This window comes from Cebus imitator, unplaced genomic scaffold (genome assembly GCF_001604975.1).
Source record: "Cebus imitator isolate Cc_AM_T3 unplaced genomic scaffold, Cebus_imitator-1.0 Scaffold132, whole genome shotgun sequence".
Classification (NCBI taxonomy): domain Eukaryota; kingdom Metazoa; phylum Chordata; class Mammalia; order Primates; family Cebidae; genus Cebus; species Cebus imitator.
The window spans coordinates 1,745,830-1,798,257 of record NW_016107447.1 but is presented as its reverse complement, the minus strand read 5'-3'; the positions used below and the strand labels follow the sequence as shown (position 1 = coordinate 1,798,257).

At 52.1% G+C, this 52,428-nt stretch overlaps 2 protein-coding genes across 10 annotated transcripts; one reads left to right on the top strand and one right to left on the bottom strand.

The window, feature by feature from the left end:
- Positions 1–5,846: 5,846 nt before the first annotated feature.
- On the top strand, positions 5,847–31,992 carry ZNF335 (zinc finger protein 335). Of its 4 annotated transcripts, none has more exons than XM_017541266.2 (28): positions 5,847–5,946; positions 6,603–6,853; positions 8,403–8,643; positions 10,104–10,181; positions 10,437–10,742; positions 10,842–10,982; positions 12,643–12,783; positions 14,645–14,897; positions 14,983–15,160; positions 16,465–16,577; positions 17,762–17,780; positions 17,914–18,030; positions 18,116–18,192; positions 18,273–18,433; positions 19,472–19,701; positions 21,859–21,952; positions 22,090–22,184; positions 27,033–27,292; positions 28,276–28,387; positions 28,470–28,844; positions 30,066–30,208; positions 30,285–30,439; positions 30,587–30,690; positions 30,779–30,856; positions 31,078–31,161; positions 31,221–31,313; positions 31,396–31,477; positions 31,567–31,989. In XM_017541266.2, the coding sequence occupies exons 2-28, from the start codon at positions 6,653–6,655 to the stop codon at positions 31,692–31,694; spliced, it is 4,059 nt and encodes a 1,352-aa protein (XP_017396755.1). In that variant the 5' UTR covers positions 5,847–5,946; positions 6,603–6,652; the 3' UTR covers positions 31,695–31,989. The 4 variants fall into 4 exon arrangements, with proteins under 4 accessions (XP_017396755.1, XP_017396758.1, XP_037598933.1 ...); XM_017541269.2 differs by having other exon boundaries at positions 5,897–5,946; positions 31,248–31,313; positions 31,567–31,992; XM_037743005.1 differs by having other exon boundaries at positions 5,897–5,946; positions 31,570–31,992.
- Positions 31,993–32,618: 626 nt separating this feature from the next.
- PCIF1 (phosphorylated CTD interacting factor 1) lies at positions 32,619–45,221 on the bottom strand. 6 transcript variants are annotated; one of them, XM_017541271.2, is made up of 17 exons: positions 44,762–45,221; positions 42,305–42,472; positions 40,827–40,972; positions 40,611–40,735; positions 39,357–39,494; positions 39,035–39,165; positions 38,765–38,919; positions 37,410–37,557; positions 37,231–37,314; positions 36,892–36,991; positions 35,628–35,790; positions 34,779–34,951; positions 34,548–34,634; positions 34,279–34,463; positions 33,494–33,587; positions 33,223–33,398; positions 32,619–33,120 (listed from the first exon to the last, which is right to left on the bottom strand). In XM_017541271.2, exons 3-17 carry the CDS (start codon positions 40,948–40,950, stop codon positions 32,889–32,891), a joined length of 2,115 nt encoding a protein of 704 aa, XP_017396760.1. In that variant the 5' UTR covers positions 40,951–40,972; positions 42,305–42,472; positions 44,762–45,221; the 3' UTR covers positions 32,619–32,888. The 6 variants fall into 6 exon arrangements, with proteins under 6 accessions (XP_017396760.1, XP_017396759.1, XP_037598936.1 ...); XM_017541270.2 differs by having other exon boundaries at positions 32,622–33,120; positions 40,827–40,969; positions 44,762–45,220; XM_037743008.1 differs by lacking the exon at positions 44,762–45,221 and adding an exon at positions 44,142–44,246 and having other exon boundaries at positions 32,889–33,120.
- Positions 45,222–52,428: the final 7,207 nt, after the last annotated feature.

The following is a 52,428-nucleotide window of genomic DNA, read 5'->3' as shown; positions in this document are numbered from 1 at the left end:
GCTTGGGAGGCTGAAGTAGGCGAGTCATTTGAGCTTGGGAGGACAGGCTGCAGTGAGCCAAGATCTGCCACTGCACCCCGCCTGGGCAACAGAGCCAGATCCTGTTTCAAAATAAAAGTAAAAATGCATACAAAACACCAAATGCAGCCCCTGATACTTGATAAGTGCTTAGTAAACATTCATCCAGCCTGGGTAATATGGGGAAAACTCATCTCTACAAAATATGCAAAACAATTTAGCTGAGTGTAATGGTGCCTCCCTGTAGTCCCAGCTGCCTAGGTGGCTGAGGTGGAAGGATTGTCTGAGCTGGGTAGGTGGTGGTTGCAGCGAGCCATGTTTGCGCCACTGCATTCCAGCCTGGGTGACAAAGCCAGACCCTGTCTCAAAAGAAAAACAAAAAAGCCAAAAAAACCAAAAAACATCTGCTACTATGATTATTATCTGCTGCAGAAGATCTGGCCAGGACTCACTTTCCATTACACCAGAAAATTTGTTGTGTGATCTGGAGCAAGTCACTTCCTCTCTCTGGGCTTCAGTGTCCTCATCTGTAAAACGGGAAAACAGTAACCACCCGGCCTGACTCAGGAGAAGATAAAGTATCACCTAAGAGTCAGGTATCATGATGAGAAATGGTACAGCAATCTGAAAGTATGGAATCTAGAGCCAGATGGCTTAGTTTTCAATCGTAGCTTCATCCTTTACTTAGGTAGATTCTTTTACTGTTCCGTGCCTCAGTTTACTTAAATGGAGATAATAGTGACAATCAGTTCACAGGTTCATAGGGTGGTTCTGAGGATAAATAAATGAATGTATACAACCACTTAGGATGGTGACTGGCACAGAGTAATTTGAAGTATTTTGTTTGTTTGTTTGTTTGTTTTTGAGATGGAGTCTCACTCTGTCGCCCAGATGGGAGTGCAGTGGCACAATTTCAACTCAATGCAACCTCCACCTCCCAGGTTAAAGCAATTCTCCTGCCTCAGCCTCCCAAGTATCTGGGATTACAGGCATGCACCACCATGCCTGGCTAATCTTTGTATATTTTGGTAGACATGGGATTTCACCATGTTTGTCAGTTTGGTCTTGAACCCCTGACCTCAAGTGATCCTCCCTGCCTCGGCCTCCCAAATTGTTGGGATTACAGGCGTGAGCTACTGCCCTCGGCCTGAGTGTATGATTACTATGGAATGAGGCAGCTCTGCTTCCATATACCAGCTACATCCTCCTGGCTGCGAGACCTTGGAGAAGTCATTTCCCTTCTCTGAGTCTCAGCTGTCTCCTCTCTACAGTGGAAGACGATTTAACGACTCCTGCTATATTAAGATACCATGGCTCCACAGCAGAGTTGGGCTTGGCCAATCTCACAGATCTGTCTCTTGATTCAACAGTGTTAGGACGGAAGAGATCCCAGGACTTCCTCTCTTCCAGCCTCTCACCATCCTCCAATCTCCTCTCCACTGGCAACTTCAGGGACCATCTTCTCGGCCACCTCCTGCTTCTGGGTCCAGCCAACACCATTGCTTGTGGTTAGCTCCTTCTTACCAACCCGTGAGCTCGCAGATTCGTCAGAATTATTCTACCAAGGTGGAGGCAGCTGTGAACCACCTGGTCAGTTTGCAGCTGCAGGCCTCCTCGCCTGCCTTTCTCTGGGCTTTTTTTTTTGTTTGTTTTCCTAGATGGATTCTCTCTGTCGCCTAGGCTGGAGTGCAGTGGCACAATCTTGGCTCACTGCAACCTCCACCTCCCAGGTTCAAGCCATTCTCCTGCCTCAGCGTCCTGAGTAGCTGGGATTACAGGCACGCCGCATCACGCCCGGCTAATATTTGTAATTTTAGTAGAGATGGGGGTTTCACCATGTTGGTCAAGCTGATCTCGAACTCCTGACCTTGTGATCCACCTGCCTTGGCCTCCCAAAGTGCTGGGATTACAGGCATGAGCCACCATGCCCTGCCTCTCTGGGCTTCTATTTATACTGCGATGATGTGGCTCTGGAAGGTATGGGCCATTTCTTCCACGAATTGGCCGAGGAGAAGCGCAAGGGTGCCTTGAAGATGCAAAATCAGCACAGCGTCCGCATTCTCTTCCAGGACGTCCAGAAGCTGGCTTACACTGAGGTAAGACCCTGGATGTGGCTGGACATGGTGGCTCTTTGGGAGGCCACCATGTAATCCCAGCACTTTGGGAGGCCAAGGCAGGCATATCAGTTGAGGTGACGAGTTCAAGACCAGTCTGGCCAACATGGTGAAACCCTATCTCTACTAAAAATACAAAAAAATTAGCCGGTGTGGTGGCTCACACCTGTAGCCCCAGCTGCTTGGGAGGCTGAGGTGGATCGCTTGAACCCGGGAGGCAGAGGTTGCAGTGAGCTGAGATTGTGCCACTGCCCTCTAGCCTGGGTGTCAAAAATAAATAAATAAAAATAAAAACCTGGATGCCACAAAAGCCACCCTGACCCTGGAGAAAAATTGAACCAAGCCCTTTTAGATCTTCAAGCCCTGAGTTCTGCCCACACAGACCTCCATCCCTGTGACTTCCTGGAGAGTCTCTTCTTAGATGAGGAAGTGAAACTCATCAAGATGGGCAACCACTTGGCCAAACTTCCCAGGTGGCTGGCCCCAGACTGGTCTGGGTGAGGTTCTATTGGAAAGGCTCACCAGCCCTCAAGCACAACTGGGAGCCTAAAGGGCTCCTCTCAAAGTATCAGGACTTCTGCCTAACCCTCTCCCTCCAGCTACTAGGCAGATTTTTAACTACCCTGGAGCCTTCTTCCAAGCCTTGGACCAAATAGAAATAAAGCTTTGTGGAAGCAAAAAAACAAAACAAAAACAAAAACCAAGACTCAAGAAAGCACACACACTGCCTGACATATTCCCTCCTCTTTCCCTCTTGGCCCTTCTGCATTTTTCTCAATCGTCCGCTGTAATGTCCTTCTGACCGAGAGCCCCTTCACTGCTTCCATAAGTCTCTCTGACTAAGCTGGGGCCATGGAGTTCGAAACCAGCCTGGGCAAAATAGCTAGTCCCCATCTCTAGAAACAATTTTTTTTTTTTGAGGTGGAGTCTCCCTCTGTTGCCCAGGCTGGAGTGCAATGACATGATCTTGGCTCACTGCAACCTCTGCCTCCCAGATTCAAGCGATTCTCCTGCTTCAGCCTCCCTAGTAGCTGGGATTACAGGCACCCGCCACCACGCTCACCTAATTTTTGTATTTTTAGCAGAGACGCAGTTTCATCATGATGGTTAGACTGGTCTTGAACTCCTGATCTCAAGTGATCTACCCGCCTCAGCCTCCCAAAGTGCTAGGATTACAGGCATGAGCCACAGCGCCTGGACTATAAACAATCTTTTAAAAGAGAAAACAAATTTTAAAGAGAAAGCAAAAAAATAAAGCCGAGGCAGAACTAAACTGCACACTGTGGAGGGACAAACCCCGGATTCACAGGCAGAAAACAAGGATTTGCTTGCTTGTCTTTGTGATGGTGGGCTCTGATATGTTGTTTCCAAGGAGCCAGGAGACCTTGGGCTGTTTGCAAGCTTTCCCCTTCTGGGCCTTGGGCTCCTCTTTGGTTTCATGATGAGGCTGTTCCATCTGTCCCATGACATTCTGCAATCTTGTGATGCTGTGGCCAAGGCCAAGAATAGGGTTGAGTCTTTCTTTTTAATAGACGGGGTGTCACTCTCCCAAAGTTGGAGTACTCAGAAGTACCCCCACGGCACCCTCATTCCCATCCCCACTGAGACTCAGGCTGTGGGGGTACTTCTAAGTACTCCAACCTTGGGAGAGTGACTTGGTCAGATGTAGGATGCAGCCTACTGCCATGGGGGGCATGGGGGGCAGATGCCTCTGTAGGGCTGAGGAATGGGGTCCATATGGGAAAACTGCCTGGAGATAGTAAAACCAACCTGTCAGCATGCCAGTGCTGACCTAGCTCTTCAGAGCTGCCCCGGGGCCTGGTCCTGCTGGTTGCAAGGGATAGGGGATGAGGGTTCTAACCTATCCAGAGGTCTCCTGTTCTATTCCCTCAACCCAAGAGGGAAACCTAGGAAAGAAAACTTTACCTAAGAACCAGATAAATCCCCTCATACACAGGTGCACAAAAATAACAGCTCAAAGCACCCTTGGTCCTTTTTATTAATTTTATTTCTTTTTTTGTTTGTTTGAGATGGAGTTTCACTCTTGTGGTCCAGGCTGGAATGCAATGGCATAATCTCAGCTCACTCCAACCTCTGCCTCCAGGGTTCAAGCAATTATCCTGCCTCAGCCTCTCGAGTAGCTGGGACTACAGGCGTGTGCCACCACGACCAGCAAATTTTTGTATTTTTAAGAGAGACAGAGTTTCACCATGTTGGCCAGGCTGCTCTTGAACTCCTGACCTCAGGTGATCCACTAGCCTTGGCCTCCCAAAGTGCTGGGATTACAGGCGTGAGCCACTGCGCCCGGCCTCCTTAGGAGTTGAGATTTTTTTCTCCCCAAAATTTTTATCTTTCATTTAAGGAAAATAGCTTAAACTACAGAGACTTAGGGACAAAACCCAGAGTGCCTTACTCCCTCTCTTGTGCTCTTCCACTGCAAACTGCTAAAAAAAGGCTTAAACAGAAGGTGAATTTCGGGCATTCCGGAGGAAAGACATACCTTAAAGGCAGCTGACTTCATTTATTTATTATTTTATTTTTATTTTTTTAAAGATGGGGTTTCACCATGATGGCCAGGCTGGTCTTGAACTCCTTGCCTCAGGTGATTCACCCACCTCGGCCTCCCAAAGTGCTAGGATTACAAGTGTGAACCACTGCGCCCAGCACAGCTGACTTTTAATTAGATTTTTTTTTTCTTTCCACTTTTAAAGGATAGGTAGTTGACTTGTATTTATTCATTTATTTTTTGAAAAAGGGTCTCACTCTGTCGCCCAGGCTGAAGTGCAGTGGTGTGACCATGGCTCACTGCAACCTCCACCTCCCAGACTCAAACGATCCTCCCACCTCAGCCAGTGGGATAATCCCGAACAATTGGGATTACAGGCATGCGCCACCATGCCGGGCTTTTTAACTTTTTGTAGAGACGGGGTCTCTCTTGCTCAGGTTGGTTTGGAACTTCTGGGATCAAGCCATTCTCCCGCCTTGGCTTCCCAAAGTGTTGGAGGAATTACAGGCGTGAGCCACAGCGCTCAGCCTCAACTCTATTAATGTTAACAAATATGTATACAAACCTAAGGGACAAACATTAGCTTTTCTCCACTTCCCCGACTCCCGATCCGTACTTGGCTCCCGAGTCCCTTTACTGGATGTGATTTTGGACCAGCCCTTCCCATACCCAGATCTCAGTTTCCCTGTCTGTACAACAATAATTATACATCCCCTGCCCATCAAAACACATCAAACCTAACGGGCAGAGCTCGATTGGGCTGCAGAAGTGCGCTGAGTAATAGGTAAAGAGTCCGATAAAATAACTAAAAACATGAATTCCTCTTTAGCCAAGCCAAAGCCGCCGGCAGCCGCACGCTCTTCCGGGCTGTCGTAGGAGGGCCGTAGCCAAATCACCGGGAGCCCCGCCCCATCGGGAGCCCCGCCCCCACCCGGAGCCCACGCCCCAAGAGCGCTAGGCCGGCATTCGCCGCGCCCAACCCTGCGGCCCAGGGAAGGGACCCAGAGTGACGTCACAGTCACTTCTTATGTAACACTCCGCCAAGAGAGAAAATAGTCCCCAACCCATATTGGGCCCGCTCCCAAATACTAGGCGACGTATAAAATCCCAGAGTCTCTTCGGACCCGATTATGGCTTTGAGGCCTCGGAGCGAACTTCCGGAACACTGAAACTGTATCTTTCCCGAGACCAGCACGGGAAGTAGTTCCGGGATACAGTAGGCCGATGGGTCCCTCCGCAGTGGGGGAAAGAGAATGGCGACCTCGTCGATGCCGGAGTCAAAGAGGAACGTGACTACGAAAGCCTCGGGTGAGCTTCGGATAGAGTCAGGCAGCCCCACCGTACCCAGCCGTAGAGTGAGGTCACACCGCGGTGATACCCAGAGGCGAGGTCCCGGGCCGGCGGGGCTGTCCGAACCAGGGCCCCGGGGTCCCAGGCCCTTTAGTCGCTCTCGCACTTGCCTGAGCGGAAACCCGGTGCCGCCACAAGATGGCGTCGGGCCTGGAGCACAGGCAGCGCCGGGGACAGCCCCGAGTCGCCAAGCCCCGAGACCGTCGCTGTCAGCCCCCTCCGCAGGGGAACCGTGGGGGAGCGAACCACTGACCCAGGGGGCCACCCGGCTGTACCACCGACCCTGCACCCGGAGGGACGCGGGGACCAAAGGGCTGAACCACTGAGCGGGCTCACACAGAGAAACGCTCCACGAGAGTCGCGGGGGCGAGGAAAAGGGTCAAGATTACCAGCCATTGACCACCCTCACGGGGAAGGGCCTTAGCCTGGGAAGCACACCTTTTCCGTCCAGTTTTTTCCAAGCTCCCCTCGCAATACACCAGGAAGCCCCGCCCCGTCGGAGACTCAGTCTTTGCGTCTGCAAAATGGGCGCAGGGGTGCCGCTGGGTGGCCCGTGGTTGCCGGGGCTGCGGACGTGGCCCACTTGTTCCAGCCCCAGTCACCTCTCTTCACAGAGTGAAGCCCCTAGACCCTGCTCTCCCCTGTCAGGCAGCCCGCCGATCCGATGGAGGAGAACGAGGTGGAGAGCAGCAGCGACGCGGCCCCTGGGCCTGGCCGGCCCGAGGAGCCCTCTGAGAGCGGCCTGGGTGTGGGCACCTCGGAAGCCGTGTCCGCCGACAGCAGCGACGCAGCGGCTGCCCCGGGCCAGGCAGAGGCCGACGACTCTCGAGTGGGGCAAAGCTCGGACAGTGGCAGCCGCTCTCAGGTATGGACCGGGCTGGAAGGCGTGGGTGGAGGCAGGGACCGCGAGCAGCAGTGCCTGGTAGCAAGAGGAAACAGTCAGCAAGGCCTGTTTATAGCTAATACTTGTTGTTTCTGGTTTACTGTGAGCCAGGCACCATGCCAAGCCCTTAAAATGGATATTCTCATTTCAGCTTCATACTTTCTAAGACATACCATTTCCCCCCACATCTTGCAAAAAAGAAAGCCGAGGCTCAGAGTTCAGACAGAGCCAGGATTCAAATCTAGGCTGTGGTCTTAGCTACTGTACTACCCACAGTCCTGCCTCACACTTTGAGAGGCAGATGTCTAGGCGTGGTAGCTCATTGCCTGTAATCTCAGCACTTTGGAAGGCTGAGGTGGGAGGATCACTTGAGCCCAGGAGTTGGAGACCAGCTTGGGCAACATAGCGACCTCATCTCTACCAAAAAAAAAAAAAAAAAAAAGGCAGTAAGGCAGGTGTCCTGGGTTAAGTCTGGGTCCTGCCTCCGGTTTACTGGGAAACCTCTTTGAGCCTCAGTCGCGCGGCTAAAGTAGAGTAGAAATACTTGCTTTCAAGGGTGCTTGATTGTGAGCTCCCACTAGACATTCTCTTGCAAACGTTTTGTATACCATCTCCTCCTGGCTCTGCCACTTCCTAGCCTTGCGATCTTGAGCAAGCTACCCAACTTCTAGCTCTGCTTCCTCATCTGTAAAGTGGGAATGATAAATTAATATACCTGCCTCATAGAGTTTTTGTAAGGATGAAATGATGAAATGAATTAACATATGCAAAGCTAATAATTAAAGCAGTGCTCAGTGCACTGTAAGCACTCAATAAGTATTAGCCATTTTTATCTGCAAGATAATGACTCTATTCAGTATGTCGTGTGATAGAAGTACACAGCAGTCAGTGGTCCTCGCTTTGGGGTCCTGGGGTTTCATTAGTTCCGCAGAGATGGGGCCTGCCATGTGCTCAGCATGTGCTGGGCCCTGGAGACACAGCAGGGGAAAAGACAAGTTTGGTCTAGGCCCTTGTGGAGGGCACAGTCTGGCATGGAGGCCGTTACAAGGCACAGTGAACCACACAGTGGTGTGGTGCTAGGGACATAGGCAGCTGCAGCACTGAGGGTGAAGAAGTCCTGACTTGGCCTTGGAGTGAGCGTTGACTTCCTAGAAGAGGTACCAGCTAAATGGTGGTGAGAAGGCTGAGTAAGAGCCATAGTGATGGCTGGGAAGAGTTTTAGGCAGAGGGAACAAGTTATGCAAAAGCCCAATGAAAATAACTCCCCCTGGCTTAGGGGTAGACTGCAAAGGAGTCCCTTCCCTTATTTTGAGGTAGCCCCTGATGAGATCCAGGGACATGGTGACTTTTTCTTGGGAGGCTCTGACTGGAGGGCCTCTTCTAGTGGTCCTCAGTGGGGCTGAGGGCATGAGTGGCTCCACTGACCATGTTCTTAGGCCAGAGAGCTGTGTCTAGCAAGTGGGAGCTGGCAGGCTGCCCTGCCGCATACCCAGCTGCTAAACTCCTTCCTTCCCTGTTTCATGCCCCTCAGGAGGAGGTGTCCGAGAGCAGCTCAAGCGCAGACCCCCTGCCTAATGGTTACCTCCCTGATTCATCGTCTGTGTCCCGTGGGCCAGTGGCAGGGGTGACAGGCGGTCCCCCAGCACTTGTGCACTCCAGTGTACTCCCAGACCCCAACATGCTGGTGTCTGACTGCACAGCTTCCTCCTCGGACCTGGGCTCAGCCATCGACAAGATCATCGAGTCCACCATTGGGCCCGACCTCATGCAGAGTAAGTGAGGCAGAGGAGCCCCACAGGGGTTTCCCTGCAGTGTCCGGCAGCCAGCTGTGCCCGCCCCAGCTGTGTGAACTCAGGCAGATTACTTTCCCATGCACAGTATGCAGAGTGGGAACAGTCACCCCCGTCTCATGATGGTAAATAAGGATTTAATAAGACAACATGGTAAAGTTCTCAGCATGGCACCTGCCATATGACAGGCTCTTTTTTGTGTGTGTGACGGAGTCTTGCTCTGTCACCCAGGGTGGAGTGCAGTGGCGCGATCTCGGCTCACTGCAACCTCTGCTTCCTAGGTTCTAGCAATTCTCCTGCCTCAGCCTCCCGAGTAGCTGGGCTGCAGGCACATGCCACCACACCCAGCTAATTTTTGTAGTTAGTAGAGACAGGGTTTCACCATGATGGCCAGGATGGTCTCAATCTCTTGACCTCGTGATCCACCTGCCTTGGCCTCCCAAAGTACTGGGATTACACGCGTGAGCCACCGCACCCGGCCAGAGCTCTCAATAAATAATAGAAACTGTTACTGCTTACCTTGTGCCGGGACTGTTCTCAACTTTACATATAGCAGCTCATTTAATCTTCCCAGTAACCCCAAAAGGTACAGGGTGTTGTTATGCTCACAGTCCAGATGAGAAATCTGAGGCACCGAGGACATTCATAACTTACCCACTGTCACCAGCAAGCAGTGTGGCGTGTCAGGCCGTGAGCCCAGACAGTCTGACTCCAGAGCTGTGTCACCCAGGCTGGAGTGCAGTGGTGCAATGATAGTGCACTGCAACCTCAGACTCCTAGGCTCAAGGGATTCTCTGCCTCTGCCTCCCCAGTAGCTGGGATTGTAAGTGCATACCACCATACCTGGCTTATTTAAAAATTTTTTTTTCTCTCTTTATTTTTTTATTTTTTATTTTTTTTTCAGAGATGGGGTTTTGCTGGGTTGGCCAGGCTACTCTTGAACTCCTGGGTTCGAGCAGTTCTCCTGCCTCAGCCTCCCAAAGTATTGGGATTACAGGCATGAGCCGTGGTGCGTGGTGCATGGTGCTGTACCCACTTTTTATTAATGACATTTATACAGGCTATAGCACCTCAAAAAGCCCTAGGATAGTCTGGGAAGCCAACCCTAAGAAAGTGGTGCAGGAGCTGGTCCTTTATCTTGAGAAGTTTGGAGAGGAAGGACTTTCCAGGTTTGGTGGTCGAAGCCCAGATGGCTGGAGTAGCTGTGGCACCCTGTTTAAGTGTAGGCCAGCTGCTGAGGCAGCATGTACCCAGACCTCTAGACAGCCTGCCAAGGGAGTCAGCTGAGGCTCCGGGGCGACACAGCTGATTTGCAGTCACACATGGGAGCCAGAATGAGTGTGGACCAGCCCTGCTCACAGGCCAGAGTAGAGCCCCTGGGGGTGGGCCTGTTACTGAGGACCCCTCCCTAGGAGGTGTGACCCTTCCCCATGTCTGTCCAGGCTGCATTACTGTGACCAGTGCCGAGGATGGCGGGGCTGAGACCACGCGATACCTGATCCTGCAGGGCCCAGATGATGGTAAGACCCAGGCGCCAGACTCAGGGAGGCCTGCAGTGGGCAGGGGGATAGATGAGGACAGGCTCTGCCACAGATTCCCTGTGTGGCCCTGGCAGGGTCTCCACTGCTCTGGGCCTTAGTTTTCCTACTAACAGGGTGGCCTCTGGTGGGCAATTTGGTTCTGTGCTCCCTGGGCCTGCCTGGCAAGGGTAGCTACAGCTCAGGGCCAGTGCTGCCCTCCATTTAACCCCCTCCAATTGCCTCTCCCACCCCCAGGAGCCCCCATGACGTCACCAATGTCCAGTTCCACCTTGGCCCATAGTCTGGCAGCCATTGAGGCCCTGGCCGATGGCCCCACATCCACATCCACATGCATGGAGCCCCCTGAGGAGGCACAGGGTGGGCCCAGCTCCCTGGTGCAGCTGCTCCCAGCCTCTGGTGCTGAAGAACCGGACCTGCAGAGCCTGGAGGCCATGATGGAGGTGGTGGTGGTGCAGCAGTTCAAGTGCAAGATGTGCCAGTACCGGAGCAGCACCAAGGCCACGCTGCTGCGCCACATGCGGGAGCGCCACTTCCGTCCAGGTGCATCAGCTGCAGCCTACCTGCTTGGACTGCATGGGTGGGGGTAGGTTGCTGGGAGCCAGGCAAGGCAAGCTTGTCTTACCCTCCCCTCACCCCCAGCAGCAGCAGCTGCAGCAGGAGTTGGTAAAAAAGGACGTCTACGGAAGTGGAGCACCTCCACCAAGACCCAAGAGGAAGAGGGACCAGAGGAGGAGGACGATGACGACATTGTAGATGCTGGAGCCATTGATGACCTGGAGGGTAGGCCACCATGGTTCCTAGGCCCACCATCCCTATGTCTTTCTGCACATACTCACTGAGCTCCTACTGGCCACTTGGAGGGCCAGGAAAGAGGCACTGGCACAGACACATCACAGGTCCCTCCAGTATAAGACAGAGAAGTTTGTGCTCCAGGACGAGGACCTTTGTGTGCAGTTGTGCAGGCTGCACACTGCAAAAGAGCACAGGGGGCCCTGTTCACATTTGTTCCACCGAAATAGAATACAAGTAAAGATGCGAGAGACGGTCCTCGCCCTGCTGCTCAGGCTGGAGTGTAGTGTCATGATTGTTGCTGTTACCTTGAATTCAAGCCATCTTCCCATCTCAGCTTCCTGAGTAACTAGGGCTACAAGTACCTGCCAGCAAGCCTGGCTAATTTTTTAATTTTTGTGGAAACAGGGTCTCCCAGCCTGGGCAATGTGGCAAAACCCCGTCTCCACGAAAAATACAAAAATTAGCCCTTTGTGATATATGCCTGTAGTCTCAGCCACTTGAGAGGATCACTTGAGCCCAGGAGGTCAATGCTGCAGTGAGCTGTAATTACAGTGCAGTGAGCCACTGCACTCCAGCCTGGGTGACAGAGTGAGACCCTGCCTAAAAAAAAAAAAAAAAAAAAATGCCGGACGCGGTGGCTCATGCCTATAATCCCAGCATTTGGGAGGCTAAGACGGGTGAATCACTTGAGGTCAGGAGTTTGAGACCGGCCTGGCCAACATGGTGAAACCCTGGCTCTACTAAAAATACAAAAAAAATTAGCTGGGTGTGGTGGTGGGCACCTGTAATGCCAGCTACTTGGGAAGCTGAGGGAGGAGAATCACATGAATCCAGGAAGCAGACGTTGTAGAGTCAACTTCGCTCCACTGCACTCCAGACTGGGCGACAGAGCAAGACTCTGCCTTGAAAAAAAAAAAAGAAAGAAGGAGGGAGAAAAAGAAAAGAAAAGAAAGGAGAAGGGGAAAGGGAAGGAGAAAGAGAAAAGGGAAGGGGGAGGGGAGGGAAAGGGAAAGGAAAAAGGAAAGGAGAAAAGAAAAGAGGAAACGGTCTCGCTGTGTTGCCAGGCTGGTCTCAAACTCCTGTCCTCAAACAGTCCTCCCACCTCAGCCTTCCAAAGTGCTGGGATTACAGATGTGAACTGCCGTGCCTGACCCTAAAATATCATTTCGGTATGCAGTCATTATAACAATTATTAGTGAGTTTTTTTAATACCAATTTTTTGAAACATTATTTTATACAAAGTCATATCTCAGTTTGGACTAGGCATATTTCAGGTGCTCAGTAGCCACCTATGGCTGGTGGCTGCTGTTTTGGTTAGGGCAGTCATAGAGTTTGTAGATTCAATGTTTATTTAAACTTCTTTCTAATAATGGATGTACAGTGTCTGGAGGAAGGGGTGCCTTTTCCCTGTTCACATCAAGGTGCTTTATGAGCTAGTGGTAGGTGCCAGGAAGGGTGCAGAGAAAGAACTTCAGGATCCCAGGGCAGGAACACTCAGAGTCAGCCAGAGAGACCAGGAAGACTCTGGTGGAAGCATCGCTGTGGGCTTGGAGGAAGTAGGCAGGGATGGGGAAGTGAGCTGGGCAAGGGGTCAGAGCTGAAAGGGTGAGTCCCGCTGCCGTTCACTGTCTTTACTGCCCCCCCACAGAGGATAGTGACTATAATCCAGCTGAGGATGAACCCCGAGGCCGGCAGCTTCGGCTCCAGCGCCCAACCCCCAGTACCCCAAGGCCCCGAAGGAGACCTGGCCGGCCCCGGAAGCTGCCCCGCCTGGAGATCTCAGACCATGGTAAGCTTGGTCTTGGGAGGGGCTCGTGTGGGTGAGTCAGGAGTGGCCTCACTCCCTGCTTACTGCTCTAGAGTTCTGGGGACTTGAGTGTGCCTTGCAGGGCAGCCATCCCATACTGGGTCACCTGTAGGCTTCCTGGGAAAGGGGAAAGCCCTCTAAAGACCCAAGCTCGGGAAACCCTGACTCGGGAAACTCAGCTTTATGGAAATGCCTTTTACCACAATTTGTCATAGCAAAAGAGAAATTTGGGTCTTTACCGCTGAACGAATAAGTTTTAAATACTACTGAAATGAGAACGGAGGAATAAATCTGAGGCCTGGGACTGTCAGAGGAGCCCTGGTTGAGAGTGTTACTGGCTGGGTACAGGAAGGACTGAGCTGTGGTGTGAGCGCCAGCTCTGCCGCCTGCAGTCTGTGTGACTTGGAGCTTAAATCTGCTTAAGGGCCAAATGTACTAAAAGAGTACAGTGACAGCTGTTTGTGGTTGAAGAACCGTTGTATTCTTTTTTTTTTTTTTTTGAGACGGAGTTTTGCTCTTGCTCAGGCTGGAGTACAGCGTCATGATCTCAGCTCATTGCAACCTCTGCCTCCCAGGCCTCAGCCTCCCGAGTAGCACTCACCACCACACCTGGCTAATTTTTGTATTTTTAGTAGAGACGGGGTTTCACCCATGTTGGCCAGGCTGGTCTCGAACTCCTTCCTGACCTTAGGTGATCTGCCCACCTCAGCCTCCCAAAGTGCTGGGCATGTGCCACCGCACCTGGCCTATTGTATTCTTTAATCTCTATTTCAAAAAGGCCATTTTGGTGAGGCATGTGTATGGAAAGTTACACATACTCTGTGCAGGTCAGTGAGTTTTCACAAGGTGCAACCACCTGTGTAACCAAGCACCTGTGTGTGACCCAGTCAAGAAACAGCGTTACCAGCATTATCTGTGGTGTTGTTAATTTTTCTAGTATATATTTAATATTTAAATATGTGGGGTTTTTTTGTTGTTTTTTTTTGTTTTTGTTTTTGTTTTTGAGACGAAGTCTCACTCTGTAGCCCAGGCTGGAGTGCAGTGACACAATCTCGGCTCACTGCAACCTCTGCCTCCCAGGCTCAGGCAATTCTCCTGCCTCAGCCTCCTGAGTAGCTGGGATTATAGGCATGTGCAACCCCGCCCAGCTAATTTTTGTATTTTTAGTAGAGACAGGGTTTCACCATGTTGGTCAGGCTGGTCTCGAACTCCTGACCTCGTGATCTACCCGCCTTGGCCTCCCAAAGTGCTGGGATTACAGGCGTGAGCCACCGCGCCTGGCCTGTTGATGTTTTTGAAGAGGTAACAGATTTAGATCGTTCAGACTTCAAAGGGTTTGCAAGCATGAGTCAAGTCTTCTCCTTCCTTCCCTCTCATCAGCCCTCCAGCCGCCTGACCTCCCTAGGGCATGGCAGTGTTACAGCACTGCTATTGCTTTCCAAGCCTTAGAATGTTCTGTGAGGTCACCAAAGCCACCATTCTGGCCTCCCTTGGACAAATGGGGCAAATGAGACTCCAGAAGAGGAATGGCATTGCCTGTGGGTACACAGCATGTCGATGACAGAGCCAAGCCTGGAACCCGGGTCTCCTGACCGGGAGGTCCCAGTTCTCACTGTTGCTCTAATCCAGGCTAGGTTCTACTGTGCTGACCGAATGTCGGCTGTATCGGGGGGTGGTATCCACACTGCCCTCTGCCACAGACTGTCTGTGTCATGCGACTCCATGTACCCATCAGTGGTCTGTGATGAGAGGATGTGAGGATATTTTGGCTGGCCTCTGGCCCACCTGTCCACATCTGTCCTGGTTGTCAGTGGCTGGCTTTGACCTGGCACGTCCATGGCAGGTGTGGAAGGAGAGCCTCTAGTGAGTTCCCAGAGTGGCCAGAGCCCTCCAGAACCACAGGATCCCGAGGCTCCCAGCTCCTCAGGCCCGGGACACCCCGTGGCCATGGGCAAGGCAAGCAGGACCCCTGTGGAACCGGGTGTGAGCCAGTCAGACGCAGAGAATGCAGCCCCCTCCTGCCCAGATGAGCATGACACTCCGCCCCGGCGCCGAGGTCGACCTTCCAGGCGCTTCCTAGGCAAGAAATACCGCAAGTATGTGGAGCAGAGGTCAGGGTCGGGGAGGAGTATGGTTAAGCCCCAGCCCCGCCAGACGTTCCCCCACACCCTCCTTCTGCAGGTACTATTACAAGTCACCCAAACCACTTTTGAGGCCCTTCCTGTGCCGCATCTGTGGCTCTCGATTTCTGTCCCATGAGGACCTGCGCTTCCATGTCAACTCCCACGAGGCCGGCGATCCCCAGCTCTTCAAGTGTCTGCAGTGCAGCTATCGCTCCCGTCGCTGGTCCTCACTCAAGGTGCGTCAGCCAAAGAGGCTTGGGGCTCATGGGAGGGTGAAGAAGGCAAGCAGAGGCCAGCTGGGGCCACCGAGGGAGAACAGTCACACAGCATTCTGGGTCACCCTCTCCTGCTGCTCTTCAGGATGCGTGTCCTGGCTCACTGGCGCACTGAAGAACACCCAGCTCCTTTGACCCTGTGGGAATGCGGGGAGGGGCTGGGGGGCCACCGCGGTATTTCTGCAGGCTGCACAGGGCACAGCGGCAGCATGTCTTCAAGAGTGCTATTGTGGATGTCACAGATTAGCTTGTTCACCACCACAGATGCCATAAATCTGTTTTCATCTGATTCCATGTGTTAGAAAGACTTCCAGCAGATGGCAGTCATGTGTCTTAAGAAAAGTGTTCCTTTTAGGCCAGGCATGGTGGCTCATGCCTGTAATCCCAGCACTTCAGGAGGCTGAGACAGGCGGATCACCTGAGGTCGGGAGTTTGAGACCAGCCTGACCCACATGGAGAAAACCTGTTTCTACTAAATTACAAAATTATCTGGGTGTGGTGGCGCATGTCTGTAATCCCAGCTACTCGGGAGACTGAGGCAGGAGAATCGCTTGACCTCAGGAGGTGGAGGTTGTGGTTAGCTGAGAACACGCCATTGCACTCTAGCCTGGGTGACAAGAGTGAAACTCTGTCCCCTCCCCCCGCAAAAAAAGAAAAGTGTTCTTTTTTCTCCTTAACCCAAAGCTAACGTGGCCTGCAGCAGCCCTGAGCCTTTTATGCAGTACCTGGATAATTAAATCCTTTTGTGGCCCAGTGAGGTTATAGGTGTCCATAGTCCCATTTTACTGACCCGGGAAACTGTGACTCGGCCTGGCCAGTGTGCAAGTTGGCAGCTGTGGGAGAGGGTACTTTCAGGCATGGTGGTCAGAGTGAACCCCTGCGCTCTATGCATGCTGTGCTTTGGGCTGTTCTCTGGGTTCTGCAGAGAGTATGTCCCATGGCACAGTGGGAGAGGTGCAGGCTGTGGCACCATGCTGCCTAGCTTTAGCTCCAAGCTGTGCCTTCATAAGGTCCCTCCACCCTGAGACTCAAGTTCCCCCTTTGTCAAGTTGTGAGCCAGCACAGAGCCTGGCACAGAGTGGGTGCTCTCGCTGGGGATAGTCCCTGGGCCTTCCCAGGCTTTGACCTGTCCATCAGGGTGTGTCGTCCACACACCTGTGTTCTGTGAGCAGCTCCCACAGCAACGCTAAGGCTGTGACCACAGGCATGGTGGAGTCGAGATGGGAGAGGAGGCCCAGCCCACCATCCTTTTGTCTGTCTCTCAGGAGCACATGTTCAACCATGTGGGCAGCAAGCCCTACAAGTGTGATGAGTGCAGCTACACCAGTGTCTACCGGAAGGACGTCATCAGGCACGCAGCTGTGCACAGCCGGGACCGGTCAGTGGTGGGTAGGGCCCGGGCAAGAGAGGCCAGGTTGGGCGGGGAAGTGGAGGCCCAGGATAGCCACGGTTCTCACTTATCCAGCGCCTGCTCTGAGCCAGCCCCATTTGTTGCACATTGCAGACATGAGCAGAAAGGCGGTTCACTGCAGATCATCTGGCTTAGAACAGGGCAGTACCAGGGCCTTGAGGTCCCTAGTTCAGCCTCTTACCTCTTGTAAGCTTTAGTTTTTCATCAGATGGGGACAGTTGTTGAGGGCACTGAAGGAAATTGTGTACCTGAAGTTCAGTGAATAATCCAAGATCTTCCAGACTGCAAGTCCTACTCATCTCTCACAGGCTGAGAGTGCACCTGAGACACAGAAACAAAAGTCCTTAGGCGCCTAATGATTGCTCACAGGATTAGAATTAGATCTGGAGCTTCAGGAAGGAGTTACCTTCATGAGGGGTGGTGTGTGTGCAGAGGTTGGAGACAGAGGCCCACTGGGACAGCAGCTTCAGCTGTGTGTGTGGAAAAGCCAGCTCAAGATGCTTGCAGGCTTCTTTTTTTTAAATGAAAAAAAAAAAAGTGGGGGTTCTGTGGCCAATTAAGATAGGCATAGGATCACCAGCTTACAGAGGTGTTCAACATCTCTTTCCTGCAGGATTTCTTAGCGCCTTTCTTGACTGATTGATTGACAGAGTGTCACTCTGTCACCCAGGCTGGAGTGGAGTACCACAATGACAGTTCACTGCAGCCTTGACCTCCCAGGCTTCAGCAATCTTCCTGCCTCAGCCCTCCGAGTAGCTGAGACTACAGGCGCTTACTACCACACCCGGCTAATTTTTTTTTATTTATTAATTTTTTTTTTTATAGAGACTCTGTCTTGCTGTTGCCCAGGCTGGTTTCAAACTCTTGGCCTCAGTTGATCCTTAGAACCTTTAATATGCAAATAACATTCTGTGATTGAGAGAGAGAAAGAATGTACCATTTCACAAATATATTTGAGTGCAGAATGTGTTATTTACAGCCTGCCTCTTAGCCTTTTCCCCAGTGCACTCCAGCCGGGGAAGCACTGTTATAAGAGAAAGGGGCCTCAGCAGGGAGTAGGCTCAGAGCGGGTACTGGGTCTGCTCAGTGTGAGAGGGTCTGGGGTGGGCTTGGGGAAGCTCTGGTCTAACTCCTCGGCCTTTTCCCCCCAGGAAGAAGAGGCCAGATCCGGTGAGTCTGGGGTGCTGGCCTGGGAAGAGAGCATGCCCCAGGGGGTTGTTTATAGGGGTGGGGGCTAGACAGGAGGTTTTATCCTCCCTCCTCCCCTTCTCTCTCCATCTGGCCCCTTCTTATGCCTTCCCAGACTCCAAAGCTGAGCTCTTTTCCCTGCCCTGTGTGTGGCCGTGTGTACCCCATGCAGAAAAGACTCACACAGCACATGAAGACACACAGCACTGAGAAGCCCCACATGTGTGACAAGGTGGGTGGGGGCTGGGGTGGGGCTGGGAGGAGGGCCTTCCCTGGGTGATGGAGGGTGATTGCCATCTCACTGCTCCCCGTCACAGTGTGGAAAGTCCTTTAAGAAGCGCTACACCTTCAAAATGCACCTGCTTACGCACATCCAGGCTGTTGCCAACCGCAGGTACGTCCCTTCGGAGGCCCCTTGGGACAGCAGCAGTCCCCAGCTCATCACTGAGCTTCTCTCCCCCTAACCGCCTCCAGGTTCAAGTGTGAGTTCTGTGAGTTCGTTTGTGAAGATAAGAAGGCACTGCTGAACCACCAGCTGTCCCACGTCAGTGACAAGCCCTTCAAATGCAGCTTTTGTCCCTACCGCACCTTCCGAGAGGACTTCCTGCTGTCCCATGTGGCTGTCAAGCACACAGGTCAGGCTGGGCACACCTCAGCCCCACTCACCAGCCCTCAGCTCCCTGTACCCCTGTCCAGAAGCTTAGCTTTCATCCTCTTCCCCCTCAATAGCCCCAGCCACAGAATAGCCCAAGTCCTTCTGGTGTAAAGAGAATTTCCCATGGGCATATTCATCTTAATCTGAGCCTGTGTTGCCGCTCGGCCTGTTGTTCTCTGGATGGCTCTGGGCTAGTTGGTGCCCTTTCTGAGCCTTCTATATTTATGAAATGGGGGAATCATGGCTCACATCTGTAATCCCAGCACTTTGGGAGACCGAAGTGAGCAGATCACGAGATCAAGAGATCGAGACCATCCTGGCCAATATGGTGAAACCCTATCTCTACTAAAAATACAAAAATTAGCTGGGCATGGTGGCACATAGGACGATCGCTTGAACATGGGAGGTGGAGGTTGCGGTGAGCTGAGATCACACCAGTGCACTCCAGCCAGGTGACAGAGCAAGACTCCATCTCAAAAAAAAAAAAAAATAGAAATGGGGGAATCGGAAGTGCCTTCCATATGGTTGTAATGGAAGTAAGTTCCATTCGTTCCTCGAGCCCTGTGTGTGCTGGCACTGGGGCTGGAGAGGAGGCTCCCCTAGGCCCTGCCTTGGCAGGTGAAGCTGCAGAAACAGCGGCATTTGCTTGGCCCGAAGATGCTGCACTGCAAACGTTGGTTCTTTGGTGCCTAGCTCTCTGGTCAGCACACTAGGGGCGATTAGAGAAAAGAAGCTAGGGGTTCCCTTAGCCAGAGTCCTGTGATGACCCATAGGAGGAGGGTGTAGTCACATTACCTTGCAAATAGGCACGCACGGGAAGGCTGTTGAGTGCAGAGGGCGGCCCTATCTCATTTTTGTCCTGGGCTACCAGAATGAACAGCAGCATGTGTTTGCCTACATATGGGAATGAATTGCTGGAAGTGAGTCAGCTGGAGAGATCCTTAGCGTCGAGAAAGGACTCCTAGAGGGGTCGGCTAGGGGTGGGCAGACTTAAACATGCCCCAACGTGTGCCTCCAGGGGCCAAGCCCTTCGCCTGTGAGTACTGCCACTTCAGCACACGGCACAAGAAGAATCTCCGCCTGCACGTACGGTGTCGACACGCAAGCAGCTTCGAGGAATGGGGGCGGCGCCACCCTGAGGAGCCCCCCTCCCGCCGTCGCCCCTTCTTCTCCCTGCAGCAGATTGAGGAGCTGAAGCAGCAGCACAGTGCGGCCCCCGAACCACCTCCCAGCTCCCCAGGACCTGAGGTAAGCTCGGCTGAGCAGGCAGCAGACAGAGGAGCTTGCGGGCATGAGTCAGGATGACAGGGAGGCCGCTTCTCCCAGCCCCAGCATCATTTGCACTTTGAGGTGCAATAAAATGATCCCTGCGCCCTGCCTCTCAAGACTGTAGTAAAGACTTGCTGAGTCACACATACGCCAGCCCTAAGCTTAGAGTAAGGGTGGCTTTCTAGTGCTGGTAATAGAGAATGGAAATACCAGTAACTTCACTGTAATCACGGTTTTTTATTCTCTCTTATACAAGAACTTCACAGGTCAGCAGTCTAGGGCTGATGTGACGATTGTACAGTCATAAGGGAATAAGCTGTCAGTATCCTTGCCCAGTCATCTTAGGCATATGACTTTCATCTTTAAAATGTTGAAAAGTTGCCTCATGGTCCAGTATAGCCGCAGGAGCACCAGGCTTCCCAGCCACATCCCGGGCAGGAAGCAGGAGGAAGGGATGGGGGAGAGGCAAAAAGGATACCTGCCATCTATCGATCTTCCTCATGAATTTCACCTGAAGATCATTGCTTAGTCGGGGCCACACTTTACCTAGCTGCAAGGGAGGCTGAGAAATGTAGTCTTGGAGCTGGGTACATTGCCACCTGATGAAAAGCAAGTTCTGTTAGCAAGAAGGAAGAGGAGGATAGAAGAGGAGGATGGACGCAGGATAGGTAGCTAGCAGTCTCTGCCGTGTGAGCTGACACAGCATCCCCGGAAAGATGGACCACATGATATGCTGATAGATCACAGGCCCTGGAATCACACAGTCATGGGTTTAAGTCCTCACCCTGCTATGTATTAGGAGTGGGATTCTTGGCCAGCCACTTCACCTCTCTGAGCCTTAGTTGCTTCATCTGTAGTAATGAGCTGGTATATTTTGGAAAAGTGGTTATGGGCTGGGCTCAGTGGCTCACGCCTGTAACCCCAGCACTTTGGGAGGCCGAGGCGGATGGATCGTTTGAAGTCAGGAGTTTGAAACCAGCCTGGCCAACATGGTGAAACCCCGTCTCTACTAAAAATATAAAAATTAGCTGGGCGTCATGGCGGGCACCCATAATCCCAGCTATTCAGGAGGCTTAGATACAAGAGTCACTTGAACCCAGGGGGCAGGGGTTGTAGTGAGCTAAGATTGCGCCACTGTGGGTAACCCCCTACATCAGCACCGAGGAAGGAGAGCTGTGCAAGCCCCAGGCACAATTAGTACCTGAAGAATACCTTAGTTTATAGTGTTATTACTCTGTTATTTCCTTTCTATGAACCTTTATGTATAATCATGTATTAGTTTATAGAATTAGTGCCTAAAGTATAACTTACTGCTTACATATACCTAGCTTATATAATCATACTTAGTACTTACATGTACCGTACTTAGTTCCATATAATCTTTCTATATAATCATATAAGTATTGTAGTCGGAGCTGTATCAACACATTTAGTGCTGATTTATATAATCCTTCCATGTAACCATATAGTAGTTTGTAGTAGGAGGAATGCCTAGAGCAGTCACAAAGTGGAAGCAGTATGTGGGAAAACAGCCAGACCAGGACGAGAACCAAAGACCCAGGTGGTGGCATCCCTGCCTGAAAGGGCATACGCTGTATGGCAGGCTTGGAGCAAGAGCTTCTCCTCCTGATAAGGGAGTTGTAGTACCTTGCATCCAGTTCCTGTGGAAAGTAGGCCTCAGGCCTGAGATCCTGCGAATAACTGAGGGAGAAGAACCCCTCTGGTGTGACTGGGTCATGGTGGCTGTACACTCTGTCAGTGTTTTCACGCTTCGCTAACTAGCTCAAATCATCCTCCCATAAAATAGAGCACAAGTCTGTCGGCTCCCACTGTACTGGTTTACAGTATCTTTCTGTAAGAATCCTTTGAAGTCTCCAGCCCCCAGATAAGAAGTGTTACACACGACACCTGTTGCACACAGCCCACCTCCTTGCCTCGGTGCCCACGTTGGGGGGTTACCCACACACCACTGCACACCAGCCTGCATGACAGACTCTGTCTCAAAAAAAATGAAAATCTTACGAAGATGAAATGGGCCAACAGATGTAAAATGCCTGGCAGATTGGAGGCGCTTGGTAAATGGCACTTGAATCTGGGTCAGCCCCTCTCAGGTGTGGCCATATCTCCACGCCATAGATACCCCCAGAGGCAACACCTTTCCAGTCATCTGAGGCTCCTTCACTGCTCTGTCCTGACACCCTGGGTGGCGCCACCATCATCTACCAGCAAGGTGAGCTCTGTGGGAGGGTAGGAGCTCTAGGTGGGGCAGAGGCGGGTTGTGCTGGTGGGGGCTGGAAGATGGGGAGGCGGTGGTATTGGGTGGCAGTTTTCTAGCACTTGGTCAGGCTTAGGTCCCACCCCACTCAGGAGCCGAGGAGTCGACCGCGCTGGCCACGCAGACGGCCTTGGATCTTCTGCTGAACATGAGCGCTCGGCGGGAACTGGGGGGCACAGCCCTGCAGGTGAGCTGCCTTGGAACCTGCTCCCCTTCCCAGCTCCCGCGGGTGCCCAGCCCTGCACTGGACACAGGGACTAGAGGACACAATGAATCAGAGCTGCCCCACCCTTGGGAGCTACTCAGTAGTAGAGGAGACAGATCGCTGAAGTCCCATGGGCAAACACAGGAAGAGGCTGTGCCAGGGAGGCCGCAGGGTCTCCTATCCATTCTCCAGAGTCACTGAGACCTCTGCCAGGTGGAGCGAGTATGCACGGCCCCCATGGCATCTAGTAGGGCTCTGTTTTTTGTTTTTTTTTAAAGATGGAGTCTCACTCTGTCATCCAGGCTGTAGTGCAGTGGTATGATCTTGCCTTATTGCAACTTCTGCCTCCCAGGTTCAAGTGATTCTTGTGCCTCAGCCTCCTGAGTAGCTGGGACAACAAACACCCAGCTAATGTTTTGTATTTTTAGTAGAGACAGGGTTTTGCCATGTTGCCCAGGCTGGTCTGGAAATCCCAAGCTCAGGCAATCCACCCATCTCGGCCTCCCAAAGTGCTGGGATTACCAGTGTGAGCCACCAGGCCCGGCCAGGGCTCTGTTCTTGTTTGGTCTTCCTCCTACCTCTGGAGCCACCATGTGCCTGTGGGTACCCCTACATGGGTCTGAACAAGCTTTCCATCTACAAGAGTGCCCTCATTCCAGGACACCACCTACAGCCTGCAGACGCCCAGGGCTTCCTCTAGATCAGACCACTCTCTCGAGTTCCTGGGGTCTTGATTCATGCCCCTGCCCACGCCCCTCTTCACATCTGGCCTGGTCTCCAAGGCAGGGGGAAGTTTATTAGCCCCTCCTGTTTCGCAGCCTCATGAGAAGATGGAGAGTGTGTTTTTAAGATCACAAATTCCAGAAATCTTTATAGAGTTTAGTTCATGGCAATTAGGGGGTGTATAGAAGTTTTACATTTTTAGATAGGAAAATGTATCAATCTTTTATAGTTTTGCCTTTGGTATCATCCCTACAAAGACTCCCCCAACTTGTACCCCAAAGTGACATAAACATTCATTTATATTTTTTTCTTAGGATTTTATTTTTTAAACTTAAACCTTATTCCACCTGGAATTTATTTCTGGTGTATGCAGAAATGTAGGGATTTATTTTTTTTTCTAGAGTCATCCAATGCGGTATGTTCAATGGTATCTCTTCCCCTGTGGTTTGAAGTGTCCTACTTATTATATACTAGATTCTCAAATATGTAGGAGTCTGTTTCTAGACTTCAGTTCTGTTCTATTGATATATCTCCTGTTCCCATGCCAATCTCATGTGGTAGCGTTTTTCTGCTTAAAAAAGCACATGCTTATAAAAGAAACAGAATGAACATTAGGAAATGTTTTAGTACTATAGGGTGCAGCCCTGTAGGGTTCTGTGAGCCCCTTCCTACTGGTGTGGAGACAAGAAACTGTAGAAATAAAAGACATAGACACAGAGGTAGAGAAAAGAGAGTTTGGGCTCGGGGGTCCACTGCCAACCAACGCATGGAGACCTGCAGTGGCCCCCGAGTGCCTGGACACTCTGACTTTTACTGAGTACAAAGCAGTGGGCAGGGAAGGTAGGGTGACAAATGGTGGTCAGTGACAGGGTCAGGTAAATCACGTGTCTTGAAGATAGGGGGCCCAAGACATTCAAGTAGCCGAGGCGAGGAGAAAACGTAATGCATCAGCGCTCTTCGCATGTCTGTTAGAAATGTCAAGGACACTAAGATTATATTACTGTTATTAATTCTTATCTTTTAAGAAAAAGAGAAACCAGGTGCAGAAGCAGGGCGTGAGAGTAGACAAGGAACGTGACCACTGAAGCACAGCATCACATAGAGACAACTAACCCCCAGATGTCTGTGGGCCTCCCTGACAGCCATCAGGCCTTGCCACAAGAGCTTGGAGAAGCGGAGTTTTCTCCTAACCTCCCCAGGAAGGAAATGTCTCGGCCATGTTGGGTATCTCCTTCCCTAGCTGGCTAAACAGCGGCACTTGCACAGCAGTGGCGCTGCCTCACAGCCGAGGCGCCCTCCAGCAGCCCTTATGCGGGCATGACAGAGGGCTTAGAGCATCTTGCCTTAGGATCGCTTTGTTTACAATGTCACCTCAGTTCCATGCTTCATACCCCGATAGTCATTAGTAAAATTAAAGGTTATATTGAGTATGTATCTTTATAAGTAACTATAAGATTATATATGATTATATAAAGGAATAACTATGTGCCTACATTTCTAATTGTTTCCTAAATCAGTATTTACATGGGAACAGGCTGAGGTTTCAGACACTTGCCATGGCACTTGGGGGCTCCCCACCTACATAGTACAAGGTACAATTTTTGGCATTTCTCCTCTCCCCTCAGATACCCAGTTAATGGGTCCAGAAGAGTTTCTTCAGGGCTTTGTCGATGCGCATACTAACACCTAGACATTTGACCCTTAAAAAATAGGCCGGGCGTGGTGGGTCACAGCTGTAATCTGGAAGGCCGAGGTGGGTGGATCACAAGGTCAGGAGATCGAGACCATCCTGGTCAGCATGGTGAAATCCCATCTCTTCTAAAAATACAAAAATTACCCGGGTCTGGTGGCATGTGCCTGTAGTCCCAGCTACTCAGGAGGCTGAGGCAGGAGAATCACTTGAACACAGGAGGCGGAGGTTGCAATGAGCCGAGATCACGCCAGTACACTCCAGCCTGTGTGACAGAGGGAGACTGTCTCCAAAAAAAAAGAGGGGGATCTCACTATTGTTGCTCCTCAGCGTCATCTCTTTTTTCACTTAACAGTGTGTGAGGCCGGGCGTGGTGGCTTACACCTGTAATCCCAGCACTTTGGGAGGCCGAGGCTGAGGGATCACAAGGTCAGGAGATTGAGACCATCATGGCCAACATGGTGAAACCCTGTTTCTACTAAAAATACAAAAACTTAGCCGGGCATGGTGGTGCACGCCTGTAGTCCCAGCTACTCAGGAGGCTGAGGCAGGGGAATCGCTTGAACCGGGGAGGTGGAGATTGCAGTGAGCCAGATCATGCTTTTGCACTCCTGGCTGGTGAGACTGAGACTCCCATCTCAGAAAAAAAAAGAAAAAAAGGTAACAGCGTGTGATGCACAGCCTGGCCAGCACCTGCAGTTACCTTCATTCTCCTAAGATCTCCATCTTGCATCTCTGTATCATTCCATCACATGGATGTTCTTAGCTGTAGTTAGGCAGTCCTTTATTGGTTATTTTGTTTTTTTATTAATTCAAGCAGTGCTTCAGTGTACATATATTTTCAGTGCTCATAAACAGTTTTTTTTTTTTTTTTTGAGTCAGATTCTCACTTTGTCGCCCTGGCTGGAGTGCAGTGGTCTGATTTCAGCTCACTGCAACCTCTGCCTTCTGGGTTCAAGTGATTCTTCTGCCTCACCCTTCTGATTTGCTGGGATTACAGGTGCACACCAGCACACTCAGCTAATTTTTTGTATAGTAGAGACAGGATTTCACCATGTTGGCCGGTTCAGGCTGGTTTTGAACTCCTGACCTCAAGTGATGGGCCTACCTCAGCCTCCCAAAGTGCTAGGATTACAGGTGTAAGCTACCATGCACAGCCAACATTTTTGCAGGGTTTTTTGTTTCTGTTTTTTGAGACGGAGTCTCGCTGTGTTGCCAGGCTTGAGTGCAGTGGTGCGATCTCAGCTCTCTGCAACCTCCACCTCCTGGGTTCAAGCAATTCTCCTGCCTCAGCCTGTTGAGTAGCTGGGATTACAGGCACGTGCCACCATGCCTAATTTTTGTATTTTTAGTAGGGACAAGGTTTCACCACTTTGGGAGGCCAAGGCAGGAGAATTGCCTGAGCCCAAGAGTTCGAGACCAGCCTGGGCAACATGGTGAAACCCTGTCTCTTAAAAAAAAAATTAGCCAGGTGTGGCAGTACATGCCGGTAGCCTAGCTACTTGAGAGGCTGAGGTGAGAGGATTGCTTGAGCCCAGGAGGTTGAGGCTGCAATGAGCTGTGATCACACCATTGTACTGCAGCCTGAGCAATACCATCTCAGAAACAAACGTAATTGTGTGACTGCGAAAGAGGCTGAACTTCTCTCTGTATGTTCAGAGGCCATTTTATCCCTTTTCTAAAGTATCTGTTTGTATCCTGTATCTGTTTTTTTAATTGTTAATTTTTAGTTATTTCTTTGCAGGAACTCCGTATGAGGGAAGTCCACTTTTTATCTCTGAGTTGTTAAATATCTCCCCACCCCAATTTTTCGTTTTCTGACTTCATTTTATGGTTAGTTTTGCTCTAGGTTTTATCTTTCCCTGTCATGAATAGAAAAATCTCCCCATTCCAATTCTGAAATACTTACCTAATTTTCTTTTATTTAGTTTTATGAAGCCAACTGTGGAATACAATGTACGCTGGAGCTCTTTTTTCTAAGTGATTTGTCACTTGTCCCCAGTATTTCTTGACTGCAGTGATACTGATATGTTGGGGCAGATACTGTTGTGTGGTGGGGCGGTCCTGTGCATCATGGGATGTTCAGCAGCACACCTGGCCTCCCCTGCTACGTGCCAGTACCCTCCCCCTCCTGTTGTGACAAGAAGGGTCTCCAGACATTGCCAAGTGTTTGTGGGGGGCAAAATTGCTCTGCCCTGTTCCTGTTAGTCTGTTGCCAGTTGCTGAGTGAGATTTGGGAAGCCAGAGTGTATTTTAGAAAGAGCTTGAGTTATACAAATGAGTGGTGGCAGCACTGGTCTGATAATTGTGTGTGGGTGCATCTGGGAGCACTGAGATGGGAGGGGGGTCTTGCGTCCCCACTCCTCTGCCACAGACACTGACCATCTTGTCCCCCCCCACCCCCGGTGCCGTTGCAGGTGGCCGTGGTGAAGTCGGAGAACATGGAAGTGGGGTTACCATCCCCTGGTGGGCAGCCCTCCCCTGAAGGTACCACTCCACAGGTGGTCACCCTCCATGTGGCAGAGCCAGGGGGTGGTACAGTAGCCGAGAGCCAGCAAGGCCCTCCTGACCTACCACAGATCACCTTGGCATCTGGTGCATTTGGTGGGACTGGCTACAGCGTTATCACAGCACCCCCTATGGAGGAGGGGACGTCAGCTCCTGGCACACCTTACAGGTGAGACCTGCTGCCTGCAAGGCTGCTTTCAGCTCTTGGTAGGTGTGGTGTGTCAGTCCAATTTTGGGCCCCACCCAAGCCTAGTTGGCTGGAGGTAAAAATCCCAATACACATAAAGTGATTGGTGGTGTTTATTTTTCTCAGAAGGTCAAGAGCTACCATTTTTTGGCCAGTTAGATATTCCAAGCACTTGGCACTTGTGATGGTACCTAAACCATTCCCATGAGGTCCAGGTTTCCCTTGTTTTACAAATAAGGGAATGGACTAGGGAGGTTAAGTAACTGGCCTGAAATCAGACACGTGGTAGGTGAGATTTGGGCCCTGATCCTTTGGTTCCCATGCCCAAGGGCTCTGTGGCTTGGATGATCCCAGTGTTCTCCTGTTCTGACATTCTGAGCAAGCTCGGGCTTTTTTGCCAGCATTTGAGGCCTGGCACTTGCACTTGGCTTCTCTACAATGAATTAGCTTGGGCAGGCATGTTTGTGTTCACCAAACTCTTAGGCCATCTGAGGAAGTCCTGAATCCAAGTGTCAAATTGTTCGGCTGGGTTGGGAGTCAGGGTCCCTGGGCCTATGCCCTTGGCCAGCACCTGGGCGGCAGGTCCTTATTAGCCCTGCCTCCTCCACTAGCTCCTGGTGGCGGATTCACTGTTTGCTGCTGGTTGGCCTGGTCGCCCTGTCCTGCTTGACTTGGCCAGACTTGGGCTGGACCCCTCTGCCTCACTATGTGCCCCTCACCTCGCCACATTTACCAAGGACAAGGATTACCAGTTTTCGAGAAGGACTTATGCCTGACTTGTAATCATTTACAGAAGAGACAGTAGAGGGCCATTTGGTAACAGGGCACAGCCACATTTGAACTCTGGGCCCTTCTGATTTGAGTCCATCAGTGGTGACAGTCACTCCTCAGTTGATGCCTGTTGCTTGGGGAAGGGGGCTCCTGTGGCCTTCCATCTTCTCCTAGAACCTTCTCCGTGTCCACAGCGAGGAGCCCCCAGGGGAGGCAGCCCAGGCTGTGGTTGTGACTGACCCCCTAAAAGAAGCTGGCACCCACTACATCATGGCTGCTGATGGTACCCAGTTGCACCACATCGAGGTGAGGCTTGGGGAGGCCAGCCTCCCCCCCACTCCCCCACTCCCCTCGCCTTCTCAGCACCTCATGCTCCGTCTCTCCACAGCTCTCCGCAGATGGCTCCATCTCCTTCCCAAGTCCAGATTCCTTGGCCTCTGGTCCCAAATGGCCCCTACTGCAGTGTGGGGGGCTGCCCAGAGACGGCCCTGAGCCCCCATCTCCAGCCAAGACCCACCGGATAGGGGACCCCCAGAGGTCTGCCTCCCCACCTCCTGCAGCCAGCAAAGCCCTGGGCCCAGCAGTGCCCCCCTCACCACCATCCGCAGGCACTGCAGCATCAAAGAAGTTTTCCTGCAAGATCTGTGCTGAGGCCTTCCCTGGCAGAGCTGAGATGGAGAGTCACAAGCGGGCCCACGCTGGGCCTGGTGCCTTCAAGTGCCCCGACTGTCCCTTCATTGCCCGCCAGTGGCCTGAGGTTCGGGTAGGTGCTGGCTGCCCCTGTGTTTCTGCTGTCATTCATTGGGCCATTTGTTTGTATAACAAACCTTTAATAAGTGCCCTTTCAAGCCAGATCCCCTGGTCCCCTCTGAGGGGATGAGATGGGTCAGAGATGACTCAGCAGGGTCCCAGCTCTCAGCAAGCTTGGTCTGGTGGGGAGGCAAACCAGACACAATGTGACTAATGCCAGACAGTGTCCTGAGTGAACCAAGGGTGCATGGCAGAGAGCAAGTCATTTGAACTTGGGGGTGCTGGGGAAAATGCCACAGGAGGGATGGCCGAGCTGGGCCTCTAGGAGCAAAGGCACAGAGGTGTGTGACAGAGGCATAGCTAGGGAGACTCAAACGTCTAGAACAGGGGTCCCCAACCCCTGGGCCACATCCATGGCCTGTTAAGAACCAGGCCACACAGCAGGTGAGCACACATTACTGCCTGAGCTCCACTTCCTGTCATAGCAGCTGCATTAGAGGCTCACAGGAGCACAGCCCCACTGAACTGTGCATACAAGGGATATAGGTCGCATACTCCGTAGAAGAATCTAACTAATGCCTGATGATCTGAGCTGCAAGTTTCATTCCAAAACCATCACCCTGCACATGCCGTGAAAAAATTATCTCCCATAAAACCAGTCCCTGGTGCCAAAAAGGTTGGGGACCACTGGTCTAGAATACTGAGGGCACAGAGGTTCAAGGTGGTTAGGGAGCCAGTATGAAGAAAGTTAAGTAGGCAGGTTCTGGGGCAAGTTCACATCCCCACTTGGGGCCTCCCTGTTTGCCTGAGGATTTCAACTTTTCATATCCTATCATGCACTGCATCCTCCCCAGAGGTAAGAGGGAAGCAGGGCCTAGGGCCCCTCTCTCTTGATACAGAGACGGAGGCCCCGTGAAGCAGGCCTCAGCCCTAGAATATCAGGGGTTGATGGGATCTGCACAGGTCCCTTCATCCACACCTGTAAGTTACATATGGGTAAACAGATTTTCCAACTGACCTAATAAGGTTGGAACCTATAGCCTTTCACTCTTAGGACACAGCAGCACCAGATGTTGATCTGGCTTGGCCTTTCTACCCAGCTTCTTGTTAGCACCCAGGATTTTGGTTTTCCCAGGTCCACTTTGCCTAGTTCTCTGACCAGCTGCAGGGACCTGGCAGTTTATTGTCCTCTTTCCTGACCCAGCTGATGCCCCCAACTCGGTCCTCTCTGCAGGCACACATGGCACAGCATTCAAGCCTGCGGCCCCACCAGTGTAGCCAATGCAGCTTTGCCTCCAAGAACAAGAAGGACCTGCGGCGGCACATGCTGACTCACACCAAGGAGAAGCCTTTTGCGTGCCACCTCTGTGGGCAGCGGTGAGGCCAGATACCAGTGGGTGGAGACTGCTGGGCATGTATGGGGGAGCTAACCCAAGCCACCTTTCATCCCCAGTTTCAACCGTAACGGGCACCTCAAGTTCCACATCCAGCGACTGCACAGTCCTGATGGGAGGAAGTCAGGAACCCCTACAGCCCGGGCCGCTACCCAGAACCCAACCCAGACTATCATTCTCAACAGTGATGATGAAACACTGGCCACTCTGCATAGTGAGCTGCCCCTAGGGCCACAGGGTGGGCACCAGGGTAGATCCAGACTTGGGCCACTGCCCCAAAAAGCACCTCTGGGCACAGTAGAGGCTGGGGCATTGCAGGTTTTCCTGGACCCCAGGTGAACCTCCTCTCCTTTCTGCCCAGCTGCACTCCAGTCCAGTCACGGAGTCTTAGGCCCAGAGCGACTGCAGCAGGCACTGGGCCAGGAGCACATCATTGTCGCCCAGGAACAGACAGTGACCAATCAAGTAAGAGTCAGGGTTGGGGGCCCTCTGGCCAATGACAGGCAGGGGTTGGGGTAGAGAACTGAGGCTAGAGCTGACTTGATCCTGGCAGGAGGAAGCCACCTACATCCAAGAGATCACCACAGCAGATGGCCAGACCGTACAGCACCTGGTAACCTCCGACAACCAGGTAAGCTACCGTTGATCCCCTCAGCTGTGACCGTCTACCCTCCCTTCCAAGAACCCACCTCAGGGAAGAGTGATACTTCCCAAACCATCCCTCCTGGGGTCCATGCTTGCCAACAACTGCATTGTTGCTGGTGGCGTCCCTGGTCTTCCACTCGCCTTCTTAGCTGAGCTCCTGGTGGGTGGGGCCTCGGCATCTGCCTCCTTGCCGCCCTCCTCCCACAGGTGCAATACATCATCTCCCAGGATGGTGTCCAGCACCTGCTCCCCCAGGAATACGTTGTGGTCCCCGAGGGCCATCACATCCAGGTAAGTCAGGCCTGGGATGAGGGTGGGGTGTGGCAAAGGGCTGCATGACCTCTTTCCAGGATCACAGGTTGGCTTCCTCTCTGCAGGTACAGGAGGGCCAGATCACACACATCCAGTATGAACAAGGAGCCCCGTTCCTTCAGGAGTCCCAGGTAGGGCCCTAGCGGGACAGAGGGACCTGCAGCACAGGCAGGATTTTTCCAGGCCAGCATCTTACCAGCTTCTCCCCTCCAGATCCAGTATGTGCCTGTGTCGCCAGGCCAGCAGCTAGTCACACAGGCTCAACTTGAGGCCGCAGCACACTCGGCTGTCACAGGTACGGAGCTGGACCCTGAGGAGCATGGGGCTGGGTTCGGGCCCAGCTCCTGAGCCTCCAGCTCACCATGCTTTTCCCTCCTCTGGCAGCAGTGGCTGATGCTGCCATGGCTCAAGCCCAGGGCCTGTTTGGCACAGAGGAGGCAGTGCCTGAACACATTCAGCAGCTGCAGCACCAGGGCATCGAATACGACGTCATCACCCTGGCCGATGACTGAGCCCTGAGGGCCCAACACAGATCATGGATTTGAGGCCAGCCCTCCTGGGGGTAGGGGAGCACCATGAGTCACCTCCCTCTTCATTTAGGATCTCTAGATACTGGATAGCCAGCATCCTGTCATTCCTAGGGAGCCAGACCTATTATTGTGTTGGGGTTAAGGGCAGCCATGGGCCCCAGCCAGGATGTGCTGGGTGTCCCAGCCTGCGGGCAGGCTTTGAGAGAAAAATTTATTTTTGTTTGGATAGACCCACTGGTCTCTCAGTCTCAATAAAGGGACCAGAGTCCAGTCCTGACCAGCTTAGTTTGTCTGCTTTCTGCTGCAGCCTGAACCAGGCCAGGTCCTGTGAGGTAGAGGTGGTCTGGCTCCACAGTGTGCCCTGCCCTGCCTCTGTTAAGTCCGGTGATCCACCAGCAGGGCAGAGCCTTGCTGCAGAGGCCTGGCAACAAGAGAGGCAGCTGAGCCACCAAGAGCCCCAGCCAGCACCTTCAGACTTGCTTCCTCCCTGGGCCCTAGGGAGCATGCGGTCTGTGCCTATAGGCCCTCCTCAGAGGGCAGCACAGCACCAAGGCCCTGGTGGCTCTGAGGCTGCTCTCCTGAGCCTCAACTGTGAAGCACACCCAGCTGTCCGCTCACTGTGGGGATCCAAGGCCAGCTAGAGTCTGACTTACAGGTTGGGGACAGGCACAGCTCCCCGTGCTCTGATCCCCAGGGGTATTCATGCAGGCCCTGCTGGGGGGGTTTGGAACTAGGGGATGCAGGGCCTTGGACTCTTTAGACCTGCTGAGCACAGGCAGAGGCCACCAAGGACCCAGCTGTGAGACCCCAGGGGCCATGAAAAGGAGATGCTTGGAGGAAAGGGAGTGTGGTCCCAGAAGTAGCTCCAGCTGCCTAAGCCTTCTCTGCCCTCAAGACCCTCACACATTCTTGGGGGGGTTTCTGTATTTCCTTTTACAAATGAAACAAGGTGGGAACAGGCTGAGGAGTGGGGTTGGGAAGGCATCAGGACCTATATACACGGGACTTGGAAGGATTCTGAGGTGAGGAGTTGGGGATGGGCAGGGAGGGGAGCCTTGGCAAAGCCAGAATTTCCGTATTATCAGTGACAGCTGGGGTCTCGCTGCCACCCCAGGGGCCCCAAGTCCTAGCAGTCCAGACAAGCACCCCTGGGGCTCCTCCTCCCCGCAGGGTATGTTAAGTGGGGTGAGGCTCGCGGCTGGGGCCCTGCTCACGGCCCAAGTCCCGGTCCTTGGCCTCCGAGGAGGATGATGACGAAGAACCAGAGCTGTGGCTGCGGCCTGACTGCCGGTAGGCAGTGCTCAGCTCCTGCAGCCGTTCAGGCGTCGGCCCCCACTTGGCAAAGCCAGGGTCATTCTGCAGGAAGAGCACGGCCGTGTTGTGGACAGCCTTGTAATGCATTTCCTCCCTGTGGGCAAAGGCAATGACGGCTCAGGGTGGGGCTGGGCCTGGCCTGGTCAGCCCAGCCTGACCAGCCCAGCCTCTTTCCCCTGCCCTCCCTGGCACCCACTTCTTGCAGATGTGCTGGGAGCCACTGCGGTACTCATGTTCAAAGGCAGGCAGGACCAGCTGGTGGCGTTTGAAGCGGCTCTGCTCCATGCGGGTGAGAGCTGGTGTGGGGGGTTCCCGCCACTCAGGGATGAACACGATGAAGGACAGGGGCTCCAGTGAGCCCTCAAGCAGTTTCTGTGGGAGGGGACACAGGGTGGGCGTCAGGGCTGCCTCCCAGGTTGCTGGCAATCCTGCCTGTTGTCCACCCCTCACCCTCGCAGTGTACCCACCTCAAAGTGAGAGACCATGGCATCCATGAGCTCCTCGCAGAAGGGAGGGTTGGCCTCAAATGAACCACTCAGTGGAGCAAAGTCTAGGCAGGGCCTGGGGACAGGAGTGAGCATTCTAAGTCCCATCAGGACCCAGTCCCTCAACCAGAAACAGGTACCACCCCCAACCCTAGGCAACCACACTGAAGAGATGGCCTGGCCAGAGGCCAGCATTCACCCAAATTCATTGTGGCATAAGGCGTGATCATCTGCACTGAATGGATGAGGACAGTGAAGGAGGCTCAGGCTGGGATGCCCGTGTTCACCAAGCTGGAATTGGGATCCAGCTCTGAGCCGGCCACCACCACAGCAGAAGCTGCACCCAAGACCCCCGGCTGCTGAGCTCTGGACCTGGAGGTCCTAGCCATTCTTCCTCCTGGAAACAGCATTACCTTCTCTCGTCTGCTCACCTGCACCCCTAGTTTGTAAGGCCTCTGAGGTCTGTGGCCCCATTTCTCACTCCTCTCAGGGCCTGGGACCACGTGTTCCTATTCTACCCTGAGCTGACTCACTGAGAAACCCACAGGCCGGGTTAGGGGTGTCACATGCCTTCCCAGAGCCAGAAAAGCTCAGGCTCCCAGAAGTTAAGCAACACGTCCAAGGTCACATATTTGGTAAGAGGTGGAGGCAGGGACTCTACCCAAGCCTGCCTGATGCTACAGCCCAGGAAGCAGTCAGCTAAGGTGGGCCCTGTGGCCTGGAGACCACCTCGCTGGCCTGGGTAAAGGGTAGCCCCTGGCTCTCACCCGCGGGAGCCAAAGTAGCCATCTGTGTCGGGGAAGGCAGAACAGTACTGGCGGAAGTAGCAGTTGAGAGGTGAGGCAAAGCACTCGAAGCTGACGCTGAAGAGGCGGTGGAGGGCCTCAAAGACGTGCACAGGCAGCGATCCCTGCAGGCCAGTCCCCTCATAGAGGCCCACGCCGAACATCATCTGCAGAGTGGTCACAGTCAGCACCTGGGGCTCAGCCTCTCTGTTTCTTCCTGGGGAGCCCTCCCTGCTGCCCCAGGCCTGTACCTGGTACCGTCGGAGAAGACACCAGACCCGGGGCAGGAACCTCTCAAAGGCAGAGTCATCAATGCAGCTATAGCGGTAAAGGAGCCACTGTGGGGTGGGACAAGAGAGGAGTAGCCTTCAGCAGTGCTCCCTCATGTCCCCATCACTGGCCTCTTGCTGGAGAGACTGCCCAGGAAAGATCCCAGGCCCCGACTCATCCATCAGCTAAGGCCTTCCTCCCCCAGCCCTTACCAGCTTGCTGAAGTAGTTGCGGCTGACCTTGACCATCTCTCCCTTATACCGGATGCAGACCACGTTGTTCTCCATGTGCATCTCCACACTGGGCATGGGGGGTGCAGACACAGCCAGCCGGACTGGGTAGCAGTACACCAGGCGGGGCTCCACCTCAGGGGCCTCCACCTCCTCTGTGGGCAGGGAGAGCAGTGAGGGACCACACTGCTCATTCTCACGCTGCAGCTGCTGTGTGCCACATGCTTTGCACCAAGAGAGGGAAGTCCCATCCCACAGATCAGTATACCATTGCCCATTTCAGTAAAAAGGGAAGAAAAAGCCATAAAAAGAAACCAGCCAAGCAAATGGCTGGGGCAGAAACTGGTGGCCTGTGTCAACACCCTCAGTACTGAAGCAGGCCCCCATCTGTTGTGCCTTGGGGCTGGATGGCAAGTAGGCTCAGGGCTAGGGGTCCTGCTGTCCGGCAGACGTACAAGAACTGCATCTCCATCATCGTAATCGTGATGATCCCTTATTTGGGGATCCTTCTGGGCCAAGCGGTTTGAGTTACCTGTGAGTACTCACACAATCCTACCACCAGGTGCTATACTTCAGTCTGGGGAAGGTGAGGCTTGCAGAGAACGGATGTAAACTCAGGTACACCTAACTACAGCTCCCAGCCTTTCACCACCACCATCTGGTTCTCCCTTTATCACTTCTCCCTGTTTCCCAGAAAAGTCCAGCCAAAGGACACAGCAGGTTCTGCCCCAAACCAGCCCCTGGCCTTGAGGCTCGGCCTCATTTGTCCCTTCCATCAGGGCACACGGCTCACGGCATCACAGCTGCCCTCCTGCTCCACCTTTCCCCTACCTGAGATGTTGTTTTCCTTGAGGATGGCAAGGTGCTTCTCTCGGATCCGTTTGACGTACTCCAGGGAGATGTGGTAGATCTTACTACAGATGCCTTCCACGGAGTCCTTGGCTGCAGCTGAGACGTGGGGGCCACACTGCCTCCGCAGGTGCTCCAGGCGATCCTGGAGGAGACATTCTGGATCAGGGCACTAGTGGAGGCCAGAGGGGTTCAGCTGGCTAGCAGGTAAGCACAGGGCTGCTGGAGTCCAGCAGTCCTTGTTCTGAACCAGCTCTGCCGCTGACTAGCTGTGTTACTTGGACAAATCCCCTGGCTTCTCTGAATCTTATTCCTCAGGTGTCAAGGGGACACAAGATACCTAACAGGGCAGTTTGAATATTAAATGTGATCATTTCCCTTAAGGGCTTACCAAGCGTCTGGCTTACAGTAATTGTACAATAAATGCCAGTAGCTTTTGTTGGGGTTACACTGCCAGATCCCATGATAATTACTGAAAAACCAGACAAACCAGCACGGTCCCAGCTTACAGTGTTTGCAGTCTATCGGGGAAAGACAATTACAAAACAGGGTGCTTGGCTGCTGCAGACTTGAGATTTGAGCTTTTAGTTACTTGCAAAGATGACTGTCGGGACTTGTAATTTTGCTGAATCACACGTGTAAAACTGAAGAGTGAGAATGAGTCACTCTGGCTAGTGAGTACACCTACCTTTGTCACTCTCTACGTGTCAAGTACACAGTTACTATCGTGAAGTGCGAAACCTTGTCTCTTGTGAAATATGGTCCTGAAAAGAAAGCCCATTGCTAGTGCTGGTGGAGAGGTTTAAGAAGTGATAGGTTTTGGCCAGAAAACAGAATTGTTTTGGACACATTAAGAGTAGGGAATTGAATCTGATGGCAGTTCTTAACTATGATATGAACACACACACCCAAGAAAAAGCAGGCCGTCAATCTGTTTCCAAAACTCTACTCAAGGGAGATGCTGAACATTTATTAGGTTGAAAGGCAGCTACATGTGGTGTGTGGCCAAGCATAAGATTCCATTAAGATTGTTAACGGAAATGTTCTTTGGGAGAAAGCCAGGCGCCTAGAGAAACATCTCCCCAGTCATAAGTTTGGGGACTGACGAACATCAAAGGTCTGCCGTACTGCACAAGAGGAGGCCACTGGGGGAGGCCTGGCCCAGCCTGGACAGGCAGAGTAGGCTTCCTGGAGAAAGTGGCCACAGAGCCCTAAAACTGGCCTCCTCACCCAGGGGCCCACTCACCATGTAGTCCTCCTTGGAGGCTGAGTGGTCCTTCCGAAGCCAGCTAAAGGTGTCTTCCACATTCCATTTGACCACCTTCCTACTGTCGGGGGATGCACTCCTGCTAGTCAAGGGCGCAAGAAAGGAATGGCTTGGCTCCACCCTCCTCGTCCCACTTCATGGGCTTCCTGGGAATCAAGCCCTAGGCTTACATTGCAGCCCTTGTTCTGCCTTTGGGAGCTGGCCCCACTTCTGCCACCAAGAGCAATGACAGCCCTGCATGAGACTGGGCCAGATGGCCTATGACCTCCCACTTTGATCACAGACCCATCTTTCCTGAGGCAGGAAACAGAGGCAAACCTGGACTCGATGAGCCGCCTGGCGGCCTCCGCATATTTAAAGAGCAGGCGCTTGGCTTCCTCCCGGAACTTGATTCGGGATAACCTGCATTAGAGAGTGGGCAGAGTTAGAGACCTTCTATATGTGACTGGGCACAGAAACCAAATGGCCCAGGGTCATCCCCAGCTGTGGGGCTATACCTGATGGGAATGTCGTTCATGATTTCACGAAACATGGAAGGTGACACGATTGGTTCGCAGTTGCTGGGCAACAGGGGGTCAGAGCCTTTGTCCACCACCTTGCGCTCCAGCATCCAGCGGTTGAAAGACTCCCGTGGAGGCTCAATGCCTGGAGGACAGGAGAGCTGCTAAAGGCCTGGATTTAGTCAAGCAGTCCCACTTGGAGCTTGGCACATAGAGGAAGCACCGCATTCAGCAGTGAGTAAGACACAGTCCCACTTCAGAGGCTTCTAGGCTGTATTTCCCAAAATATATTCTAAAAATCACTAGTTTTATAGTGTTAGTAAGTAGCCAGGTGTAGTGGCTCACACCTGTAACCTCAGCACTTTGGAAGACTAAGGTAGAAGGATCGCTTGAGCCCAGGAGTTCGAGACCAGCATGGGCAACAGGGACCCTGTTTCTACAAAAAAAAAAAAAAATTAACTGGGCATCTCAGCTACTCGAGGGGCTGAGGTGGGAGGATCACTAAAACCCAGGTGGTTGAAGCTGTGGTCGCACCATTGCACTCCAACCTGGGTGACAGAGCAAGACTTTGTCTCAAAAGAAAAGAATAGAAAATATTATATAATGTAAAAAAATAAAGAAGAGAGAAGCCAGAGGATTGTGTATTTGAGCAAAGTTAAACAGGTTTATTTACTAATCGTTAAGAATTAGAGGCTGGGTGCGGTAGCTCATGCCTGTAATCCCAGCACTTTGGGAGGCCAAGGCGGGTGGATCACCAGGTCAGGAGTTCAAGGCCACACTGGCCAACATGGTGAAACCCCATCTTAAAAAAAAAAAAAAGAATTAGAAACTAGGCCAGGCATAGTGGCTCACACCTGTAATTGCAGCACTGTGGGAGGCCAAGCCAAGCAGATGGCTTGAGCCCAGAAGTTCAAGACACACCTGGGCAACACTGCGAGATCCTCTTAAAAAAATTAAAAACTAAATTTTATTTAATACTTATCCATGGCCGGGCGTGGTGGCTCACGCCTGTAATCCAAGCACTTTGGAGGCCAAGGCGGGCAGATCACTTGAGGTCGGGAGTTCAAGACCAGCCCAACCAACGTGGTGAAACCCCATCTTTAAAAAAAAAAAAAAAAAATTAAAAAAAAGAATACTTATCCATTTCACTTACTCCTTGTGATAATCCTAAGGTATAGATACTCTTGTTTTTTTGAAACAGGATCTTGCTTTGTCACTCAGGCTGGAATGCAGTAGCATGATCATGGCTCACCACTGGCCCCCACTCTGCCATCCCCAAGCTGGCCTGGCCAAGCCTGGCTCTTGCTAAAGGTGGGTGAAAATAAAGGAGGCCATGTCCCAGAGGCAGGTACCCTCTCGCTGCTGGCACAGCTCCCGGTAGTGCTGTCGAAGCTTCAGGATAAGCTGAGAGCGGAGCAGCTCCACCTCGGGGTGCGGGGGCAGCACCTCTGAAGGTCCTCGGTGCTTGATGACAGCATTGGTCTGGATGTCCAGGTCCCAGTAGACCCTTGGGGCAGAGAGAGTAGTGATGAGGATGCCCTGCCCACCCATGCCACACCCTACAGTCCCGGACAGGCTGGCATTAGCAATGGGTGGCCCCAAGCCAATCAGCAGGGACTCACTCAGTGGGTCGGAGGAGAGCTGCCTGCTGTTTATCTTCAGGGGATGTACCCCACATCTTCAGTGTTGGGGTTCCTGGGACACTGGGGGAGCTGGGCACCGACTGGCCCGTGGGTGTCACGGGGATTTCAATCTGTAGCGAAAGTCACAAAGGTGTCAGGTCAGATTTACCAGAGAGGCTCCATCCAACGGTGCACACCTAGTGAACCGTGTCCCGGGCCCCCCTCCTGGCCAGCCTGCCGATGCCCAGCCCCTGCAGGGAGCCTGTGGGCTTCCTGTCTGAGCTGGCCACTCAGCAGATGGTTCCTGGCTGCAGACACTCACCTTGGGCTTCTTCACACCATTGCCGCTTGGCTGCTCTTCCGAGAGCTGCCGCTTTCTGGGCTTGTTCTCAGCCGGGGGGGTTTCCACCAAGCTTGAGTCTTGGGGCAGTGGGGTCGCATTCAGCCCCAAAGGGTCCGACTGGTGGAGGGAGACCAGCAGAGTTGCAACCAGAGCCAGTGGCTTAAGGGCCCCAGGACATTGAATCCTCACGCCCTCCCACCCCTGCTCCTACTCCTTAGAGAAGAGCAGAGGGGCTGGGATACAGGCAGAGAACATGGCTCCAGTTCTGCCTGCAACTTGCAACTGTGACCGGGTGTGCTACTACCCTTCCTGTTTTACTTTCAGAATGGCCGTGCTAAGCCCTACATCACCACTGAAATTAAATGAGTCAGTGAATATGACTTGCTTAACAAGGCATCTGGCACAAGATCAGTGCTCATTACACATTATTTTCCTCAAGAACAGAGTGAAAGTCAGGAATAAAGGAAAAACTCAAAACTGCTTATTGTTGTGAAAAGCAAGTCCCCGCAGATGGGACTCTTGGTAACGCTGACAGAATGTATGGTGGTGAGTGGTGTGGGCCTGAACTCACATCAGCTGTGCGTCCTGCTCTGCCTACTACTAACTGAGGTCTTGGGCCAGCTGTTCCCCATCTGTGAACCTCAATGTCTTCACCTGCAAAACGGAGATGCCAACTGTCTCGACTGTGCCTAGTAAAGAAATGCTGCCCCAGCTGAGATGAACCCAAAAGCCCATGTTCCCACCAGACAGCCCATGCCTGTACTTCCTGTCACACTGACATGCCAGATCCTAGAATGTTCTTTTCCTTCCCACTCACTTGCTAACCTGCTCACTTAAACACTCACTCTCAGAGCTTTTCCTGTCTCCTTCCCTCCCCAGAGTAGGTCAGGATCCTGATGTCCTCTAACACTACTCCTCATACGAGGACCACAACTGTAACTGCACGGTCTCCTGGCAGCCTGTGGGTGCTCTGCGATGGCAGGGAGCAAGTCTGTGTTGTTCATTCCTGCATCATTGCACAGTGCCCACCGTGCAGCAGCTGCACAACCATGTTTACCTGTCAGTCTACCGAGTGTATGTTCCATGAGGGCAGGGGCTGTGTCTGTCTTGCTTGTCATTGTATATGCAAGTGCCAGCACAGGGCTGGGCACTGAACAACTGTTCAGGGTACATCTGGGGAAGGCCCAGGTGCCAGAGGCCACTCTGAGACCCCCACCCTAGGCTGGCACTCACAATCACATCGTGCTGCCCCAGCACGGGCATCTCCCACAGGGACTGGTTGGTGAATCGGTTGAAGTAGTAGGGACGATTCTCCCTCCGGCTCCAGCACTTCTCCCAGCCTGCATGCACCAGCTCCTCTGCAAACAGGCATGGGGCCCAACCAGGGTCAGGGCTGCTCCCAGGGTGCCCTTCCTACCCCACCACCCCACTGCTGCTTTCCCTCAGTACCTGGGAGGTCCTGCACCAGACGGATTGGCTTTGGAGAACAGGGCTGGCTCTGATTGGAGGTGCCCGGGGAGTGACTCAGCAGGGACGCTTCCTCCCGGGGGCTGCCGTGATTCTCATTGGCCATTTCCGCACCCACACAGGACCTGCCACACAGAGGACCGAAGACTGTCAGCTCCAACCCCTCACCTGCCAATTACAATCCACCCAGGGGCCCCAGTGACCACCCACGGATATGGAGAAATCCAATAGGGTCCTATCCTAAAGGGCCAGCATGGTGCCACAGCAGCAGCCCTGGGATCTAATTGCAACTACAGCTGTTCAATGGGTGCACTCCTGCTGCTTCCTCTGCCTAAGATGCCCCTCCCCCTCTTCTCTGCCTGGCTTGCTGTAGGGTTCACATCCTTCAGGAAGCCTTCCTTGACTCTCCCCTCCCCGGGCCAAGTTGTCAGAGCCCCTCCTCAGGGCCATGAACAACTCTATCTTAGCACTCACTCAGATGGTCTGGTCTGTCATCTGAGTTTCTCTCTACACTAAACTGTTAGAACTTCCAGGAATAGGAATTGGTCCAACTCAGCTCTCTGCAGCTCAGCACAGGACCTGAACCCAACAGGAGCACTATTGATTCTGCAAATATTTACAAAGCAGCAAGAGCAGCAAACAAGACCAACAGGATCTGCCCTTAAAAAGCGATTCCCACAAGAAGGAATAGTAACAACTCTCAGTAGGAGATGGGATTTTATGCTCCCATCCAGTAAAATCTAAAAGGAACAAAGCACACTAGGGAAGGGCATGGAATCTAATTGGCCACCTTATTTTACACTACACAGCAGGAAGCAATCTGTTGCTAAAAGAACCAATGCAACCGAGAAGGACTAATTCAGCCCTTCATAATCCCCAGGTGGATATTTACTGTAAGAACCAGCAGGGAGGCCAGTTCCTTCAGATCTGTATTCCCTCCTCCCCCACCCAAAGCAAACCCAGCATGAGCCTCAGGTGCTTCTGGCCTGGGGCTGAGATAGAACTGTTTTCTGTAAGTCACACCACCCAAAAGACATCAAACTTTTATCCACAAGACCACAAGGCAGGCTTAAACATCAGTTATCTTTTCATGCTGACATTTTATCAACTCATTGTGGTCACAGTGATTATCTCATGCTGATCAGAAGCTCTGATTGGTTGTTGAAGACATCATAGAAATCATTGGGACACTGATTTTATTGCACACTCCGTCACAGTAGTCTTTGTTAACTGAGAAAGGGAAAAGTGAATGGTTCCTCCAGCGGTACAGTTTGGCAGATAAAAATGCAGGGGGCAAAAGGACATATGTACAATAATAAGGGCCTTGATAACAGAAAGGTTGAGAACCACTGGCCAAGGTAAGAAAAAAAGCTGCCTTGATTCTCTACGTAGGAAGAATTCCTGGTGCCCTGGGGGCTGAGCCCACAAGTTTCAAGACTGAAGTCCCCCCTTTCTCTCACCCTCTGAGGTCTGCAACACTAGCATGAGAGGGTTTTCTTCTCCAGCCGGATGGACCCCCACAGGGTCCCACAGAGGCGAGGAAAGGCCTGCAGGAAGACTCAGCACAGGCGGATGGGCTGGTCAGCAGTAGAGTGAACGGGGCCCCAGGGGATTCCTTGCATCAGCAGCTGGAGAGCAAATAGGAAAATGGAGAGTCACCGACCTGTGGGATGCTGCAGAGCAGGTACAACAAGAGGAGCAAAAACAAAGAGCAAGTTTGGAGCCTCCAGGGCAGGGCAGGACACACCGGGAATGGGATGAAGGAACACCGGGGATGAAAATGTTACCAATAAGGTTTGCTTTCATGGGCCTGTGCGGCTGCACAGGTCCCCACATTCAGGAAAGCCCCGAGTTGGGTTTAAAGCTCTGCGGTCACTGTCTTAACATTTTTAATAACTTTTTAAAAAGGAGCCCACGTTTTCATTCTCTACCCTGAGCCCCACAAACTCTATAGGCAGTCCTGCCAACTCAAGCACCCTTAGGCTGGGCACAGTGGCTCCAGCAACTTGGGAACTGGGGTGGGAGGATTTATTGAGGCCAGAAGTTGCCTCAGCAACATACTGAGACCCCAGCTCTACAACAAAGTTTTTTACTTGGTCAGTTTTTTGTTTTTTAAAATTTTTTTATTTTTTGAGTTGGGAGTCTCGCTCTGTCACCCAGGCTGGAGTGCAAGGCACAATCCCACTGCAACCTCCACCTCCTGGGTTCAAGCGATTCTCCTGTCTCAGCCCCCCGAGTAGCTGGGATTACTGGCGTGCAGAACCACACCTGGCTAATTTTTTGTATTTTTAGTAGAGACAGGGTTTCACCATGTTGGCCAGGCCGTCCTGACCTCAAGTGATCCAGCTGCCTCAAGTGATCCACTCAGCCTCCCAAAGTGCTGGGATTACAGGTGTAAGCCAGTGCGCTCGGCCCAAAAAAAAAAAAAAAAAAAAATTGCACCTCCAATCCCAGCTATCAGGAAGCTGAAATGTAAGGGTCACCTGGGCCCAGGAGTTCGAGGCTACAGTAAGGTATGTTCATGCCACTGTGCTTCAGCCTGGGTGACAGGGCAAGACCTCACCTCTTAAAAAATAAAGTACCCTTAGACCAGAGAAAAATCAACATACATACATATCATTGATCTGGGGGCACAATCGCAAGCCTCCCATAGCAAGTGAAAGACACGCTCTGAATGTCTTGCAAAAAATAAAAACATGCAAACACATTATGTGACATATCTTGCTTGCCTTTATTGAAAAATATTTTTCCCAAAACATCCTGTGGTATTGATGCACCGGGTAGATGAACTTTGCAGATTACGCACAAGCGGCACAGCTTGTGTGAGGCTGAATGGGGACACTGCAGCATTTCCAGAGCCAGCTGTGCATCAGAATCATCTCGGAGTTTGTAAAATATACATATTTTCAGACTCCTGTGCCTCACTGCGCATATCGGGAGCCAGAAATACGGAGGGGAGGCACCCAAGAATTAGCATTTTTAAAACGCGCCCTAAGAGTGACTGGAGACAGGATGACTCATTTTTTTCACGCCATTTGAAAAAATTTACCCATTTTTTGCGATTAAAACCATTTTTAATTTCCCATGTGACTTGAGTGCCGCAGGTCTGTGACCAAAGCAGCAGCCCTGGAGTTGGACAGACCCGGATTCGGGGCCCTTCTTCTGCTTTCCGGCTTATAAACCGGAATCACTCGACCGCTATGCGTAGAGTCCAGTATTGTGCGCTCTGAGTAAGACATAACTGCTCTTAAGATAAGGTTTTTATTTATCCTGTGGCTTCCCGACCCCCACGCATACCGAAGCTTGAGAATCACCGCTGTTCAAGGATAAACAACTCTATCTGCGCAACCGGAGGAACCCACCAGAAACCAGAGTCCGAGTCAGGGATTGGAAGAAGGAGGGGCGGGACCATCTCCGCAATGTACCAGTCAGAATTCTCCGGCCCAGTAGGGCGGAGTCAAAGGGCTAACAAAGTGCGCAGGCGCCAGAGCGCGCGAAGGCGAGGAAGGGCGAACCCCAGCGCGCGCGCGCACCTACCCGCCCCCCACCCCGCAGTGGGGGTGGGCTGTTTGGCGCGCGCGCGCCGGCCCATCTCCCGGGCTCCGCCCCCCGCCCCGCCGCGCGCTCCCGCCCCCGGGCTGAGGCGACTCAGAGTCGGAGCCCGACACAAAGGCAGTGGCGGCGGCGGCAGAGGAGGGACTCTAGAGGCTGCTCTGCTTGGGCTCTCCAGGCCCACCTCCCTCACCTCGGTTACCGGCGCGGCTGCCCACCCGCGGGTCTAAGATGGCGGCGGCAACAGAGCCGGGGCAAGTGGCAGCCCCGAGGAGAAAGCGCCGGAGGGGCCGCCGCCGCTCGGCTTCGGATCCCCAGACCCTGGCGCGGCTCTCTGCGGGACCATGGCATTCTGGGACTCTTACCTGCCCGGAGCGGACTCGAGGGGACGCGGCTACACGCTCTGCTCGACCGCCCGTTTTGCCGCCTCCGCCTCGCCCTCCCCAGCGCCGCTGCCGCCATCTTGTGTCCCGGGCCGGGACTCCGCGCTGCGCATGCGCTGGTACCGCCTCCGAGGGACCGCGCCACGGCCTCGCCGCCATCTTGAGTGTGGCAGGGTCGGCTGTCTTCTCACACCCAGCTTGCTTTCGGCCCCCTCCCCTTCCTCCCGTCTGTTCTGTCCCTGCCCCTGCTGTTCCTTGGGACACTAAGGAGGGGGAGACAGCTCTGTAGGCCTGGGGGTGGACTGAGGAAGGAATGAATTCACTGGCACGCCCCCGCCTCAGTTTCCCCCGCGGGGACACCCGCAGGAGCCGCAGACTCTTGGTGGGCGGTTCGCAGCGGGGCTGGACTGAGCGTGCGCATTAGGGGGCGTGGGACCGTCTTAGAACCTGCTGGGGTCTTTGGCTCGGCGGTCGGCCCAGAGGAGGAGTCCTAGTGACGCAGGCTCCCTACGTAGCTGAGACCTGGGTCCTGGCACCCGCGCGGTTCTGCCACTTCCGGTCAGTCTCCTGCCTTCTCTGGGCCTCTGTGCTGCGTGGTGTCGGAATGTTATGCAGCCCTGCCCCATGCCCGGGCTACATGCACATCGAGCCCAAGCTGTAAATGCTCTTGAGTAGAAGGAACTTAAACTAGCCTTGCGGGGGCATGTATTAGAGATGGTTTGGGGCAAAGATGGGAAATCAACCAAATGCATCATAGGGCCTTTCCAACACTGACATATCTGTGGCCATTAGTTGCAGTTCAAAGCCTCATTGTGCCTTCAAGCCGGCTACGGAGGGTAGCCTGGCAGGGAACTGGAAGCTGTAAGGTGCTCCTCCTCCGGCTCTCTGCAGGATTCTTTTTGGTAGGGGCCTGTAGGCGTCAGAATAGTAGCTCCACCCACTTCTGGCCTCCCCAGTAAGCAGCCCTTCCAGTACTAGTTTGAGAAGAGGACAAGCTTGCCACCTGCTGTCAGACCGGCGCTTGTGTGGAGCCGGAGGCTGCAGGTGCCCCGGCTGGGCAGCCTCTCAGGTGTCTGTGGTCCCGGCCGCAAGCAGCGTGGAGGTGAGCCGGGGGAGGCTCAAGACAAACGGAGGCACTGATACGAGTAATTGAGAACGAGGGTTCAGATCCTCATCTGATTTTAATCCCCAGCTCTTCCACCTTGAAGGAGTTAACCAATTTAAATTTTAGTTTCCTCGGTGGAAGATAATAAATCCACCTACCTCATAAAGATTTGGTGAGAATTAACTCAGGTGTTGCATATAAAGTCCTCAGCACAATACCAGGCGCTTCCTAAGTGCTGAATCAGTGTTAGCCGTGATCATTTCACAGGCGTGTCAGCATTGCTCCAAGTAGATTTGAGCCTTCCAGAAATAAGCCAGCTTATAGGCACAGCAGTTCCTGTCCTCTTATCCGAACCGGCACAGCTTCCGGTTCGGATAAGAGGCTTGATGGGAAACCGAACTCCTGGGCTCTGTCTCAGATTTGGAGTGGCAGGGGCCAGTCTTGATTTATGCCTGCTGCCTGGCATAATTACTAATATTGCTTCTTTTCTCAGAAATGCCTTTCTATGGGGCCGGGCGTGGTGGCTCACTCCGGTAATCCCAGCACTTTGGGAGGCTGAGGTGGGTGGATCACCTGAGGTCAGGAATTCGAGACCAGCCTGGCCAATACGGCGAAACCCCGCCTCTACTAAAAATACAAAAAATTAGCCGGGTCTGGTGGTGCGCATCTGTAATCTCAGCTGCTCGGAAGGCTGAGATAGGAGAATCGCTTGAACCCAGGAGGCAGAAGTCGCAGTGAGCCGAGATCGTGCCACTGCACTCCGCCTGGGTGATAGAGTGAGACTCCATTAAAAAAAAAAAAAAAAGTCCTGCTTTGGACAATAAGTTACATAGTCACTCTTGACCTATGGAATGCCAAGTTTTCCAAGGTCCGCAGATAGTCCTTCCTTACCCTAAAGTGTAAAAACCATGTAGTGATGATTATCCTTTTTTTTTTTTTTTTTAGACGAAATCTCGCTCTGTCGCCCAGGCTGGAGTGCAGTGGTGTCATCTTGGCTCACTGCAACCTCCGCCTCCCAAGTTCAAGTCATTCTCCTGCCTCAGCTTCCCAAGTAGCTGGGACTACAGGCGTGCACCACTACGTCCAGCTAATTTTTTGTATTTAGTAGAGATGGGGTTTCACCATGTTGGCCAGGCTGGTCTCAAACTCCTGACCTCAGGTGATCCGCCCACCTTGGCCTCCAGAAGTGCTGGGATTACAGGCATGAGCCACCACACCCAGCCAATTTCTTTTTTTTTTTTTAATTTCTATTTTTATTAAATTTTTTAGACGGAGTCTCATGCTGTTGTCCAGACTGGAGTACAGTGGCATTCAGCTTGCTGCAACCTCCACCTCCCCACAACCTCCACCTCCCCACAACCTCCACCTCCCGGTTCAAGTGATTCTCCTGCCTCAGCCTCCTGAGTAGCAGGGATTACCGGCACCCACCACCACATCCAGCTAATTTTTGTATTTTTAGTAGAAACAGGGTTTCTCCATGTTGGCCAGGCTGGTCTCGAATTCACCTGAAGTGATCTGCCCGCCTCGGCCTCCCAAAGTGCTGGGATTACAGGTGTAAGCCACCGTGCTTGGCTTTACTTATTTATTTATCTATTTATTTATTTACTGAGTCTGGCTCCGTCACCCAGGCTGGAGTGCAGTTGGGCATGATCTCAGCTCCATGCAACCTCCGCCTCCTAGGTTCAAGCTATTCTCCTGCCTCTGCCTCCTGAGTAGCTGGGATTACAAGCACCCACCACCACACCCAACTAATTTTATATTTTTAGAGACAGGATTTTTCCATGTTGGCCAGGTTGGTCTCAAACTCCTGACCACAAGTGACCTGCCTGCCTTTGGCTTCCCAAAGTGCTGGGATTACAGGTGTGAGCCACCATGGCCTTTTTTTTTTTGAGACAGAGTCTTGCTCTGTCACATGGTCTGGAGTGCATTCGCACACTCTTGGCTCACTGCAGCCTGCGCATCCTGAATTTCAGCAGTTCTCCTGCCTCAGCCTCCTGGGTAGCTGGGATTACAGGCAAGTGCCACCACGCCTGGCTAATTTTTGTATTTTTAGTAGAGACACAGTTTCACTATGTTGTCCAGGCTGGTCTCGAAATCCTGACCTCAGGTGATCCACCTTCCTCAGCCTCCCAAAATGGTAAGATTACAGGTGTGACCACCACACCCAGCCACCCTTTTTTTTTTTTTTTAATAGAGATGGGGTCACTGTGTTGCCCAGGCTGTCTCTTAACTTCTGGGCTCAAGCAATGCTCCCACCTCAGCTTCCTAAAGTGCTAGAATTATAGGCGTGAGCCACTGGTATGCCTGGCCCTACCTATTAATTTCCAAACTGGCCTTCTGATCCTCCAGCCTTGCTTTTCTTCTAGTTCATAATCTACCATGGGGCCACAGGGATCTGGCTATATGGCAAATATCAAGTCACTCTGGGCTTAAAACTCTTGAATGTCTCCCTACTGACTACAGGACAAAATCCCAAACCCTTGATTTGGGTTACAAAAGCAGAATTATAGTGAGCTACCACGGCAGAACATTTACTATGCACAGTGTCAAGCACTTTACACACCTTCATTTTATTCATGATCCGGACCTTTAAACCATCTCTTCTTGATCCAGTCCCAGCTACCATGAAATGCTTGATAATTTCCCTAAATATGCCAGGTTCTCTCATGACCCGGATCCTTTGTGTTGCTTTTTGTTTTTTTGTTTTGTTTGTTTTTGAGCCTGAGTCTCTTTTTGTACCCAGGCTCACGGCAGGCAGCCTTGACCTCCTTGGCTCAAGTGATCCTCTCACCTCAGCCCCCTGAGTAGCTGGGACTACAGAAGCACACCACCACTCCTATCTAATTTTCTTTAATAAAATTTTGTAGAGACAAGATCTCACTGTGTTGCCCAGGCTGGTCTCAAACTCCTGGCCTCAAGAAATACTCCTGCTTCAGTTCTATCTGGTACCAGGGCTGGCTGCATAGATTTAGAAAGGCTCATGCTTACTGATATGGTGGCTTATGCCTATAATCCCAGCACAACATAGAGCCCTATATCTGCAAACAACAACAACAACAAAACCCCACACACAAAATTAGCTGGACATACTGCTGCTCCTGCAGCTCTAACTACTTGGGAGGCTGAGGCAGGGGATGACTGCTTGAGTCCAGGAATTCGAGGCTGTAGTGAGCCATGATTGTACCACTGTACTGCAGACCCTGTCTCAAAAAATAAAATGAAAATAATAAAAAGGTCTGTGTTTGGTTTAATGTTCTGCTGTCACCATCTTAAAAATCTTCATTTTTGAACAAAAGTCCCACATTTTCATTTTGCACTGAGCCCTGAATATTGTTTTTTGAGATGGAGTCTTGCTCTGTTGCCCAGGCTGGAGTGCAGTGGCAAAATCTCAGCTCACTGGAACCTCTGCCTCCCAGGTTCAAGCGATCCTCTTGCGTCAGCCTCCCCAGTAGCTGGGACTACAGGTGTGTGTGCCACTGGGTCCAGGTAATTTTTGTATATTTAGTGGAGACGGGGTTTCACCATGTTGTCGAGGGTGATCTCACGCTCCCGACCTCAGGTGATCCACCCACCTTGGCCTCCCAAAATGCTGGGATTACAGGCATGAGCCACCACGTCCAGCCCTAGCCCTGAAAATTATGTCACCACTCCTGGCTGGTCACTAGCTGCCAGGGTCTCTGAGAATCCTCACCTCAACTCAGGACCAAGCCCAGCCTCCACACTAAAGCAGAAACATAAACAACCAACTCAGGTGTCCACATGGCTTAATCCCCGTGTTCTCTGCCGCTACAGCAAGAAGCTGCCGAGAGGGAACCACACATTTCATCCCGAGGTCCTGGCGACCGGGATTTCACTCCAGTTGCCCCCGCCTGTGCTGGGCTTGAGCTGCCTATAGACCCTACCCTGAGGTTTAAATTATGTGAAGGCAGTTTTCAAGCGAAGTGGGCCTGGCCCCAGGAAAGCTGTGGAAAGGAGGCTTCCACCCCAACTGTGGTTCCCACAGGGAGTGGCTCTCGGGCCATTCTGGGACCAGATGAGAGAAGCTATTTAGGCCAAGAATAGTTGAGAGAAATGGGGCGTTTCCCTTGGTCTTCCTGGCCCTGGAAGCGTCTGATGTGGTGTACTGTTTCCGCCATTTCTTCCCTCCGCCTGTCCTAGAGTCTTGAGAATAAGCGATAAATCAGACAGACAGACAGTCTGTCTTCAGGGAGCCCACCCAGCAGTGTGGGAGGCAGACAGATAAATAAACCCTCTGCCACAGAGAGATAAGGGCTCTGGAGGGATGGCAGGGGCCAGGGGTGGTGGACACACAAAGGAGAAGGCTTCAGAGGAGATAACAAGAAGATGACTCTTGTTGGAAGAACAGATATTCCAGGTAGGCGAGGAAAAGGGCGGGGGCACAGTCTGTGCGAGGCCTGGAGGTATAGAAAGGGATGGTGTGAGGCCGGGTGCGGTGGCTCACGCTTGTAATCCCAGCACTTTGGGAGGCTGGGCAGGTGGATCATGAGGTCAGGAGTTCAAGACCAGCCTGGTCAACATAATGAAACAAAAAAAAAAAAACATAAAGTTAGCTGGGCATTATTAAAAAAAAAAAAAAGAAAATAAGGGACAAGTGTGATATTAAAAAAAAATTAGCTGGGCATGGTGGCAGACGCCTGTGATCCTAGCTACTCTGGAGGCTGAGGCAGGAAAATCATTTGAACTCGGGAGGCGGGGGTTGCAATGAGCTGAGATAGTGCCATTGCCCCCCAGCCTGGGCAACAGAGCGAGATTCCTTCTTAAAAAAAAAAAAAAAAAAGCAGGGGGGGATGATGTGTTTGGAGAGCTGGTCAACCTGAGCACAGCCAGGGAGCTAGAGAGGTGCAGATCTTACTAAGGCCTCGGAGTCCAGATTCAGCCCTTTGTTCTGAGTTAGTGCTCAGCATCCCAGGTGGCATTTGTTCATATCAGGATGGGGTGAAGCCGCCTGTGGTGGTCCCCTCCACTCTCCCATCCATTCCCTGATGCTCATTTTTGCACTCCAGGAAGAGTGGCCAAGAGCTGGGATGTTTACTCCCATATGAGCTGAGTCTGCAGAATTCCAGACTTCTCCGGAAAAAATAAATAAATAAAAAACAAGAGCTAAAGCTAGTAGCTTCCTGAAAAGTCTGAGATCACAGAAAACTGACCTAGAAAGGAGAGAAAGAGGACACCCCACCAAGCCTGGGTCCCAGCGGAGCTCCCAGGACACATCTAACCCAGAGATCTCAACCCCAGCTAGGAAAATCTTTTTTTTAAACCATGTTATTACGGTATAATTTACAGACTACAAGACTTACCTGTTTTACGTATATAACTCTGTCACACCTGTAATTCCAGCACTTTGGGAGGCCAAGATGGTGGATCACCTAAGGTCAGGAGTTGGAGACCAGCCTAACATGGTGAAACTCCATCTCTACTAAAAATACAAAAACTAGGCCGGGTGCAGTGCCACATACCTGTAATCCCAGCACTTTTGGAGGCCAAGGTGGGCGGATCACCTGAGGTCAGGAGTTTGAGACCAGCCTGACCAACATGGTGAAATGCCATCTCTACTAAAAATACAAAATTAGCTGGACATGGTGGTGTATGCCTGTAATCCCGGATCCTGAGGCAGGAGAATCCCTTGAACCCGGGAGGTGGAGATTGCAGTGAGCTGAGATTGCGCATTGCACTCCAGCCTGGGCAACAACAGGGAACCTCCTTCTCAAAAAAAAAAAAATATACAAAAATTAGCTGGGCATGGTGGTGGGTGCCTGTAATCCCAGCTACTGGGGAGGCTGAGACAGGAGAATCGCTTGAACTAAGTAGATGGAGGTTGTAGTGAGACTCCATCTCAATAAATAAATAAATAAATAAATAAATATACAATTCTGGCCAGGCACAATGGCTCACACCTATAATCTCAGCACTTTTGGAGGCTAAGGCAGGAGGACTGCTTGAGCCCAGGAGTTAGAGACCAATCTGGACAAGACCTTGTCTCTACTAAATAATAATAAGTAAATAAATATACAATTCAAAGATATTTTTAGTAAATGTGTAGCATTATACAGTAGTCACCACAGCTCTGTTTTAGAGCATTTCCATTACCCTAAAAGATCTCTTGGGCTTGTTTGCAGTCAGCTCCTGTTCCCACTGTCAGCCCCTAGTAACCACTGGCCTGCTCTCTGTCTCTGTAGAGCTGCCTTTTCTGGACATTTCATATAAATAGAATCACACAAGATGTGGTGTTTTACAGCTTGCATCTTTCACTTTGCATTATGTTTTGGAGCCGCATACATTTTGAAGCATATATCAGCAGTTCATTCTTTTTTTATTGCTGAATAATGTTGCATTATACAGATACACCACATTCTATTTGTTTACCAATTGATAGTTGGATTGCTTCCACCTTTTGGCTATTATGAATAACACTACTATCAACATTCATGTATAAGTGCATACATTTTTATTTTTTCTGGGTAGACTCTTTGGAGCAAAATTGCTGTGTGGTAAATTTGTGGGGTTTTTTTTTTTTTTTTTTTTT

Coding starts and splice junctions, on each gene's coding strand:
- ZNF335 (XM_017541266.2), top strand. CDS start 6,653: ATGGAGGAGAACGAGGTGGAGAGCAGCAGCGACGCGGCCCCTGGGCCT. Junction 12,784..14,644: donor CCTGGAGATCTCAGACCATG/GTAAGCTTGGTC, acceptor CGTCCATGGCAG/GTGTGGAAGGAGAGCCTCTA. Junction 31,314..31,395: donor CGTTCCTTCAGGAGTCCCAG/GTAGGGCCCTAG, acceptor TCTCCCCTCCAG/ATCCAGTATGTGCCTGTGTC.
- PCIF1 (XM_017541271.2), bottom strand. CDS start 40,950: ATGGCCAATGAGAATCACGGCAGCCCCCGGGAGGAAGCGTCCCTGCTG. Junction 34,635..34,778: donor GCAACTACTTCAGCAAGCTG/GTAAGGGCTGGG, acceptor CCCACCCCACAG/TGGCTCCTTTACCGCTATAG. Junction 33,121..33,222: donor TCCCAGCACATCTGCAAGAA/GTGGGTGCCAGG, acceptor CTTTGCCCACAG/GGAGGAAATGCATTACAAGG.